The sequence below is a fragment of the Pelodiscus sinensis genome, chromosome 4, assembly GCF_052426305.1.
Source record: "Pelodiscus sinensis isolate ZL-2025 chromosome 4, ASM5242630v1, whole genome shotgun sequence".
Classification (NCBI taxonomy): domain Eukaryota; kingdom Metazoa; phylum Chordata; order Testudines; family Trionychidae; genus Pelodiscus; species Pelodiscus sinensis.
The window spans coordinates 86,109,209-86,181,297 of NC_143055.1; the positions used below are offsets into that span (position 1 = coordinate 86,109,209).

The 72,089-nt window shown below is 39.6% G+C and overlaps 1 long non-coding RNA gene across 1 annotated transcript; it reads left to right on the top strand.

Moving 5' to 3' along the window:
- The first annotated feature begins 21,776 nt into the window (after positions 1–21,776).
- LOC142829431 (uncharacterized) lies at positions 21,777–50,852 on the top strand. The gene is made up of 4 exons (XR_012903838.2): positions 21,777–21,944; positions 24,642–24,891; positions 44,711–44,794; positions 49,953–50,852. It is a non-coding gene; the product is annotated as an uncharacterized LOC142829431 (long non-coding RNA).
- The last annotated feature ends 21,237 nt before the right edge of the window (positions 50,853–72,089 follow it).

A 72,089-nucleotide genomic window follows, 5' to 3' on the forward strand; every position in this document is an offset into this window, starting at 1 on the left:
GATAGTAGATTAATTCAAATTAATATCTATTAAGGAATTAGGCTCATCTTTGCTTTATGAAACTTTTTCTCTAAATTTTATTTTATTTGCCACTCTTTTGCCTATAAATGATGATGATCAGGCTTTCAAGCCACTGTGATTTCTGAAAAGGTTGAATCGTGGCTATTAAGCTTAAAAAAAGGAGGCTTAGACTTTAAGAAAAGAGGCCCAGATTCTCAGTGGTATTTAGGTATCAAACTCCCATCTAGACCTGGGTGCCCAAAGTTAGGTTCCTACATTCATATTTAGGTAGCCTGGTTTTCAGAAGTGCTGAGCACTTAGTAGCTTCAATGGGCACAAGAGAGAGTTATTTTTTAAAATCTTGGCCTAGTTCCCAGTGCTCCAAATTATACATTTCAGTACCTATAGCTTTATGGTTCATTGTATTTACATTTATTAACATGCTAAGCAGCTCTGTTGTATACAGCAGTTCAACAAAGAGTGTCAAGAAGTAAAATACGCAAAGAATTAAACTTGCAGTTAGTGCTCCATCAACTATTCAGATGGTTAGAAAGTGTATGAGCGAACCCTAACTACCCTCAGCAGGCCATCTGGTGCCAGACTGCTGTTAAATAACTAGCATTTAACACGAATAACATGTAGATGAAGTGTGTGGTTTAAAACATTGTGTTAAGCATCATTAAAACAGTCTCCTTAGAGCCTTATTAAGAGCCCTTTCCTCTCTATAATAAAACATTTCTCTGTGACTGTATCGATTAAGAGTCTAACAATACAAACAAAATGCCTCTTAATTCAGCATCCCACTAGAGAACCATTGTTACTGTCAAGCTGCAAAGGCAGGTGGAAAAACTAAACTATCCTTACAAGCCCCATCTAATCAGTAAATGAGAAAGCATTGAGAGCCACATTTTCGTGACTTTTAAAAATCCTTTTCCCTTTTGTAAAAAGATTTAGTTTGTAAACATTTTTCTTTCTGTGTCTCAGCATTGATTTGGGTGGGGGGGGGGGGGAGAGGGGGAAGAGCAATAATCCAGCCCTCTGCCTTTCCTCTGTGTTTTTCTTAAGGGTAACTAAGAACTGGAAGAGTTTGGCAAGAGTTGTGGTAGATATTTAATGACTGGCAATTTTTGGAATCAAGACTGAATTTAAAACCAATGCTCTCTTTTTCAAAAGGAATTATTTTAGGGATGTTAAATGGCCTGTGTTGTTACGGAGGTCAGATGAGATGATCACAATGGTCCTTCTGGCCTTGGAATGAATGAATTGATACATTTAAAAATATTCTGAAAATTAATGACAGATTTTTACATTAAATATTATAATCAACTAAAAGTTTTACCTGATGTTGTTCGGGTCCTTAACTCAACTAGTTTTTGTGTTGTTAATTTAAATCATTGCTCTGGAGTGTGTTTGCAGATGAGGGGTTCAGTATGCAGGCTGCCCCTGGGAGAGGGGATTACTTCAGTTCTCTCTTAGCACAGCCACTTGGGGACAGGTAAGAGGTGCTTCTCCATACTTGCTACAGCTCTAGTGAGCATAGCCAGGAGTGGGGGCAGGTCTAGGTTCATCTGCTCTCTGTGCTCCCCAGCCAGAGTGAGGAATGCAGCAAACTTCACTTTCCCCTCTTTGGGTATGATTCCAGACACACTGGGTGCAGGTGAAAACAAGCAGAGGATTTATTGGTTCACACAGCTGGTGGAGTACCCATCAGGTGGTTAGCCTGGTGAGCACTAACTTAACCAAAGCATACATTAGATTATATAGGTAGCAGATGGACAGAGGAGAAGTGATTTGATAGGTCTAACAGCAGAAGTGAGATGCACATAAGCCAATGGTCTACGAAGTTATACAGCATCTCTGCCCATTGCCAATTAAACATGTTGTCACGAATACAGGTAGTTATTCCTAACAAGCTAAATGAGCCAAAATAAACAGGACGAAAGCCCCAAAATGGACATATTGATGTCAATTTGTTTTGCTGAAATTGTGATGGCTACTGTAAGATGACTCCTTTCTGGTGTTGGCACAGTCCTTGGGATCCAAGCTCATTAATCTGAAATCACAGGAGACAGTGAGACCACGCAGCCTGGCTGATACCAGCCAGGCCTTATCAGAGAAAGAGGCCCCTTTGGAATGTAGTTGCCAGGGGAACCAGGGTCATGGTGACTGCTGTCTGTGTGCTTTCTAGGCCTGACCTAATAATTTCAGGTTTGAGTTGTCAGTTCTCAGCAAGATACCATGGACTGCCTCAGTTTACCCTACAGTCTAGACTACATAGCTCCGTCAATGGAGCCATGTAGATGAGTTTACTAGACATAGGAAAATGAAGCGGTGATTTAAATAATCGCTGCTTCATTTACATCAAAATGGCCACCACGCTGTGCTGATCAGCTGTTTGACGGCAGTCTGGACATGCCGCAGTCGACAAAGGAAGTCTTTGTCGACTGCTCTGGTATGCCTCATGAAATGAGGTTTACCAGAGCAGTCTACAAAGTCTTCCCTTGTCGACTGCGACGCGTCCAGACTGCCCTCCCGGGCGGCCAAACAGCTGATCTGCACAGCGCGGTGGCCATTTTGATGTAAATGAAGCAGTGATGATTTAAATCGCCACTTCATTTTCCTATGTCCGGTAAACTCATCTGCATGGCTTTGTTGATGGAGCTATGTAGTCTAGACATACTCTTCCTGACAAAGGAGAATAGCCAGCAACATTCTTGTATGAATGTGGGGGAGAGCTGCAGTCCCATCACCATTCCTAAAGGGCACTGGGAGTGGGAGACTCAGGGCCGAGCCACTCCTGGACGGAGCGGGCACCCCCAGCCTGCCCCTTTCAGCTGCCTGGTGATTCTGTCTTTTCTGTATGGTTTTGTGTGTCCCTGTATGCTTGGCGGGGAGAGATCTTCAGTCCCGATACAACCAAGTCTTGCTTTAAGTTATGATAACAGAAGCCTGCATAGCACATTTGGTGGTCCTAGCTCTTACCATTTAGGAGGAATTCTTAAACAAATGGACAGACAGACAAATGCGCTCACAGACAAACTCTAGAGAATAAACATAATGATATTCTTGTATGCATATCAATTGTTGTTACAGTTGATGATTGTACTCTACTATTATGTGACTTTTTCATAAACAAAAAAAGTTAAATGAACATTTTATACTTGAATTGTATAATTTTCATTTTAGTCAGTGTACCATGGGTTTAATTATTGCCTATATGAAATCTCAGAGTTTGTTAAAATGCAAATAACACTAGTACGAAATGAATGTTGTTATATTTTAGTACAGATTTTATTGCAAACTGTAGTTTGGATACCATTTTTAAAAACTGAAAATGTATTGCTTCTTTGTCTCAAAAGAGTAATACAGTTTTTTTCCTCATTCTAAATAATAAACAAATAAGTGGCACATATTTATTACTAGCAGTAATTCTTCTCTTGACATCTAAGGCCTCAATCTTGCAATTATGCATGTATTTAATTTATACAAGCATTCAGACTCATAAAACTTAGATGGGCCCTTAAACACTGACCATACTGAAATCAACTTTGCTTGAAGTGACGCCTCCATGTGTCCATGATCAGTAGTTTGCTCCATGTCCTAAAGGATTGACCTGCAATAAGATATTTAAAATTGTCACAAACTAGAAAGACACCATACATGGCAGATATTCTATTGATTTACAGGCCATATCTTCATGGCAAAAAAAAAAAAAATTCTTTATGATGCTATAATTAATATGTCAGCTATCTCGCTGTACAATGCTAGTGTTTTCAAGACATACTTTTTTTTTCCCATGAGGTAGCTAGACCAGGTCAACACTATACCCCCTATTGTACTTTACTTTGTAGTTAAATTATTAACACTTGTCTCCGGTGAACTTTTACAGTAGGCTGACTAAGGATTTTTAGTTATTTCATGGTAACCGACCCCCTTTTTGATAGTGAAGGTAAATCCTCAGAATCTCACACACAGAGGGGAAGGAACTAGTAACAGAGATTCTTGATTCTCATTTAAATTAAGCCTTTCCACAACTTAAATTATGAAAGGGGTCTTAATGTAGGTTATAATTTATTTCCACTTTCAGGACACTTTAAATTGCCAAGGTGACATAAAGTGACCTTGGTGTAAATGAGTCAGTCCCTGACAGAGAGAATATGGCCAGGCTAGATAAAAGCAGCAGTATTACATTGATTTTGAAAATTCTTTTTTGTAGGTTGTAGATGTTATTTTGAAACATGTCTTTGGTGCAGCAAATGAAGACATGGCCTATTTGGTTTTTGATTTAGTGAGTCTAGTTAAGGCCCACTAAAGTGAACGCTGAGGGTGGCTCTGGTTGGCACTGGTACACCTTGCAATTATGAGGAGTAAGGGAAGTTGATATGAGCATTTGCTGTGTGCCCAGCTATGAATGCAGTACCATATTAACAGCAGTGCTGAAGTAAGGGAGATAATACTATACCACAACAGCCTTACATCTGCATTGCTGCCTTCACAGCTGTTTGGCTGGAGAGTGGGGGCTGCTGCTGGAAGGTCCAACTCCTCAGGCAATAGCACAGAAGTCAAAGGTAGAAATACCATAACATGCCATCCTTACTGCTACACGGCTGCTGGCAGCAGCTCTGCCTATGGAGTCAGGTGTCTGGCCAGCAGCTGCTGCTCTCAAGCTACTAGTTCTGAAGGCAGTGCTGTCATCAATAGCAGTGCAGAAGTAATGGTGGCAGTACCACAATGCCCTAGCCCCCAACTCCTTCTTAGGTAAAATTACAACATGTGAAATTTCAGATTTAAATAGCTGAAATAATGAAATTTATGCTTTTGAAAATCTTATGACCATGAAATTGATCAAAATGGACCATGTGTTTGATAGGGTTCTATCTGTTTGGGTCAACTTGCAGGGTCAGGTGTTTGCATATCACTTGTATAGAAAGGGCTATTAGTGTTTTATATATCACCTCTAGAATAAACAACAGAAAGGATCTCGAGGAACACATGGTAAATTATATTCTCTGCCACTTCTAATCAGTGCTATTGATAGGGGAAACATGAATTCTTCAAATTTCCTATTAACATTCCAATTTGCTTAAAAACAGATAGGCATAGATTACTTGCATGTTGTTTTTAAATGGTAATAACTCATATATATATATTGTAGTAGATGCCTCTACACTACTGAATGTCAGCTGTGTCTGTCCTGAAAAAAAATGTAGAATGAAATTACAAACAATGCCACTAAATTGCTTAGTATCTTGGTGATACAGTGGCAACCATACAGCAGAGGGTACAGAAAGGATTAATAATACTTAACAAATTGATTGCACTACCAAGCTTGCAGAAAAGCAACAAAAAAGATCATGAAAATTGTGCAGCAGATATAACCTTTGTAAATGGAAGTTTTTGATAATTGTGGAGACTATGGTGAAATCTAGATGATGACAGCTACAGGTCAAAATTTCAGATAGGACACAGAAATTGCCTTAGCTGCTCTTTAATTGCACATGTACTAATTAATTAAGGACACTTTCAGCAGTGCCCCTTAGTCCTCTGCTGTGACTGCCAGCTGTTCAGCAAACAGCAGGTTACTTCTTTGCAGTCCTGCTGCCATTGAGGAGTCTTGTAACAGAAGGCATCCTGCCAGTCTCATACAAATTTCACTTTCTATACAAATCCTGATGAATATAATGATTGGTGTTTATATTTAATCTTCTTAAAATATTTGTTCTTTTCTTGAACTATGTTGGGTGTAAAAGCACTCCCTTTTTTTCATGGAAATAAAGTATTTTGTCAGCCTTACTGTGGAATGGCTGATGAAAAGACTATTTGGAATATATACTCTTTAGGCAAAGGGCTGACTTTTACCTACATTTACATTGCAAATGGTGTACCAATCATAATTGGGGGTTTCTGGGGACTTGTATAATATCCAAGAATAACAAACAACTATATAGAATAATATAATAAACTTGTCAGGGGCTGAACAGTTTCTGGGGAGAAATGTAAATCTAAAAGTCTGAACATGACTACTGTTCATAACAGATGGCCCAACAAAACCTTAAATCTTCACTTCCACATGCATTCCTTTCAACCAGAGTTTCTCAAAGTGGTTCGTGAAACCATTTAGAGAAACCTGCTAACTGGCTGCTCCGGTATGTTTACTTTCCAGCTCCGAGGCCACTGAGCCTCACGGCTCCCATTGGCTCTGGCTTGCCAAGGGGAGATGCAAGAAGTAGCAGCCTGGCCCACACCACTTCCCTTGGCTCCCTTTGGCTGCAAATGGCAAACCAAAGCTATTTACGGAGCTGGTAAATAAACCGGAGTGGCCAGTTAGCAAGTTTCTCAAACTGATTTTGCAGACTACTTTGAGAAACACTGCTTTAAACAATTGCCTCTTCCAAACAAAATTAATAAAGGATGTTTGATGTGTTTAGAGGAGGTTGTTTGGTAAATGAGGCTAGAGTGAGTGGAGGGATAATGGTCTAGTATTTGGCCACTGTGGTGTGTATTTGAGGATGGAGGAATAGAGCTTCTGTATTATAAGCTCATTTTGCCATTTCCTTCCATTCATGGTTTGGTATTAGGTATGTTATGTAGGTACACCTTTATAAGATAGGATTATAATTCAAAATAAGATAGACAAACTGGAGAAATGGTCTGAGGTAAATAATATGAAATTCAATAAGGACAAATGCAATCTAGTCCATTTTGGAAAGAACAAGCAGTTGCATGCATGCAAACTGGGAAATGACTATCTAGGAAGCAGTACTGAGGAAAGGGACATAGGGCTCATAGCGGACCTCAAGCTAAATATGAGGTCAAACAAATATCATTCTGAGATGTATAAACAGGAGTATTGAAAGCAAAACATTAGAAGTAATTCTTCCATTCTACTCTGTGCTTATGTAACGGGGTCAGCACTCACCTCAGTTGAGGGCCCTCGGTTTGGCTGAGTGCAGGTTCCTGCACCCTGTCTTCAAAGCCTGGCAGTTACTCAGCCCTTTGGTGTGCTTGTGCAATCACAAACCCCTTCCAGCATATATACTTTACCAGAGGCCCATCCCAGTGCTTGGTGCTGCCATAAATACAGGGGATTGGACTTGATGATTTTTCAAGGTTACTTTCAGTACTATAATACTATGATTCTATGATTGTTTCACAAATTATAACTTTTTTGTGAATGAATTTCCTAGGTTTTCAAATGCTTAAATGGGGGAATTATACCTGGAAGAGATGGACTTGTGGAAACTAGTTCCTGGAACTGTGCCACAGAAATGCAGCTACTGATGGAGAAGATTGTATTTGTCAACAGCTGTATTTCTCTGACTGACAAAATCTTTTATGTCAGCGGCTGCACATAATACTTACTTCACTGCAGGATAAAATTGGATGGAAAAGTATAGTTATGATAAAAATGATCTTACAGAGATATGTAATTAGCTATGCATTGCTCAGAAGTTTCAGCTTAATGAATAATGTGAAAAATGACCCATAACCTGTAAAGATTCTCTAAAAAAACCTATCCAGTTTATCATATCTAATCAGGATCCCGCTAACATTTTTTGTGTTACTAGACAATATTTTTAACAGATATGCCAAGAAAAAAGTCATGAACTTGAAAAACAGACCAATTCTGAATACATCTTATTAAATATCTATAAATAGAAATCCAACAAATATTTTAAAAATTGGACAGGCATAGAAGATAACAATGTTCAGTTTCACACTGAAAGGACATCTACATCTTGGAAAAAGATAACTGTATAGCCAATTTTAAGACCACTTCAGAACATAATCTTAATGATGAACCTATGACCTCTATTAATAACCTTCCTTCACCCCATCCCCATGGTAAGTTTAAACTCCTTGTCATCAGGCTAGCATTAGGACCTATGGAAGACCATACACACGTCTCTCTTAAATATAGGAATGACAGTTCATTTATTTATGCCACTTTGTCTTTCTCCAAACTTCTTTCTTGGAACACAAGTTTTTAATCACAGAACACATGACCTTTGGAGACTCTGAGATCTAATTCTTATGACAAGTATCAGAAAGCTACTCAACAAGCTACTCCTTTATTCAGATAATGATTGAAAATAATTCCCCAGCAAATGCTACAAATTTAAGTGCAGCACTGTTGTCTTCCTTGGAGAGACAAAATTATGTGCCATTTTTGTCAAACAATGTAGACCTTTTCTTTTGCAGCAATTAGTGATGATGCATGTAGTGAATTGCTAAGTATTCATGACTAATCTGGATAGACAGGACTGTCCCTTGCTAATCACAATGAATATTGGCCTGTCCATAAAGAGCAAGGAGTGATGATATCAAAGAGAACAGTCCGCTATTACCAGGGCAAACTTTTGGCCATGAGCTTCTGTAGACGATAATATGAGAAGACAGAGATGAAATTAAAAGCAGTGTTAAGTACCCTAAAGGCAGAAAAACAACAATCATTTCTTTGCAGACTATTTGTGTATTATAGTGTGTTGAGAGAATCTTCCTAAGTTCTAGTTTGATACATAAATTTTGAATGAGTAAAAGACTTTCAATTTATTTTTATATGGGGATAGTGTGTATCAAATAAAGCATGGCTCAATTTTCTGCAGTTTAGGGAACAAATCTCAATACTAAAATACGGCACATAGGGGTGTTTTTCATTGTATGCTAAATGTGTGTGATCTCAAATTATTTATTAAATTATGCAATTTATAGAAGGGAAGGATATATTTGCTAATGTGTATATATAACTTGAGGGTATTTACTTATTTTAAAAAGTGTTCCTGTTGCTCAGTAACTGTTCTGTTCAGTAACTACAAGCCCTATTGCTCCCCTTCCAGCAGAGGACAATGCAGACCCAGCAGATGTGGAGGGTGAATGTAGAATGGGGTTGGCAATAATTTTTGATGGGGGGGTATGCCAAGATTTTGGTATCTTGATGTGGAGGGGGTACGAGGTCTGGGATGGAGTTTGGGAACAGAAGGGAGCTCGGGGTGGGGGAGTGGGGTGCAGAGGGAGTGTGTGGGGTCTGAGAGGGAGTATGCGTGTAAGAGCAGATTCTGGCCTGGGGGAGTGGTGCAGGGCCTGGGAAGGAGTTGTGACCTGGGGGAAGAGGGTATGTGTGCAGAGGGTTTGGATGGTGACCTGGGCAGAGAATTGGAGGAGAGGGAGAGGGGTGAAAAGCGTGGAAGGTGTTCAGAGCTAGGATTTAATCTCTCAAATAGCCAGCTGCCATAGTTTGATCAAGTTGTGAAGGGAAAGGAGAGATTTGAAGTATGTGAGCATGTGGGAGAAAAGTGACATAATGGGGGAGATAGAATTAAAATAACACTGTTTACATCCTCCTAAAAGCTCTGTTTTTTTTCTTTCAATTAATACATGTGTTTACTATGTTTACTAGCTTGCTATGGAAACTCACTTATTTCTATGTTTTACCTTGCCTAGGCACAAGAAAAAGAGACATTTTCCAATTTTCTTGTGTTTAATTCTCAGAAGCTCAGGAAAATGGTGATGTTTCCCAATTATCTCTTATCTCTTGGAATCTTCTCTGTTAAATTGCTTTCACTTGTCCTGCTTGTTAACTAGTCGCAATACAATCAAGGCTGAAAATTCACTTTTCATTTCTTCTGTAGATTATGGAATAATCGTCAGCAATCTCAGCCCCAAGTAGCTCTTCTGACTCTTATTCAGTTTAAATGACAAAATGCCTGTATGAACAATTCATTGTTTCCTTTTATAAAGAAAGGATCCCCCCATGCCACATATATATCCCACAAGCCTCAAAGATGGGATGAATACAAATACCCTAACAACGCCAGTATTACATTAAGTCCTGCTGAAAATGGACAAGTGGACAGAATGCAGGTGAGACTGCCAAAGGTCTAAAATGGATGCATTTTATCACATAGCTTGCATTCTACCACACTGTATATCACAAATACCTTCACCATGCATCTGTGTATATAAAGTATATACACTTCTATTAAATGTATACATGAGCATTGAGGGGAAAACAGATGGTTAATGATAGTGACTGCTTTCACTAAACTCCTTTTATTGTTTTTTCCCTTGAAAATTATACATAGTGAAATTCTAAGGATGACTTTTCTACTTCTCACATTAATCTACAACTTAGTCATGCAGATGTTTAAAAAATGACCATTACATTTCAGTCAACTTTCTGGGGTGTGGAGGAGCACATGGATTGGACAGAGACATCAATTAGGAGAGGTTTGATTAACAGATATGCTCTATGTTCTAGTCAGGAGGAGAGGATGGAAGTATGAGTCGGATCAGATGAGAGACAATCAAATGAAAAAAAGTCAAACACATCAAGAAATTTCAGGGGGTAGCTCAGTTAGTCTGTACAGGTAAACTGAAAAAACAACCAGTAGTCTGGTAGCACTTTATAGACTAACAAAACAGTCCACTTCTTCAGATGACTGGAGTGGTGGATGTCTAGCACCAAAAAGAAACCATCAAGAAATGGCAGATAGATAAACAGTGATCAATTATACACAAATGCTAGAAGTCTAAATAGTAAAATGGGTGAACTAGAGCGCCTAGTTTTAAAGGTGGATATTGGTATAATGGGCATCATGGAAACTTGGTGGAATGAGGACAATCAATGGGACACAGTCATACCAGGGTACAAAATACATTGGAAGGACAGAAGAGGTTGTGCTGGTGGGGGAGTGGCACTATACGTGAAGGAAAATGTAGAATCAAGTGAAGTAAAAACCTTAAATGAGCCAAAATGTTTAGTAGAATCTCTATAGATAGTAAGTCCATGGTCCAATAATAAGAATATAGCATTAGTGATATATTATCAACCAGCCGATCAGGACAGTGATAGTGACTATGAAACGCTAAGGGAGATTAGAGAGGCTATCAAAATAAAAAACTTGATAATAGTGGGGGAATTTGAACTATCCCCATATTGACTGGGTACACGTCACCTTATGTCAGGATGCAGAGATAAAACTTTTTGATACTTTAAATGACTGTTTCTTGGAACAGCTGGTTCTGGAACCCATACGGGGAGAGGCTGTTCTTGATTTAGTGCTAAGTGGAGCACAGGATCTGGTTCAAGAGGTAAATATAACTGGACTGCTTGGAAATAGTGATCATAATGTAATAAAACTTAGCATCCCCATGGTGGGAAGAACACTCCAGCAGGCCAACACTGTGGCTGAAATAGAAATCTCTGGAAGCTGCATGGAAACTTTTCAAAAACACCATAATACATAATAGAGGCCCAACTGAAATGTATACCCCAAATTAAAAAACACGGTAAGAGAAACAAAAAAGTGCCACGATGGCTTGGCTTAACCATGTAAAAGAAGCAGTGACAGATAAAAAGTAGAAGCAGATGATACCAAACTGCTCAAGATAGTTAAGAGCAAATCAGACTGTGAAGAGCTTCAAAAAGATTTCACCAAACTAAGTGATTGGGCAACAAAATGGCAAATTAAATTTAATGTGGATAAATGTAAAGTAATTCACACTGGAAAAAATAATCCCAACTATACATACAATATTATGAGGACTAATTTGGCTACGACTACTCATGAGCGAGATCTTGGAGTCACTGTCGATAGTTCTCTGAGAACATCCATTCAGTGTGCAGCGGCAGTCAAAAAAGCAAATAGAATTTTAGGAATAATTGGAAAAGGAATAGAGAATAAGACAGAAAACATCTTATTGCCTCTATATAAAACCATGGTATGCCTACATCTTGAATATTGCATACAGATGTGATGACCTCATTTCAAAAAAGATATATTGGCATTGGAAAAGGTTCAGAAATGGGCAACAAAAATGATTAGGGGTTTGGAACGGGTCCCATATGAAGAGAGATTAAAAAGACTTTTCAGCTTAGAAAAGATGAGACTAATGGGGGAAATGATAGAGGTTTATAAAATCATGACTGGTATGGAAAAAGTGAATAAGGAAAAGTTTTTTACTTATTCCCACAATATAAGAATTAGGAGTCACCAAATGAAATGAATAAGCAGCAGGTTTAAAACAAACAAAAGGAAACTTTTCATCACTCAGCGAAGTGATTCTACTCACCTGTAGAACTGCTTGCCACAGGATGTGGTGAAGACTAGGACTTTAACAGGTCAAAAAAGAGCTAGATAGATTCATGGAGTTTAGGTCCATGAAAGACTATTAGCCAGGATGAGTAGAAATGGTATCCCTAGCCTCTGTTTTTCTGGAGGTGGGTGATAGGGGAGGGATCACATGAGGATTATCTGTTGTGATCCCTTCCTCTGGGGCATCTGATATTGGCCACTTTTGGCAGATAGGATACTGGGCTAGGTGGACCTTTGGTCTGACCTAGTATGGCCATTCTTATGTAAAATAATAATTTATAATATTTAACCAGAGTTCCACTGAACTACTGTAGTGTGGAATTCAATGTCATTTTCTTTCCCATTATCAATAATCAATTTTATTCTTCTAGTACAGAAAGAGGGGCAATTTATTTCCAAATCTGGGACTTCTAAAAAAAAATCCCCAAACTACACATTTTACTTGAGTGATTTTCCCCTTAAACTGCTGTTTTCATATTTTATGATTTATGTCTCATTTTTTCAGCATTTCTTACCCACCCAAAATGCACAAAGCTTAATTCTTCTCTCTCACATCAATTTTACACAGACTTAGCTCCATTAACTTCTGTGTGACCTTGAGCAAGTCACATAGACTCTCTGGTCAAGATGCACAATGGTACTAATGCACCAAAAACAAATGCCTAAATGGGAGTTTTGGGCTCTACTTTCATTTTAGGCTCTTGCTTGGTTGCTGCCTAATCCCAAACATGCCCAAACTCCCTTTGCACTTAAATATCTGCTATAAAGGATACTAGGCATCTAAGTTTCTGCTTCTGGGCGTATGCACTGCTGCATCACTATAGGCATGTGATGCCTATCTCCCACCAAAGTCCCAGTGAGACCTATAAAATGAAAGAAGATCATAGATTCCTAGGGCTTGAGGAGACCTTAGGAGGTCATCAAACCCAGCCCCCTGTCCAAAGCAGGACCAACGCCAACTAAATCATCCCAATCAGGGCTTTGTTTAGCCGGGGCTTAAAAACCTCTAGGGATGGAGATTCCACCACCTCCCTACGTAACCCATTCCAGTGCTTCACCACCCTCTTAGTGAAATAGTTTTTCCTAATATTCAACCTAGATCTCCCACACTGTAGCAATGTTAAAGCACTGCCACAGCAGCATTTTAATGTCAGCCTTGTACAGACCTATACAGGCAGTTTTACCCACTTTCACCTCTAAACTGGACTGCAAGTTTTAAGGGCATCTGTACTTCTCACCACAATTTGTGTGTAATGAGGCAGGCACCTAACTCATTCTCAGAATAAATGACTCAAGTGCCTAGGTGTATGCCTACATTGCAATTAAAACCTATGGCTAGCCTGCAGCAGTTGACTGAGGCTCACGGGGCTTTGGGCTTAAGTAACTGTTTAGGTTTGGTTTGGTGCCTCAGCTCTATGATCTTGTGAAGTGGGAAGGTCTGTGAGCTCAGGCTGCAGTCCAGGCTCATGGGTTTTAAATTGTAGTGTACATACCCTCAGTCAAGAGAGAACATGACTAGCAAAGTACCTAACTCTTTTTTGGGGGGTGGGAGGGTTTAGGACATACCCTTCAGATTGGCATCTCCCATTGGTTTCTTTAGCTGGCTTCTCACCCAGCATGCTGGCATTTGTGGATTGCATTCTTAGGCACAATCTCTCCCCTTTCATTTTATAAAAGTCCTATGTGTCTAACTCAAGCTTTGTGTATTGCAGCGTTGTTCCTGAAATTTACTAGATGCTCAAGACCCTCTGTGATCCTCATGCAAAATGGTGAAAATAGCACCTTCCTATCTCACAAGGTTGTTTTGATAGTAAATACATTAAAAGATTGTGAGATGCTCAGATAAGACAGAGGAACTTCAGAAAGTTACTCTTGTTTTATGTAGAAAATCATTGATATTGGAATGAAGCTTATATGCTTTTTTAGGGATATATAGGAGTGCAAAAAATTTCAGTACTGGCCTCACTTATTTCTTTTGTTAGCCTCTGTGCCAGACCATATAGGATTTATTTGTGAATGCTACAATAATAATAATGTTAATGGATAACATTTTTACAACATTTTTGGAGAACTGTTGTTTTCTTAAATGAAGTTCATTAAATGTGAATGATTTGCCAGGAGTTGTCTTCCTCTGGCAAACATGAGTCATACAAGTAAAAACCCAGCAGCACATCTGTAACCCACATGACCCTCACCAGTTACTAAACAAGTGCAGTTCCTTCAGGCAATCTTAACCCTTCATTCTGATTAAGTTTATAATGTCACTGACATATGTCTAAATATCATGTCCTTTGAAATAAAGTTGTTTTTACAGATGTTTTGGTGTGGATTAGAGACCATGGCTGTGTCTACACTGCACCCCTTTTCCAGAAAAGGGATGCAGGTTAGACACATTGGAATAGAAAATCCGCAGGGGATATTTAAATCTGCCCTTTGAAGGTAGGAATAAGAGATCCTCTGGAAAAGGGCTTATTTTCTGGAGAATCACGTCTAGACTGGCGCTTTTCTCCGGCTTATCCCCAAGCCGGAAAAAAGCGGCAGCCATGTAAATGGAAATGCCACGGGGGATATTTAAATCTCCCATGGATTTGCAATTCCGAAGTGTCTAATCTGCATCCCTTTTCCTGAAAGGGGTGCCAATGTAGACACAGCCATGTGTATGCTTCATTGTAATACAATTTCCTTTCTGGCTCAAAAATTCTTTAGCTTTCTGCCACTATATGGCCACATTGATCGTGCAGTTCTTGGTTTTATCACCAGCTGAAGGAAGTTTAGAATTATGTGTTTTCACTATGAATATTCTTGAGTTTTGTTTCTTTTCATTTTTAATTATTCAAAAAATAATGTAAAATGCAGGTTACAGTGAATGCACATAAATAAGTAGATTTCACAGCTTACCAACAAAACGATTGGCATGAGGGTTGATATACAAGTTCAAAGTTGAGAGCAGTAAAGGGAACCATTGAAAGATCAATGATACTGCTGCTGGCTCACATTCTGTTGGGCTGCCATGACAATCCGCAGAAGCTGCTATGTCTGTAGCTAGATAGACATGTACACATTTATCTCAGCCTATTATCAGGAGACAAGTTTCAACAGCAGCTTCTCATCTTTACTCTGCTGTTGAGAGTGGCAGAGGGCCTCTGAAGGGGGAGATTCCACTCCCACACTTGTGTACATCTGGTGAAATTCCACTGAACTAAGTAAAATTAGTCCATATCCACTTGGGTGGCACTGAGATCAGAATTTAGCCCAAATTCTCTTAATATCAGTGATGGCAGACGGGCTTGCCCACCTGCTCCTTTTGGACTATTGGTGTTTTCTAAGACTTCAACTCTCTATTTCGAAAGTCCCAGCTGGTATGACTGGATTTCAGAGAGAACCTTGCAGCAGCTGTAAACTGGAGGTGCTGTAGGCATCATTTCATCTGAACTGTAGCACACAGGAAAAGCAATATGTAAGTATTGGTGCATCCTGCCAAAGTTCCTTGAAGCAACCATACCGAAGCATCATCACATGATTTCAGGTTGTTTTTTTTTCTGGACAGCTGGCTCTAATCAGAGTGGCAATTTGTTACTGATTAGTAAAATCATCTTGCTGCTGGCTGGACTGTACATATAGCTTAATTGACTCTTCTTTGAGAACAACAGTGATTACTAGCATCTTTGATTGACACAGTCTATGAAGTTAATATGCACAGAGCCATTAAGGGTCAGTAGTTGAAAGGAGTGTGATCAGTGAGACCCTTCCTTCTAACTGTAGCTACATAAAACCACAAAGAACAAAACCAAACAAAAATACCTCCCCTCTTAATCTCCTCTTCCCCGATATCTCACAATAATTTGAGATTAGAGGTGAAGTGGCATCCGCTTCAATCCATCTCTGAATTTGGCCCAGTAAAACTACATTTAATAATGCAATGACTCTAACTTATACATACTGTCGCCCTTCTCTAGCTGGCCAATTATGGAATGTATTCATCAGCTGTCTACCAGAAAAGTCCAAGACAAACTATGAATATCAAAATCACTTGGAAGTAATGCAGGAGAGATTGCTTACATGAAACTGGGGTGCACTGTTCTTTTGGGAATAGAAGATTCTGGGATTTCTGTTGGTATACAGGGATCAAGGACAGGAAACTTTGAAGGGGCTCAGTGGTTTGAGTGTACCTGCAGACAAAAACAGGGCTAGTATTGATCAGAAAAGAGTGTCTGGTTAACAAGCTGTTTGTGTCAGGGAGCTAATATCCAATTGGCACAGAAGAGACTCCCCTGTGCTGATAGAATCACCTCGCAGGTGAAAGAGACTGGCTGAGGGTTCCAGCCCTGGGCTTCCCACCCCTCAGGTGCCCTTTAGAGATGGGGTAGGGAACTGCAGCTCCTGCCCCCCATTTTTACACACGCACACACAAACCATACAGAGAAGAGACAGACTCTCCAGGCAAATGAAAAGGCCTGGCTGGGGGCATGTCCTCCTTGTGTACTCTCCTAGCCCTGAGCCTCTCTCCCTCCCCCCCAGGCACCCTTTAGGGTGGATGGGGAGGTTGAAGCTTCGCCCCCCCCTCCCCCCCATTTGTATGGGAACATTGCTAGCTGCTCCCTTAGGAGAAAATGCACAGTTTGCTGCATTCCTCACTATGGCTGGGGAACACAGAGGACAGATGAACCTGGACTTGCCCCAGCCACGGGATATGCACCCCTCTCCCAACTGCGCTCACTGGAACTACAGCAGCCATGGAGAAGTGCTTCTCACCTGGCCCTAAGCTGTTGAGAGTGGGCTGGGGTAGTCCTGCATACTGAAACCCTCATCCCCAGCCTCACCGGTTTATTTAAGAAAAAATTAATTGTGTTAAAGACATGAGCAACACTATGTAAAGCTTCTAGTATTTTATACAGGAGATCAGACCAAATAATCACAGTGGTCCCTTTTGGTCTTGGAATGTGTGAATCCGTCTAGATTTTAGGAAAGAAAGCAATGCCTGGATACCAACCTACGGGACTGGTGTTCAGACACAGAAACCTAGGGCTATTTTACTGTGAAAATGTAAGTACTAGGGTATTTTAATCACCTATTGGGCTAGGCGATAGTTGAGCAAGGCAACTGCAGCTGTATTTCCCATCAGAGCATCTACTCCCCTGGATGTCACCTCCCTTGAATGGCGACCCATGTTACATGGATTTCTTATGCAAGCCTGCTATGTTCTTGAGGTAAAAACATCACAAAGAAAACATTAAAGACAAAAACCTTTTTACATACAGCTAATGAGTTTACCAGAATTAACCCCAACCCTAAAATGGATTCTGGCAGGCCCAGTTCTTCCAATCAAACCCTAATGAGGGAGTCAGACAGTCTGTCCATATGCTGGTTGAGGAAGAAGAGCTTGAGCAAGTTTAAAAACAGGCTAATTATCTAAAAAATCCTTGCTTTGTCTGTTGGTCCCAAGAGAAGCTAGTACATACAATACATTTCCAGGAGGGTGGGATGTTGCAACTTGAGTGAATTAGCCTAATTACTACTTGCTGTTCTCCTATTTACCCTTCCCATAAAACTAAATACAATTTTGCAACACCTACATGACTGTATTTTAATATAATTTACCCCAATGATATTAACCTAATTCAATAAAGTTCATTCCAGATATTGCAGGAAATTGCCAGTCTGTCAAACAGGGGTTTTGAGACACTCACTGGAGCTAAAAGTTTGGAATTTAATTCCCTCAGACATTTTGTGAAATGGGGTTCAAAGTGAGTTACCAAAAGTTGCATAGGAATTTTGTGAAGGAAAGAAAGCCAGATCTCTGACAGTCCTAGCTATTGTTTTGACCACAAGACCAAAGCTATCTTCTTTCCTACCTCTTTCTTTCATTCAGAGAAGACCTAATTGCAAGGACCAGTTTTGTGTGTGCTAATTTTCCCCTCCCTTTGGCTTCAGCAAACCAGCTGTGTTCTATCTTTCCATTCTCTGCCTTATTCACTACTGGTTGTTTTCTTTTTTTGTTTTATCTGAATTTGTTTTAATCATTAAAATAGTTTGCAACCATAGTTGCTGCTAGCTAGTGCAAAGTGAGGCTACCAATACCAACCTTCCATGAAGTGAAAAAATATAGAACTACCAGGGGAATAGAACTTCACACTGGAAAAAAAAGTAGCTTAGCAGTTTCCCCAGTCTCCTCAATGAGAAGCTGCAATACTGAATTATTGCCACCAAATGATGCTTTCTGAGAGTATCAATTACCAGAAGACTGACTTTTATTCACCTGACTCAAAGATGGTGTCTATCAATAAAATACTAATAACTCCCCTTGAATCCAACAGAAACTTACGACAGTTACAAAACAAACCCAAAGTCTCCCAAAAGGTAAGAGTGCTGTGATTTCTTTCATAGCTCAAGAGTAGGAGGAAGCAATTTTATGTCATTACCTTTTAGATTTAAAACAGATTTCAATGAAAGTTTTTAATAAAATTGGGATTCTGTTCTCTATTACCCTTTTAGTAGCTCTTTAGTCTCTCTCTCATTCTCTGTGCACTGCAGGTATGCTTTCACTGGTATAGCTCTCTCACTGGTGACTGTATCCTACGCTTGCAAGGGGGTGGATTCTGTAATCAGCATGGGCTTTCACATCTATCACATCTATTTTCCTAAACTGGGGAATGTCAAAGCACTAGATAACACTGTGTCAGTTGTGCAGCAAGCAGGGGCAATGAACAAACACCATACTATTTGCATATCATGAGTAATGTAATCATGTAAAAGATAATTAATGGAGAATTTGAAATTAGAAGATGCTAGGTATTATACTGTTCAGCATGCTTTTAAAGCTATGTTTTCCCATTTATAACAATACAGTTTGGTGCTTTACAGGAACTACTCTTGAAGACCACTCAGTGCTTTCTGTTCAGTTACTTAGTAGAGCTTGCTATGCTGAACATATTACTACTATGTTTTGTTACAGGCTTTGTTTGTTTCTGAATGAATTACATGGTGTTGCTTTTGAGCTATTGATCTAGATCTAGAGCTGGATAATTCCCAGCTACCTTTGAAAATTGTTATTTTCTCTATACACTTTAAAAATAATAGAGCCACTCTAACAAAACTCAGATTTGAATTCTAGAAACTGGATATTCTCAGGTTAGGGTCCTAGTTTCTGACCATCAGAGGCTGTTATCCTTCTGCCTCATATATACAAATTGCATCAATTTGCTTAGGCTTCTGTTGAAGATAAGTGCCAAAATGAGGCAAATGAAAATTTCACCATCAGAATAGCAACATTTGAGATGATATTGTTGTATAATAACTCTCTTAAAAGGTCAGTTGTGTCCGCTCTATATTGTGGGTGAAATATTGGTCCCATTGAAGTTAGTTGGAATTTTGCCATTGACTTCAGTGAGGGTGAAGATTTCACACTTTATGTCCTTGTTACATGTCTACAGATCTCTTCTGGTTACTGTCAAATGTTAAATTAATGACACTTCTGTTTCACTGCTGTACTAACTTGCTTATTTCCTTGGGAGCTGCTTTGTTGAAACATCCAGGCTACATCTACGCTGCAGGCTTCTTGCGCAAGAACTGTTATACATAAGAATTCTTGCGCAAAAGGTCTTGCGCAAGAGCATGTCCACACTGCCACGTGGTTTTGTGCAAGAGCATCCATGGCAGTGTGGATGCTCTCGTGTGCAAGAGCTGTGGTGGCCATTTTAGCCATAAGGGTTTCTTATACAAGAAACCCCTGCTGCCCGGCCACACTGCCTTCTTGCGCAAGAGCTCTTGCACAAGAGGGCTTATTCCTCCTGGGGAGAGGAATAACTCTTGAACAAGAAGCCTTCTGTTCCAAAGCTTTACTGTAAATTTACTTGCGCAAGAACGCGCTTGCAGTGTAGACACTCCACAAGTTTTTGCGCAAGAACGGCCGTCTACGTCTAGACGGCAAACCCCTTTCAAAAGAGGTTGTTTCGATAGATACTTTTTTGTATCTCTTTTTGAAAAGCCTCTTTCAAAAAGAGTGTCTAGACTACAACCAGTACTTTCGAAAAAGCCAGCCACTTTTTCAAAAGAGAGCACCCAGGCAGTCTAGATGCTCTCTTTTGAAAAAGCACAGTTTGCATTACATAGCGCCTTTTTTCGAAAGAGCACTTTCAAAAATGGCATTATTCTTCATAAAACAAGGTTTTCCGCAGTCGAAAAAACTGCCGCGTCTAGACGCAGGGGATTTTTTTTTTAAAAAAGGCCCCTTTTTTTAAAAAAAAAACCCTCCTGTAATATAGACACACCCTAAGATACTTTAGATTAAATTCCAGAATCCAATGTGTCTCAACTCTCTAATTTTTTAGTTCTCCCATATATGTTACTTCCATTAGTTCTGTATTTTTTCTGAATAGTGTCCAAAATATAAGTTCTTTCTGAAATAGGTTTGGGGTTATGTAGTGCAAACCACAGCAAGGGGCAAAAAAAAAAAAAAAAAAAAGTGGACACTTTTATTTTCTTTGAGGACACTTTGGTGTCATCATACAGCTTCCTTTTCACCATTTCCCAGGATTTATATTCTTCCGCCTCTTGAATATACCAGGATAAACTATAACATTCAAACAGCAGGGCATAAAATTACTGGGTTTAGCAAACAATCAGCCAGAGAGGCATAAGGCTGTGTATTTACTTTAAACTTGTACCTATTATTTCTGCACTTCCTATCTACAGTAATAAAATGAATCCACTAGGCTTTTTGTATGCAATAGGAATTTTAATTTACTCTGGAGGAAGAATCAGTTCATAACTCAGTAGAACTGACTAGGTTCATAAGTTATTAGTTCTGCTTCTTGTGATAAAATCTGGATGCAGAGTTATTTATTATTTTTTTCTCTCTGCTTTCTCAGCCTTGTAAGTTCACTCAGAGCTAAACAATTAAAGTGGCAAATTGATTTGTTTACAATGCAAATCATTGCTAGATTGGAAATAATGCAAAAGGCACAAGCAATTACATCTTTCATAGTATAGGTAAGACTGATATGGCATATGCTTTGTTGATCACAGTTCAGGGATGTAGTACAATTACTAATTCAGAACTGCATGATAGTTTTCAGTGGCTGTCAAAAGTACAAAATCTCTGTATTATAATTTAATACTGTCCTCAGAACTCTTTGTTCATATGCTTACAGAAAGCACCTCTATCTCATCTTCTCATATTTCCTCCTCATGATCAACCCTGAGTAAGGAGAAGAACTTAAGGTTTAATTTGGTGTGATTGGAATGTGTGTAAGAAGTTCTTAGGGCGTCTTTTGGAGGAACTGAAATGTGAGAGCAAGGGAACATTTTTTAACAAAAGCAAAATTCAATAAATTGCTTATTATGAAAACATACATGAAGAATTCCATTTTCCTATAAAGTTTTATTGTGTGAGACTAAAATTAAGCTGTTAAAGCATGAAACATCACTACATTGTCTCCCCTTTATGTTAGGTCTGACTGTTAATAAATTCTTCAGTCATGAGGATCTCCCCAGTTGGTAATGGCTCTATACAGTCCCATTTCAGGAGGCTTATAGAAGGTGTTTCTTGAAGCATGGGAAAGTGGCTGAAGGGCTACTATATAGAGGAGCATACAGGGAGCAGGCCATTCCTGTTTGAGGCAGCAGGCCCACAGGCTTTTAGGTGTAAGTTGGAGCAGCTGTTGGGTTCTTCTTGTTCAAGTCAGATGTAGAAGCAGTTCTTGATTGACCCATTATAAGGGAAGCATTGAAGGGCTAGAAAGCTCAGCTCTGGCATGGGCATAAATTTGGTCAAAGGACTTTTCTGTTACTTTATAGGTTAAACTTGGTGCAGTCTTTAATGTGGAGTCACTGTTGATGCCTCTATAAGAAGTAAGTTTTTCTTCCTATTCATGCTTAAACCAATATGCAATCTTTTATAAAGGGTTAGTTTCACTCTTCTCTCAAATGCAGCTGCTTCTGGAGTGAAATATAGCTGTGAGACTCCACACAATGTGTATATTCTTTATAGAAGAGGAAGAAAAGGAGTGTCTAAAATGGTAATAATTGCAGTAGGAAGAATGTAATTACTTAGGTTGGAGTATAATCAGAACAGTGAGAATTATATCTGTTTTTCTAAAATCAGATGGAATTTGTAAAGACCATAACATCTCATCCAGTGCACAGCACTGTTACAATCCCTTGCACTATGGTAAGGTAGTTTTATTGATAGTATAGGATAGTATCCAGTGTGTGCTTGGTGGCTCACAGAAGATCTCTTCTTAAACTAGATTATATTAGTTTAGTATAGTATCAGAAGAAAAGGTCTTATCTAGTTACTTTCCTCCATAATATCTATGTAGTTGTTGGCCCTGCAACCACATACTGAGCCATTCCTATTAGACAAATTTTTAATAATTGGCAGACTTTAAACACATCCGTGGTACAGAAGGATCCATAAGTCAAGTAACCTTAAAAAATTAAATATTTTCATGATGTTTGGACCTGGAGGCAGGGCCAGGAGTGGAGCTCATCAAGGCTGTGGATGGGGTTGGTAGCCGGGGACATGGATCCTGGGGACTGGAGCAGAACTAGGAGCCAGAAGGGGCTGGGTGTTGCTCCCTCCCTGTCTCTCTCCCCTCCCCCAACCCAGGGGCTGACCTGGGACCACTAGGAGGGCTTTCCCTAGTGTGCGAACATCTGATCTAAGTTATGTGACTCTATTGTATATTGGGTTAATGTGATGGAGAGCTTTTAATTCAGTTCACATGAAAACATCAAAAAATTTCTTTATCTATGAAATAGCTGAAGGATATGTGCCAAGATTTCTTCTGTGACAGAGTAAACATTACAAAATAATGCATAGTAACAGTCGCCTGACTGTTGAAAGGTATAATTTGAAATTGGCTTCAAATGTAGGAGGGATTCCAATAACCAGTTTTGAATGAAATAGCTAAGATAGGTTCCATTTTCACAAAGCACCTTCTAGGTTGGTAGTTCCCAACCTGTGGTCCATGGACCTCTGATGGTCCGTGATGGTAATGTAGGGGGTCTGTGGAAAGGTGAGAGCTGAGAGGATCCATGCCAGTAGCTAGCAAGTCCCTAAGCCATGCTGCTCCCAGAGCCATGGGAAGCAACGCAGGTTGACAGACCTGCTGGCTGCCGGCACAGATCCTCACAGCTGAGCTGCTAGGCTCCATGCTGGCAATGAGCAAATCCCTACCTGTGCTGCTTCCCAAATGGGCTGAGGGATGCACCTCGGGCTGAGGGGCATGTAGGCTGTAGACACAGCTATATTGTTTGGCAGGGCGTGTGGGGTCTGTAAAATTTTAATAGATTGAAAAGAGGTCCATATGCTGGAAAAGGTTTGGAGCCGCTGTTCTTGGTATTTATTTAGTCCCCGTTGCAATAGAACGAGAAATTTGAATTTGTCCTCACAACACCACTGTGAGGTAGGAATGTTTTAATATTAATTACTGCTGCACTGAGCACTAGTCAAACAATTATTAGGTAGCAAGGAGGGAGCAGGGACCAAGACAATAACAGAATACATGTGTGTTGCAGAGGGCCTGGGAAAAAACAGATGGACAGATGAACAATGACCGTCATTATTCTATACCAGGGCTGAAACAGCTTCTCTGAAAGGATGGTGAAATGAAATGATGTCGCATCAGTGGCTTTGTACTTCATTCTGTAGTTTTATGCATATAGGGGAGCATACAGTAATAAACTATGAGCAAAATTTCTTCTTATCCTGTCCAGGTGCTGTTGGAAAGAACAGGATAAGAGGCTTCCCATGCAAACATTTGGCTAGACTTTTTTCTCCAGGAAAAATGCCCCTTGTTTAATTTTGTCCTGATTAGCGTATGCAACATTTTGTGACTGAAGTGTTCGATATGTGATTAAAATGTGGAACATGGCCAGGCTTGGTGACAGGAGGAGGGAAAGGGGGTAACTATGCCGGAGTCTGGCAATTCAAAGGGGCCAGGGGCTCCTAGCTGCTGCTGTTTTGGCAAGAGCCTGGTGCTATTTAAATTGCTGCCAGAGCTCCCAGCAGTGCTGGGAAGGAGGATGGAATGCAGTCTAGGTGTTGCTGAGGGCTGGCTACTGCACCCTGCCCCTTCCACCCGAGGCCCCACTCCTTCCAGGAGTGTAGTGCTGCCTCTCCCCACTTTGCTCAGGGGCTGGGTGAATCTGTTGGCTTATCTGCACATGGCCAGAAAGTATTAACTGGTACATAAGGCTTTTAAGGCTTGTTAGGACAATGTGTAAATGATAGTTGGGTTATTCCATTAGGTTAATGCAAACCTGCATGCTAGAGCAGTAGAATAGTAGGAGTTTGCTCAGGTCTTGTGATGTGACTGAACAATCCTTGTCTGTTACTATAACTATGATTCAAGATCAGAAGAGAATGTTAACATTTATGATGAAACTTGATTGAAATATTATTATGTATCTGTCACATAATAGGGTTGTGACAGATTGTGGTAAACTATATATGAACTTTCAAAGGATAAATTATCTTGCACTAATTGCCATGATATCTGGGAGACAGACCATTACATCAAAAACCCTACTGTGTTCTCCCAGGTGAAGATGCTGCTGCAAAGGTATAAAGTCTCTTGACCAGGATCCCTTTCTGGACTCAGAGCTGCTTGAGGTTTTTAGAGAGGAGAAACCTCAGCCATCAAGATTGAGATCCCAGTCATTAGCTAGAGTCAACCTGGATATGGATTTTGGACTTGAAACATGGACTAAATTCTTAAAGAACTTTTTGAAACTGCAAGATCGCCATCTCTATTATGCCTCTCAACCTCAAGAATTGAACTCATGTCTGCAGGTATATTGATCTTTTTTCTTTTTAAAATAATTTTTAGTTTAGTTAATTGGCTATGAGTGTGTATTTGGGATAAGGTCAAAAACACTTATTGACCTGGATGGTAATTTTTCCAGTCCTTTGAGATTGGTAGAACTTTGTCTGAGTGGAGGCCTGAGGCTGGGCACTTTAAGGGAACTGCGTGGTTTGGACTTACCCAACAAGATAATATAGAAGCTGTTTTATACTGGTTTGGTAAATATACATATCATCCCACTTGCATGATAACTATATTCAGACTTGCTTTAGATGAGCTGCCAAATGTGGAGGGGGAAGAACACATTAGGTGTTTCAGAAGAGAGAGAAATGGAGAGCCACAGCTTTTGCTAATATTAATCTGTGTATCTACTGCAATACAGCTATACTGTTTCATATCAGCTGAAGATCTGTAAGGGGAAAAATTGAATTCAGTAATAAAATCAGATCCAGCTTTTTTTCCACCACTCTTTCTTTTTTCCATTTCTGTGAATTAAGCACAGTTGTTTCTGTTTTATTTTTCTACTTAAAAGGAGTTGTTAGAAAAAGATATGAGGTGTGGGTTTGGTTGTAGTCACTGAGAGTCTGATTCTGCTCTCACTGTTGTTTACATTTGTGAAATACCCAAATTAATATCTGAGGTGTTTTGTATATCTTGCATCTCTGAAAAGTCAGGTCATCGCTAATGTAGCTGCCTAAATGGGGATTGACAGGACAAATTTGTGGCACTTAAATCTGAAAGTCTTGGCTATAGATTCATATGTGGGAAGTGCAAGGGGAAGTTCTATGTCTTAGCTTTTGCTATCTATAAGAACAATGGCTTTCAAATAGGGCTGACTTCAAGCTGGTACAAAGGGAAAAATAGTCATTGAAATCAGTAGTTGTATCTGCTTTCAGCACACTGATTTTTAGCTCACACCTTCATATGTCTGCATTAATGTGTGTTTTTTTTTTTTTAATCTAAGTTGAGCATTTTAATTTTTCATATGAAAAGTGTACAAAATATAATAGGTCTTGCTTCATCAGATCCGCACATCTTGCATAATCACGTATATTAGTGTAGAATCATGGTTGTTTTTCATACTGATTTTGCACTGGCTGGGTGCAAACGCCAAACAAGCTGCAGAGCATTGGAGAACCAGGCCCAGCAGATCAAAACCCTAATAATTATTTGATCAATGTATGCATTTCAATCTGTGAAGTTGTGGTTGTAGTTGAAAGGCTATACATGTCTGTCAGCTCTTCAGAACTGGTCTTTGAGATTCAAAGGACACAGCCTGGTGAGCTGTATTGCTTTTGAAAAAGCAAACAAAAATATGCAAGTAAGCTCTTTTTTGCTGGATTTAGACACTAGGGAAAAATTGAACTGACAACATAAAAATCTGTGTTCTTAGTTGGTATGCAAAAATGGCTCAAAATGAAGTTATTAGTATGGAGAACTTAAAGCATTTGCTGCTGTATCACCACTGCATCTTTAAACATCTCTTAAAATATTTTTTTGGAAACCTAATGAATTGTGAGACATAATGGATTATATAACAGTGCATCCTGAGGGACTGTAAAGCTTTTGATTGCCATCACTTTCTGTGAAAGCGTGAATCAGTTTAAAACATTTGTCTCTGGTTGTGTTAGTGACATTTTCAATAGGTGGTTCTAGATCTCCTATGCAAATAATGTTACCTGAGTAACATTATTTACATTAGTTACCTGAAATTTCCTTTTGGAATCTTCTTCAAAGTAAAGCGGGATCAAAGTATTGAGGGTATACATCAAAACTGTCAAATGCCTTTTAAAATAATTTTATTTTTTGCCAAGAGTTCAAAGAAAGATTGCTAACATCATCTTCATGACTTCATTACAGGCAAGTCAAAATTTTAAATTGCTGTTCATATGTGTCCATCATGATGAGGATAGTTGGTTTTCAGAACGGAAGAAATGTATGTAAAAAAGAATAAAAGATCAAAATGCTGAAAATATTAAAGGAATCTACAACCTGTAATAAGTTTAGCTCTTAACTTAAAGATGGGGATCATTACTGAATCTGTTGATCAGAAGGGTAGTTTTTGCAGTTGAAATAAGAGATGCCTTTTTATTCTGTTTTTAATCTAAAGTGAAAGTGACACACAGATAAATGTGGGCGTGATTCTCCTTTGTTACATCATTTTCCTGCCTAGGGTAATTGCTTGTAGTGTGGATAGTCTAGATTCTATGATCTCTTACATAACCTCTCTAACAAGTAAAATGTTCATGTGTGAAAGGACTCGGATTCTGAAACACACAGGTCATTTCATTCATTATCTTCCCTGAATTTATTCAGATACTTCAAGACAGTCGAATATATTTCTTGGTTGAATTCTTAAGTAAATTAGATTCATTGCTATTCTCTCACGACCATCCGTTCTGAACTAATTTCCAATAAAATCGGTAGCCGGTCACAGTACTGAGGGTGTCAGTTAAGTGTGACCTATAAATTACTGTGGGATTTTACAATGGAATACTTAACAATACTATTTAAAGCAGTTATTGAAATAGAAAAGCACATACAATAATAAGAATATGTATTTATCATTCTTAAATTTTATTATATATCTGGCTAATTGTTTTAAAGTTCTAGCCAAATATAGACAATCTCCTGTTACATCTTTTAGAATAAAAGTCTCTGACAAATTGTTTTTAACAAACTGGGTGACATACAATCTATAAAAATGAAAAATAATGTCCAAATTCAATTGAAAAATGATTTTTTGTGATGTTTTGCATGTAGTACTGAGGAACCATCAGTGCTTTTCTAACTTAACTTCATACCACATTTTTTTAAATAGAGAACTATTATGGGTAAAATGAGGTGCAGAATGGCTAAAGCAAGGATTTTCAAAAGAGTCTAGGGGATTTAGGTGACTTATTCACATTGAATTTCAATTTCCAGCCTAAGTGATTTGTTTAAGGTTTCATAGAAAGTTCATGGCAGAGTTGTGAATAGACTGAGATCTGATTACTAGTATTCTTTAACTGCTGTAACAAACACTCTTTCTTATGTGAGAGCCTATAAAAATAGTATTCATCCCATTCATTTCACTGTAAGCATTTCTGCATTATTTTACTACTCCACCAAAACAAAATAAAAAAAGAAAACAAACCAACCATAGGCCACTTCCTTAGAGTGCATGTAGACCAGAGCTCCTATATCTCTTTTGAGTTAGAAGCTGAATAATTTTTCCCTTAAAAAGCACATCATTCTTTTTAGAACAGTTTACTTTTACTTTGCAAAACTTTTTCTATGCTTCTATCTGCCTCAAGCTGCGCGCTGCTTTTTTTTAGAGATTCAAGTTGCTTCTTGAGAATAAGATTTGGCAAAAAATGTTTGTCATGTTACATTCTGGAGACCTTTTCATTAAAGAGATTTAGCAATCTTGTGCTTTGGAGTAGGAAGTCAAGCTATGGCAGTGGTGGGTGGCCATTATGTCAGTAATGTGTTTTTTGCTGTCCCACGTGAATATCTGCCCAATTTTGGCTAAGTTATGAACTTTTGAAATATTGCATCAAGGTTGCATAGATTTGTACAAGGAGCCTAGGGGCAAGGCATTGGGACAGGGGAGCTGGAGGTGGGTGTTGGGAAGGGGAGAAATATGACTGGCTAGACAAAGAGAAAGGAAGCCAGGGAGAGGGGCGTGGGCAGGTGGGGGGCCTGGGATGAGAGAACAGGGCTGGCTAGGTGGGAGAAGTGGGATTGGGAAGAGGCACCATTGTGGGTAAGAGACAAGATTGGGATAGACATAAATTGGAAGGGTCAAGGAAGAATGGGTGAAGCTTGTTGACAACGAGCAGAAGTGTCATGCACTCTAGACCATACTCCTTTCTTTTGTTTTAGGTTTATGGTGTTAAAATGTTTCCCGTTCATCTCTTTGTATGGTAACATCAAATGAATGTAACTAATTGTTTATTGGTTGCAGCTTCTGTTTTTTTAAAACTAGTCTTTACTAGTGGCTGCAGACATCAGTGAAATGTGTCTTTCTGTTTGTTGGAATACAAGTTTCTGAGAATCTTCGGTATGATGATGTAAAGCATCACTTACTGCAAGGTGCTGAAAAGCTACAACTCCCACTGATTGAAGCATCATGGTGATAACACTCAGAAAGGCAGATGGCATGTGATTACAAAATTTTAGCATCAGTGACTAAGGATTTCCCGAAGCACTGTGTACTCTGGGTAGAGAGAACCAAGGTAGACTGGTTACATAGAATGCCAAAATCATAGAGGAAGCTTGTAAAAGAGCCAGGAATAGAAACTGCAACTCCTACTAGATTCGTGCCTTGCCCACAAGACTCCCCTTCCTTACAAAAGGCTTGCCATTCTGACATGTGGGTAAGCACTTGTTTGAAGTGGGTCAACAAGGAGAGGATGTACCCAAGGGACTTTTTTTGAAGCCCTTATGTAGAGCATATCATCCCTTATTGATTCAGAGCCCATAATTAGTGCTGAACAGTATTAACTTCCATTGATTCTACTAATTTCTGGGATCAGGCCCTAACTAGGTACATAACACCGATGTACTTTTAGGACTCTCTTCTTCCAGTTCCAAGATTCAAGATATTGCAGGCAGATTAGATACGTGTCACTCTAACCTGTGCTTTTGCAGTCCCACTGACAAGCAAAGTATTATGTCCTTAACAACAAATGTCATAAGGACTATCAGTGCTTTTAAGCACTTGAGCTATGAAGGCATGGTTTCTGTGCCTGCCAGACAGTTGGCAGATTTGGCTCCTGTTTTATTATGCAAAACCTGTCTACAAGATGGATGTGTATTAAGGTATTAGGTGTCTCTAAAATCACTGCTTACATTTTTACAGAATCCATTTGTGATCATGGCCCTCTCTGCACCATTAAAAGGCTGATGTTTATAATGTAGAATATCTTCATCTTTCTGAGTGAATAGCAATAGATGAATAAAAACACAGCATACTGAAATATGTGTTTATGAAAATCTTTCTTCGTTTGTGACTACTGCCATGTAGTGATATCGTTTGTAAGGAATAGAGCTTCTGATTTGATACACAGCTATTTTGAAGCCTGGAATAGTGAGGTTTTATGAATATTTATTACATTTTTCACTATTCCAGGATGCAAAATCTGTGTGTGTGTGTGTGTGTGTGTGTGTGTGTGTGTGTGTAAAAATACCCAGGAATTTCACTTTTAAATCCTAATATGGTATTTACCAACATCTGAGTGGTTAATTTTGCAACCTAAAGGGCATTTTAACAGAATACATTTTATTTTTGTATGCAATGTATTAGACTTTCTTAAATTGAAAAGGGCAGAATTAAATTCCATTCTGTGCAATGTTACAATCTCTTTCACCTCTCACGTGCATCTTCAGCAAGGTTGAAATCCTGAGGCTCACTTGAGGTGGAAAACTAGTTAGCCAGCAGGCAGTAAGAGAAAATTATTTCGTAGGGGAGGAGTTTAGGCACTAGATTTCCTTCTCCTTCTACCCAACTATTCCTGAAGAGTGCAGTCCATTTTGGCTCCTTTCATGCCCACTCTGGGATCTGAGGGAGCTCCAGGCAAATGTAGTCCCCTAGAGAGTGAGGGAAAATAGGACATAATGCCCATTGTTGTGTCCTGAGGGACTTACGAAGGATGGAGTTGAGTCTGGTTCCTGCCACTTGTCGTGCACCTAAGGGGGAGAGGACAATGGGATTATGTACCAGGTCTGACTGGGACGAGCTTAGCCCAGCTCTTTCTCCTTCTTTCCCCTACAATGGCTCCAAAGCTCCCAGATGTTCCCATCATAGTGTCTGCTCCAGCTACTTTGGTAGCAACATGAGCCCAAAATTAAGATGTTTCTGTGCTCAATTACAATTGCCAAAATTATCCCAAGGAGCAAAAGCAACAATAGGGAAATAGTTTTGAACAAATTATCACTCAGCAATATTGGAATGAAATCTCATAGGCGGAGTAAAAAGACTCTTCCCTAGCTTGAGGACATTCATCCTGCTGAATTTCAGAGGCTTGCTGCAAACAAATGTTAATGTGCCTAAAATAAAAGGTCACAGGAAAACTTTGGAAGAGCTTGGGCAACTAAACCTAAGTTTAGTCCAGCTCCCCCCTTAAATAAATAACAAACTAAAAGTTTCTACTGGTGTGCTCTCTACCTCCCCACCCGCAGTTAACCACGGTTTCATGAAGAGCTTCTGGTTTCTCTACCCTACTTTACTACTTTGTCACTTCATTTTCTCCAGTAGCTATAAAATCCTAGTGAAATCATGGCTTTCTCAGCATCCAATAGAGCTTTTCCTTTCTTCTCCAAACTCAATTCATGGTTTTAGCGAAAAGGGGGTGATGAAGTTTCTTTAATATAAAAATAGAAGATCATTTGGGGCCTGTTCCAGTTTTCTTAAGGTCACTAGCCAAACTCCCATAGTCTCATTTCCTTGAACAGGAACTGGGGCAGGTCCTTAGATGCCAGTTGTAACATTTGTCCTCTTATATCTTTTTTTTTCTTTTAAAAAACATTTCAGAAACATAAAATTACAAATCTGGTTTATTCTTTTCTTAGAAAAATCTTAGAAATCCAATAAAGTACTCTGACAAAAGAAAAAAAATAACAAAAGCTATAAGTGTGCAATAAAGACAAAATATAATAAGTGTGGACACAAGTTTTATTAATATTTGTATTTTTGTAGCACCTAGGAACCCAAATCATAGATCAAGATCTTATTTTTCTAGGTCCTATACAAATACAAGAGACAACAGATGGATCCAGGAAGACATACAGGGGAATACAAGAGAACAATATGGCAGTATTAATCAGTATGATAGGCAATGGTCTGAGTACATAAACATCTTTATCATCAAGTCTTTTGCAGGCCTCATGCAAAGGAGAGTTTTTAGGAGACCTTTAATGGAGAAAATAAAGTGCATAAAGTGCATAATTGTGAAACAATGTATACAGTGACAAGTACATATGTAGCCCATAAACCTCCTGGGTATGGTTCACTGACCCATTTAGTGGCACTTAGACCATTTATAGAAAAAGAGAAGGAGTTTCCACTACAGCCTTACCTGAGAGCCAGCTGGCTTTTGGCTCAAGTGCTAGAGGCTCATGCACTAATTTCCAGAGATCTGAGATTCTGTCCCACCTATTGGTGTTACACATACATTTACTAAAAATGCAGAGCATGGTTTTTGTTTATAAATCTTCCTTAGTGATGGGGGTAGTTTAAGAAATCAAATTTTAAAAAGCCTCTATCTTTTCTTTGTTAGCTGTACCACCATTTGGTCACCAATTTCTGCCAGACCAACAGGGGTGAATATGATAGCATATTCTGAGTTAACAATGTGTATTTTGTCTCCCATACCACTGTCAATTTTGTTCTTGTGTTGAAGTTATTTCCCCTGCTTTGGAGCTGTGTTTGAAGAGCTTAACTAGTAAGTTAATTGATATAGGTCTCTGGTCATGGGATCATTTTTTCCACTATATTTTGCCTATAGAGATTGTATTTTTCCATTTTGGCATAAGTCATGAAGTCTTCTGGTTTCTGTTCAACAAAATGTGAAGCAAGAGAACTTCACCACATTGCCAGTTAATCTGTCAGCTAGTGCCATGGGGCAATTTCAACAGGGTTTCTTATCTAAACCTGTTTATGTGGAGTATGATCTTGTTGTGTTCTTTGGATCTGGTACAGACTTCTGATTGCAGAATTGTAACACTAATCACAATAATAACTCTGCAATAGGTTCACAATATGAATTGTTACAAATGGTCACATTTTTCATCTTAGCCCAATCAAGCTTATTTGTACAATCTTATTCTCAATAAAACAAAAGGCAATGTGTATGTTACATTGTACATTGATTATTCATTGTAAGTAGCACTTCACATCCAGAGTATTGGAGACATGATGGAAAGTACACAAAAGTACTTGAAATCTTTGCAGATTCCAGTGTTACCTTTATGATTGTACAAGTTACTAAAATTGGCTTACTGTCTGTATTAGTTTAGTTCCTGAAGTACAGCTCCAATTCAGCAAAGCACTTAAGTGTTATGGAATTAGGCATATGCCCAAGTACTTGTGCACATGGTTTAGTGCTCTGCTGAATGGGGCCTATTGAAGTAGAAATAGGCCAAAGCAGATTGTGATTAGGTGTCTGTCCCACTCAAAACAAGTGGTGTATGGGAGTCCTCTGAGTAACCCAGAGAGGCTGTGTGGGGTGCAGGGAGGAATTTCAAGGAGCAATCAGTCTGGGCCTGCCAGGATCAGAAGAGGTACTGCAGGGCAGAGCAGAGTCAGTCATTACCTAGTGCTTAAGAGGGAGTCCTATTAAGTGGACAGAAGCCAGCACCATGGACAGAGCAGTTGCTGGCAGGGACAAGAGAGTTCCTGGCTGGCTGATAGGATGAGCTCCTGAGGTAAAAGTGAAGAAGGTACTGGAGTCACAGGGAAGTGGCTCAGGGAAATGTACTTAACAGTTGGAGGGGATGCAGCACATGGCTGCCATCTATGAGTTCCTGGGCTGGGAAACAGAGTAGTGGGCAGGATTTTTCTCCTTCCTCTCTCTTCACTAGCCACTGGGAAATTGGCTTGACTGTGGTAATAGTTCCCCCATACAGAGGGAAACAGTGGGTGAAGACAAAGGCTGGAGGACTGACACACATACAACAGGGGATGCAGGTGGTCAAAAGAGACAGAGCAATCATGTGCAAACCACAAATAGGAGGGTGTCCACTTGATCTAACTCCCAGAGGTGCCCGACTGCCAGTGAGTGACGCACCCTGTGGCAGGGAAAAACTGACTTTTTAAAATTCATTGATATAACTCCTTTAAAATATGCATATCTACAATATGTATATCTACTATGTTCCCTTGTCATATCTATAGGTATTTATTTTGTAACAATCATGCAAGGAAATTATTTAAACTGTCAATAGATTTATCTTTAATAGAAATTTAGCAGTTGAACATCGTTTGAATTTTGCCACCCCACTGTAGCATATACACTTAATACAGAAGGGAATTTTCACACCCCTGAGCAATTTAGCTAGGTTGACTTAAGTTATATTTATCACCTGCAATAAAACTGAAAACCAGTTTGCAAGAGATAATGCAAATCAAACCTAAAGAATCCTTAATAAAATGAGTCATTTGACCGGACATATTTTTGGCAAGCATGCATTTTTAGTTTACTCGCCAAATATGTATAAAGCAGCCTGAACCTCTTAAAATCTCCTATTTTCTTTTCATACATGAATGAAAGAATTCCTGCAGAGTTCTGTATTAGCTCAGCCTGAAGGGAAAAAAATCTCCTTAGTTCACCTGGTAGAGCTGTCAGATGAATTTATGAGGGTTCCTATTTGATTTTTTTTTTCAGAGGGATAGCCATGTTAACCTGTTTCAGCAAAACCAAAGAGGAGACCTGTGTCACCTTAAAGACCTAAGAATGTTACTTGGGCATACTTTTTTGGGGGGGCTAACTTCATGCATCTGTCAGAGGGCTCCAGCCCTCAAAAACGTATGCCCAAATAAGTTTGTTTAGTCTTTAAGGTGCCACAGGACACCTCATTGATTTTATTTGAATCTTGGCTATACTAATGAGGGTGATCACAAATCATATAGAAATGTGACAATAGGTTATGGCTGGTATGACAGATTATATTAGTTGAAAGGGCTGTTTTAGTGTTTGGACGCCTATTGTGAGCATTACAAAATGTTTAGTGCTAGCAGTTAGAAGATATTGAAGATAGCATTTAGAGAGATCAGTTACCCATTAGCCCAGCAGTTCCTAACCACTGGTCCACACACTGGCGGCAGGCTTCCAACCCCTGTCTGTTGGGCTGTGGCATCCCCAGCTTTTATTGCCAGACCCTGCCCCTGCCTGCTGGGGTTCCCTTCCCAGCCACTTCTCCATGCAGCAGCAGGGTGAGTTGGGTAGCTGGCAAGTAGGACCACAGTGAGATTGCTACACGGCCTGGCTGGGGGGAGGAAGGGCATGTGGAAATTGGCTGTCCCAACCAGCGGGGTCAAGTGCTGTGAAAAGGGAAGCTGCCCCTGCCAGCAGGGCCGAGCACTGCATGGAGGGTGGCTGACCTGGCAGGCGGGGCCAAGTGCTATGTGAAGAGAGGCTGCCCCAGCCAGCAGGGCCAAGCACCGCACAACTGGGAGCCTCCTCCTGGCCTCCAGCTGCTCCCAGCCAGCAGGTACACTTATTATTATTCCCTATTAAATGCATAAGAAAACATGAATGTGCAGAATATATCCGTGCTCAGACCTGTTAACTACTGCCTCTTTAATTCTGGTGCAATTGAGGCAAAAGGTTCGGACTGTGGAATACTCTTTAACAAGTATTAGCAACTATTTTGTTCTTTTTAAATGTGTATGTGCAGCAATTTATCAGATTCTTGTTAACAAACATGTCCCCCCTTCTTTGATTTGCCTAATATATCATGGGCTAAAATTACCATAATGAATGCCACTATGCAAATACATTAATTACCATAATGAATATACAAATATTTCTGTGACAGTCGGCCAACAGATTTTGAATGAGTTGCTGGTCCACAGTTGGGAACCACCACATTAGCCAATACTACTTAGCCAGAATGGGTAGGAATGGTGTCCCTGGCCTCTGTTTGTCAGAGGCTGGAAAATGGATGACAGAGGGATCACTTGATGATACCGGTTTCTATTCACTCCCTCTGGGGCATCTGGCATCGGCACTGTTGGCAGACAGGATGCTGGGCTAGATAGACCCCAGTATGGATGTTCTTATTCACAAAAGCAGTTATTGTTCAGGATTCTGTCATTTGAGCCCTCCATGAATAGCCAAATTTGTTTCTGAGGTCTGATAGGTACTTTTTTTTATTCCCCTCTAACAGGTTGTTCCTTATGTTTAGAGTCCTTACAAATTCATGGTCCACTTTAGTCAATGTCATGGTCATGGGGTTGTAAAAATTGAAAATTTAATTATTTCAGCTATTTAAATGGAAATTTCCTGATGCTGCAATTGCAGGTAGTCTCACCCCAAAAGGAGTTGTGGTGGGATTGCAAGGTTATTGTAGGGTGGCTACCCTTACTTTTTCAGAAAAAAACAACAAATTGTCTGGTAGCACTTCATAGACTAACGAAACATGTAGACGGTACCATGAGCTTTCGTGGGCACAACCTACTTCTTCAGATGACCGGAGTTATGAGTTGGGGATATGAAAACTTGAAATAAATAGAGGGGAAGGGCAGGAGGAAGAGGAAGAAAAAAGGTGGGGGGTGGGATACAGAGCATCATTAAGTAGCTGGAGAATGGGTACTTAAACCTAAGCAGATAAAAATCAAAGTCAATAGATAGATAGGTTCCTAAAACAGGCTGGATACCACTCAGGGAGCTGTTAGCACCTTCAGTGGTTATTAGGTAGGTGGAGTCCCCACCAGCCCATATCACGAGTGAATCCATCAGCATGTGAATTGAATTTGTGGATGAAATGGGATTCCACAGCGTCTCTGTGTATTTGGCTTATAGAGCTGGTTTGTGACAAGACAGCTACTTGCAGGTCTGTCAGACTGTGGTTAGGCAAGCTGAAATGCTCACCAACAGGCTTCTGTATATTCCCTTTACATATATCCGATTTGTGTCCATTGATTCTTTCCCGCAGAGACAGTCTAGTTTGTCCAATATATATAGCAGTGGGGCACTGCTGGCATAGATGAAATTGGGCCAGAGCAGACAAACAACTGCATTTTAAGGAATCCAATGCATCGGGGAGGGGCAGACAAATAAGCAGTGGCAAATTTTTAAAGTGCTTCTACACAAATGCTAGGAGTATGACTAATAAGATGGGTGAACTGGAGTACCTCGTATTAAATGAGGAGATTGACATAATAGGCAAAACTGAAACCTGGTGGAATGAGGAAAATCTGTGGGACGCAATCATACTGGGATATAAAATATATAGAAAGGATAGAGCAGGCCAGGTGGGTGGCGGAGTGGCACTGTATGTGAAAGATAATGTAGAATCAAATGAAATAAAAATATTAAATGAATCAACACATTCCATAGAATCGCTATGGATAGTAATTCCATGCTCCAATAATAAGAAATTAGCAGTAAGGATATATTACCGACCACCTGACCAGGACAGCGATAATGACATTGAAATGCTGAGGGAGATTAGAGAGGCTACAAAATAGAGAACTCTATAATAATGGCGGATTTTATTTACCCCCATATTGACTGGATACATGTCACCTCAGGAAGAGAAGCGGAGATAAAATTTCTCAATGGCTTAAATGACTGCTTCTTGGAGCAGCTGGTGCAGGAACCCACAAGGGGAGAGGCAGTTCTCGATTTAGTCCTGAGTGGAGAGCAGGATCAGGTCCAGGAAATAACCGTTACAGGACTGCTTGGGAATAGTGACCATAATATAATAATATTCAACATGCCTGTGGTGGAAAGAACACCTCAGCAGTCCAGCACCCTGGCATTTAATTTCAAAAAGGGGAATTACACAAAAATGAGGGGGTTAGTTAAACAGAAATTAAAAGGCACAGTGACTAGAGCCAAATCCCTGCAAGCTGCATGGAAACTTTTTAAAGACACCATAATAGAGGCCCAACTTAAATGTATACCCCAAATTAAAAAACATAGCAAGAGACCTAAAACAGTGTCACTGTGGCTTAACCGCCATGTAAAAGAAGCAGTGAGGGACAAAAAGGTATCTTTTAAGAATTGGAAGTCCAATCCTAGTGAGATAAATAGAAAGGAACATAAACACTGTCAAATCAAGTGTAAAAATGTAATAAGAAAAGCAAAAAAAGATTTTGAGGAACAGCTAGCCAAAAACTCAAAAAGAAATAACAAAATGTTTTTTAAGTACATTAGAAGCAGAAAGCCTGCTAAAAAGCCTGTGGGTCCCCTAGATGATCAGCTATAAAAGGAGCAATCAAGGACGATAAAGCCATTGCAGAGAAACTAAATGATTTATTTGCTTCAGTCTTCACGGCTGAGGACGTTGGGGAGATTCCCAAATCTGCACCGTCCTTTGTGGGTGATGAATCTGAGGAACTGTCCCGGATTGAAGTGTCATTAGAGGAGGTTATGGAACAAATAGAAAAACTTAATGTTAACATCTCCGGGACCGGATGGCATTCATCCAAGGGTTCTAAAAGAACTCAAATGGGAAATTGCTGAACTATTATCTGTTGTTTGTAACCTATCCTTTAAATCAGCTTCCGTACCTAATGACTGGAAAGTAGCCAACGTGACACCAATATTTAAAAAGGGCTCTAGAGGCGATCCTGGCAATTACAGACCGGTAAGTCTAACTTCAGTACCGGGCAAATTAGTTGAAACAATAGTAAAGAATAAAATTGTGAAGCATGTAGAAGAACATAATTTGTTGGACAAAAGTCAACATGGTTTCTTAAAGGGAAATTCTGTCTTACTAATCTGTTAGAGTTCTTTGAAGGGGTTAACAAGCATGCGGATAAGGGGGATCCAGTAGATATAGTATACTTGGGTTTTCAGAAAGCCTTTGACAAGGTCCCTCAACAAAGGCTCTTGTGTAAATTACATGGCCATGGAATAAGAGGGAAGGTCCTTTCTTGGACTGAGAACTGGTTAAAAGACAGGAAACAAAGGGTAGGAATAAATGGTAAATTTTCAGATTGGAGAGGGGTAACTACTGGTGTCCCCCAAGGGTCAGTCCTGGGACCAATCCTTTTCAACTTATTCATAAATGATCTGGAGAAAGGGGTACGCAGTGAGGAAGTAAAGTTTGAGGATGATACCAAACTGTTTAGGATAGTCAAGACAGAACCAGACTGTGAGGGACTCCAAGAAGATCTCACCAAACTCAGTGATTGGGCAACACAATGGCAAATGAAATTTAATGTGGATAAGTGTAAAGTAATGCACATTGGGAAAAATAACCCCAACTATATGTACAATATGATGGGGGCTAATTTGGCTACGACAAATCAGGAAAGGGATCTTGGAGTTATCGTGGACAGTTCTCTGAAAACTTCTACGCAGTGTGCAATGGCAGTCAAAAAGGCAAATAGGTTGCTAGGAATTATTAGGAAAGGGATAGAAAATAAAACACAGAATATCTTGCTGCCCCTGTATAAAACTATGGTACGCCCACATCTTGAATACTGTGTACAGATGTGGTCACCTCACCTCAAAAAAGATATTTTGGCCTTAGAAAGGGTTCATTAAAGGGCAACTAAAATGATTAGGGGTTTGGAACAGGTCCCATATGAGGAGAGGTTAAAGAGACTGGGACTTTTCAGTTTAGAAAAGAGGAGACTGAGAGGGGGATATGATAGAGGTATATAAAATCATGAGTGGTGTGGAGAGGGCCGATAAAGAAAAGTTATTTATTAGTTCCATAAATAGAAGAACTAGAGGACACCAAATGAAATTAATGGGTAGCAGATTTAAAACTAATAAAAGAAAGTTCTTCTTCACACAGCGTGTAGTCAACCTGTGGAACTCCTTGCCAGAGGAGGCTGTGAAGGCTAGGACTATAACAGAGTTTAAAGAGAAGCTAGATAATTTCATGGAGGTTAGGTCTATAAAAGGCTATTAGCCAGGGGATAAAATGGTGTCCTTGGCCTCTGTTTGTCCGAGGCTGGAGAGGGATGGCAGGAGACAAATTGTTTGATCATTGTCTTCGGTCCACCCTCTCTGGGGCACCTGGTGCTGACCACTGTAGGTAGACAGGATACTGGGCTAGATGGACCTTTGTACAGCCATTCTTATGTTCTTATGTAAATTACTGGATGTACAGTCAAATGACCCTTTGATTTTGTGGCTTATGTTGTTTGCTCCAGTGATGAATTCGCCAGTGTAGATATGTGGGCAGAGGTGGTATCTTTTTCGGTTGCAGGGCTGTGTTCCTGGAGGTTTATGATGTGGTTGTGTGGCATGGTTATCAGAAAGAATTTCAGGTTAGGGGGTTGTCTGTAAGCAAGAATAGGTTTTTCTCCTAAGGCCTCTGAGACTGAGGGATCATTTTCCAAGATGGGTTGTAGATTGTGTATAATGCGTTGGAGGGGTCCACAACTCAGACTGATTTCCCCCATGAAATCAGGTTAATATAGGGTAAAAGCAGACAAAAGACCAGATTTCAGGGTCTGTGATGCACTTTTCATGGCTATGAATTTGGTAGGGCCCTATTCATGTTTATTCAGATCCATCTGGTATGGCTCCATATTAAATGTTTGAATATTATAAAAATCTTCACCTAAACTGGGATAAATACTTTTCTAGGGCTGTACCCTGCACTGATTTATGCAAGGTGAAATGCTGCCTAAAAATTAGAGAAAACTGATGCACTAAGCTCCTACAAAACCCAGAAGTTCTCGAAGCTCCAAATAGTACCACTGCGTCTATGATATGAAGGCCAGGGCTACCGCTAACACTGAAGTCAACCTAGCTATATTACACCTGGGTGCAAAAATTCCCTTCTGTCTCTGTAGTAAATGTATGTGTTCCTGTGCTATAGATGTAGCTGTGCTGTTGTAGTGTTTGAAGTGTAGACATAGCATCAAATGGACTTTTGGTGAGATGTAGGCTCCTAATATGCCTAAGGTGAGATTTTTAGAGGAATTTAGGTGCTTAAAGATGAAGGTAGGTACTTAGTGGGATTTTCTCAAGCACCTATGCAACTAATTCTTATTGATCCTATGTATTCTAGAAAATCCCGCTAAGTGCCTGTCTTCATCTTTAGATTCCTGTTAAATACACTTGAAAATCTGATGCCAACTAATTTTTGAAGGTAGGGCTTCGGTGCTTTTGAAGTTTAACATGTCCAAATTACTATTTCTGTCCTAAGGGCTGTCCCCAGACTCAGGGTTTTTTTCGAAAAAAGTAGCTTTTTTCGAAAAAACTTCCCCTGCATCCAGACTCAAGCCGCGTTCTTTTGAAATTAATTCGAAAGAACGCAGCTTTTCTTTCGATGGCGGTAAACCTCAATTTACGAGGAAGAACGCCTTCTTTTGAAAGTTCCTCTTTCGAAAGAAGGCGTTCAATGTAAATAGGGCTTCTTCAAAAGAGAGCATCCAGACTTACTGGATGCTTTCTTTCAAAAAAGCAAGCCGCTTTTTCGAAATTTCTCCGTGCAGTCTAGACGCTCTCTTTCGAAAGAGGCTCTTTCGAAAGATGCTTTCAAAAGAGCCTCTTTCGAAAGAGGCTTGCAGTCTAGACATAGCCCTAGTGGGCAAATGTTCTGTGTTCAGTATTTTAATCCAAAATATAGGAAACATAAATCTGATTTTTACCCCTGTTGTCTAATATATGAGAAGATTATCCACTCTTGCTACTGCAAGTCTGAAGCAGATGCAGCCACACATGACTTGTGGATACCTAGTGGAACACAGTGATGCTGTGACGGGATGAAGCAACCCCGTCCCTGTTTAGCGCCACAAGCCGCGGGTGCCGGGGAAGAAACCGCCGCTGCGGCCAGGGGCGACGGGGTGAAGCAACCCCGTTCCGAGCCAGCGCCGCAAGCCACGGGCGCCGGAGAAGGAACCGCTGCCGCGGCCAGGGCTGCCTCAGCACAGCAGGGGGCCTGTGACTGGACACGTCATCAGGACGTGCCCGGGGGGGGGGCTGCTGACATCACCGGCGCACCTGGGGGGAAGGAGGAGGCGCACCCGGAAGTGAGGGGAGAAAAGAGCGCCGGCCAGAGAGCGGGGGATAAAAGGGCCGGACGAGAGGAAGGAAGGGAGAAGCAACAAGGAGGGACAGGTACGGAGGCGGGAGACTGGCGAGAAGTCACAAGCCAGTAGCTGACCGGCAGAGTGGAAGCAACCCAGGGCGGGCTGTGGAACCCGAGAGCAGGTGTGTTTGGGGGTCATCACCCTGCCTGCTACCACCAGGAGTCACTTCCCTGACGTTAGGGCCCTGGGTTGGGGTCCGGAGAGAGGGTGGGCCCGGACCCCCCACTCCGCCCCGGTGGGCTCCAAGTGCTGGACAAGCCTCTCAGTGGGGCGCGTAGCGTGACAGATGCGCTGCATTATAGAAACCCTTAAGTCAACTCCAATACGATGGCTACTTGTCCTGTCTACCATTGTTCTCCCACCAATAAAGCCAAGCTTCCGCAACATTCTGCAAAGCTCAGTGAATCCTACAAAACAAATGTCTTTCTATTCATCAAGGTCTTGACAACACCTGAAGCCCTGGAATGTTGTAAGTCCCATGTCCCTTTTTGGGAACATTAATTTAGCCTCAGGCAGTCAGGCTATGCTCAGAAAGAGATTTGGAAAGCAGATTTGGCTAATCAAGACTTTAAAAATAAGCACAGTGTGCTAAATCTCATGCAGAAGATTCCTGGGCTTGATCTTCCATGGTCATCTGTGTCACCTCTGAAATGAATTAGAACTAACCAGGGTAGTTGTGGACATCTAATACATTGATGGAAAGTCAAGAATTCCCTGATATGAGTGGGGTACCCCAAGACAGCCCAATCTACTATACATTTTAGAGAGTGTGCCTGTTTGTTCAAGAATTACTCCTAACTGGCAAGAGCTAGATCACCAAATTCAGTATATAGCTTCCTCTTATCACAATCTAAGACAACATAAGTACTTGGCTGTGCTAAGAATGGAATTGCTTCTCATAAAACCATACAGAAAAGAGACAATCAATAGGCAGGTAAAAGGGACTGCCTGGGGACACGCCCCTGGTCTGAGACTACCCTAACCTTGAACCTCTGACCTACAGGGACCCTTTAGGGAGGGGAGCTGAATCTTCCCCCCCCCCCCAATTTATATGGGAACATTGATGGCTGTTCCCCTTTGTCACTGTGGAGGGCAAGTGGAAAATGCACAGTTTGCTGCATTCTGGTTGGGGACATGTGAATTGTGCACTTTGCTCTCACTCCCTAACAGGGACAGGAAGGTCAAGAATGCCCCCTCACTCTGCCCTGCACACCCCTGTTCACTCATGGGCATGCACACAGTCCCCTGGCCTGAGCCCCTCCTTACTCCTTGCTTTGAGCCCCATGCACTTAAATTTCCGCACTTACAATCTCTGTAAGAAATTTATCACAACCGCTCCCCCCCCCACAAGCCTCCTGCCCTGAGGGCAACCCCTCTCCAGGTGGTGTTGTGATTCTACAGTACTAGTAAGAAATTTAATTTACTTTCATCTCTGGATTGTACCACGATGAGCCAGAAAAATAGGATGAAGCTGAACAGGATTGTGTCTCAATAAACCTTACAGAAAAGAAATAAAATGGAGAAATTTTGGAGTAGTGTTCTGTTTTGGCACAGCTTGAATCAATGCTTAAGGTTGGAAAAGTAGAAGAAAATGTTATTGCAAACTATATTGACTACTGCCCCTTTTTGTTGAAACATAGCAAATGATTAGATTGTATGGGGGTGAAGGGGAAAAAAATACACTTGATGCAATTCCCATTTAAAAATGATTAAAATTCAATTCAAATTTTTTAACAATCCCTTTTAAGAAATACGAAATAAAAATTAACTTCATAACAATAACACTGTATTTTTGAAAAATACAATCCTTTAAAGAAAGCATGTACATTTCTTTTAATTAAAAAAAAACAAAAACAACCTCCTTGAATAAGAAAAGGACCCAAGCAATGCTGAGTAAATCTGCTAATTTATAAACATGAATGAGGCAATAAATTCTGTTACTCCAGATGTATCCAGTTGGCTCAATAAACTTTAGGTGAAATTGTAGTTGCTGCTCTTTACTAGCCATATGCAAGAAGACTGCACCTTTGTCTCTCCATGGACTTAGGCACTTTCTTCTAGATGCGGAGTTGAAATGGGATTAATTGAGAATATCTAGCTCCTAAAGACAGTTGCGAAGAATTCGTCATAGCTTTATTGATGTATCAATTGTGTCCCATCAATTTACTTCAGCTGAGGATATGGCTCTTTGTGACTTTGGCACTGTTCTGATTGTAGAGGTGAAACTGGCACAGTCCCTGTGTAACGTTATCTGTCAAAACTTATTGGAAGTATCAAGTGAAGATAAAAACTTTGCTGAAGCATCAGTCCGTCCTGTTTCATTACCTCATTTAGTTACTTAAAGTCTAAACAGATCATTATGCAACCAGTATTTATTTGCCAAAGAAACATTGAAACACACCAATATGTCAGCTGAATAACTTCCTCTGTGTTTTATTGTTCTCATTCAGATTCTCTCTTCCACTTTTGGAAGCAACACAAAGCAAACACTAAATGGTGCAGCAGTTTTGTCAGGAGTGATATTTTCTTCATGCCCCAATTGCTATTAAAGCACGCCTATGTCCACACAGTTATTTAGGTTTCTTTCCTCTGTTTCATTCTTTCATATCCTTCATAAGCCAAATCTCAGCCCAGAAGGTTATGTGTGCACTTGATGCTATTAAAGTGTTCAATAAATAATTTTTCAGTGTTGTGTAATTTTTGTATAATAAGCATTCCCATTCATTGTAATTTCCTTGTGGGAAATTCTGAATTGACTGTTCGTTCTACAGGGTGAATCTCTCTAGTCTGGGACCTTTGGGACTTAACTGGTTCCAAATAAGATAATTTTCTGGACCACGGGAGGTCAATATTGTCTAGCAGCATTACTTTACCAATGCTTCCATTGCTTACTGTGCTGTTAGAGGACATTTAGGGGTCTACTAAAGCTAAATAATGGTACAGAACACTGAGAGCCAGGACTGAAGGCTGTAAACAAACGTTATGGGACCAGGGGATGTTTCTGGACCACGAGTGTTCTGGAATAGAGAGGTTCAACTTGTAGTTCTTTTTGCTCTTGTTCACCTCTTAGCATGCTTCCTTGTTTGTTTCTGCAGATTTCCAATGACATGGAGGACAGAGTAGTTGGGTGGTAGCTAGCTAACCAGTTCCAGATTATGAAATTGATAGCAAGTTCTGGGGTAAGAATTTTCCTCTACTTTGTTCATACCTTTTTTTTTTTTCAATCCTAAGAAATTCTATGCAGAATACTGTTGAGAATATTAGCATTACATGGTTGCATGTTAGGTTAGGAACTGTGGTCTGTGTAATATAATTTTATAGTTGTTTTTTCTACCCTTCTTATTTACTAACCTGACCAATGTGAAATTTCAACCAAAGCCACTACCACTAAAAATTCTACAAAAAACGTGCCAGTGTTTAAATTTAAACTTGAAAGTTGCTTTTGGTAACTTTTATGCACTCAATATCTGCTACTTCCTAATGCTGGTAATTATTCAATAAGATATCTTAAATAGTCAGGGGCATTTTCAGAGCTGCTAATCACCGGTAGCACACTAACTTTAATTGGAGTAGTGATATTTGGTTATGAAAATCTAGTCCTTGGTTTTTCCCTTTATCCTTTAAATAAATGATTTGACCTTGAGAGACTGATACCATGTATTTCACTTAAGTGTCATCACTGCTGTGTTTAAAATGATCATAATGGATAATTTTAGAAACTTTGTGTAACACATTTCTATTTTCACCTTTTTATATGATAATTTCTTAGAAAAAAATCATGATTTTTTTTGCTTTGATTTTTTTCAATGAAAAGCAAATCCCACCTTCATATTTTATTCTGCACGCATTTGAATTGCCACAGGGCTCAGTTTTTGGATGATGTGGTGATGTTGCCACCAGCCATTGGATAAGACAAAACAGCAAGTTGCAGACTGTGTTAAATCTTGCAGTTGTTTTATCTATCTGTAGACAAAATGAATTTTAACTAAACACTATATTACCTTGTGATAGCCTGCCTTCATCTTCATACTGTGTGCATACTAACCATGCTGTCTTGGCATTTAACCATTCTAGTTATTACACATGTGTCAGTGAGCAAGGAATAATTAGACATGGCTCAATAACACTAAAGATTTAAACAGCTGTACAAATCCAGAAAAAAGAGATAAAGGAAATAAAATAAGATGCTCCATTGCTTGAGGCTGCAAGCATAATAATACATATCAGTTAAAAAAGAAAAGAAAGAGAAAACACCTTTGATCATACATCACCAGCAAGATAACACTCCAGGATAGCATCAAATTAAAGCACTTAACCAGGAAATATTCAAGGCAGTACTCTAATTGCTTAATTTAATATTTTAAAATTTATTGTTTCACTGTCAATTTTGCTTTTTTGTCAAATCCCTGCAAGGGATCATGAAATAGCATGACCCTGGTAAATATTTTCACATCTCCACTGACTCACTGAGAGACATGGTGATAGGTTGCTTAAGCTCTCTGTAATGGGATGGCTGTCCCACTTTGCCCAGAAGGGGTTAAAGCAGTTGGAGGGAGTTTGGGCAGATCCCTGGCCAATTAGAGAGAGACTTATAAGGAGCCAATGAGCGGGCAGCTTGCTGAAACAGCCTGTTTATAAGAAGTTACACAGCAGAGCAGTGAGTAGTTGGGGCCTGACCAGGGAAAGTACAGGACTAGTTCTCGGAGAGCACTTTGGATAGAGCAGTGCTGGGCACCCTTACAGTGTGTGATGCAAGGGAGGCTCCAGCCTGATACCTGCCAGGCTGTAGGACTTGACACAAGGTCTGAGCAGGTGCAAGGGGTCATATGGGAAGTGAAATTTACAACTTTTTGTCCAGTGGTTAGGGCATGTGTCCCCAAGTCTCAGGAGAATACCCTAGACACCAGGCTTTACAACCATTTTTCTGTCTCTGTACAAAAATACTTGAACACACATTGGACCAAAGTGGAACAGCTTTAACAGGAGAGACTGAGAGAAACCCACTGAGAATAGCTGATAGCTTGGTGATTAAGATACTTATTGGGGTCAAGTCTCTCCAGAGTGGGTATTCAAACCTGTATCTTCCACGTCTCAGCTACATTACCTAATCACTAGGCAAAAGGTTGTAAGGTGATGGGAAGTGGTTTCCCAATCCACGCTGCTTCCTGCAGCTTCCATTGTCTGGGAATGGCAATCCATGGCCAACAGGAGCTGCAAGCACTTGTACTTGTGTAGGTTTAGGTAAACAAAACTGTGGCACTGCACTAGGGGGGCTAACCCTGGTGAACCTCCTCCATCTTCTTGTCTCTCCCCCGCATGATAGGCCAAAATTATTTTAACTGTTCTCTATGCTGAGATCTATTCTCCTGATTTGCTTTTGCATACACTCACATTTCATCTTGAAGGGGAATTTCAACATTCTAAGTGTTGAAGATAATATAGATCGCTCTTACAACTTTCATTTATGATTATATTTGAGTCCAGATTTGGCTGTCTGTAGATCAGATATTATAACTTTTCAGCATCTGGTACTCTGACTTTTTTTTTTAAAAATGTTGTATTAACTGCTAGGAGGCAGGGGTGAAGAAAAATCACCTCATGCTATGGAACAGAGTTAAACAATCATTCAACTGGATTCAGTAGTGAGAAGCTGAGAATGGCCTTAATTTCAGCAATGAATACTATTGGTTGTGTAACACAGTGAACGAACATGAACTTGATTTGTTTGCTTCAGTAAGAGAGGGCTGCCTCAGTTCATCTACAGACTCCCTTTAGAATTTACTGACCCATACATAGTAAGGTGAAAGTGACACAATGCCTATGGTTTCATTTAAAGCAAAATGATGTGGTGGTGTTGTATTAACCTTAGGACTCAGACCAAAATATATTTCAGTATAAATAAGTGAAAACCTTTAATACATAGGTGCATCAGTTACATTGCTTTTTTAGTCCATAATATGTATCCTTAATATGAAATCCTATTTTTCACATAATGTAATAACAATATGGGAATTGCTTAGTGATTGGTATTATAAAGTGTGTGGTGAGATAAATGCTGTTATTATGGAAATCCTATTAGCAAGTCTCTATGCACTGCACATGCGGCACAGATTTATTAACATGCCCTTCTGTAGTTACTTTCTTGAAAACAGTTTTACATCCTATGAAATACTGTGCAATAATGTCATTAATAAACGTATCTAATTGCAGTATATAACTGCAAAAGCCTGAATGGCTTAAAATGGATTCCATCAGAAGCAGGCTTATTGCAATGGATATATTGAACAACACATATTGCATGTCCCTCATTCTTTGTACTACTGCACTTCAAAAAACAGATCATTAAGAACATAGTCCGACAGATAGGTTAATAGAAAAAAGCTAGCCCTTTTTATAAAGAGCTGTCAGTAGATGGCAATGTGACTATTTTATGCACAATTTTCATTCAATGTGTAGTTAAAGACTTGCAATGACTTTTTTACTGCTTAAATTACTATAATTTTTTTAAAAAGCTTAGAGCCCTTTTAAACTATTATTTAAATAATTAATAGTTACAAATGAAAATCTTAGCCCAGAATCTCCAAAAGTGATCAAAGCTCTTTTTTTTTTTTTTTTTAAATTATTAGTCAGGGTTGCATAAAAATGTCCTATATGGTGTCAAAATAAGCAGAATAAATTGGACTGGTATTTCCTGATGCAACAGATGGAGTAAACCCAAGGTTTTACCCATATAGACACTTTGGAGAGAACTTGTCAGAAAGATATTTAAAAAGAGCAGCAGAAGGAATTATAAATACATATATTTTCTTGTTGTCCACAATGCAACCTGCAGAAGGCCTGTTAACTTCTTCTCATCTCCTTACTTTATAAACTTAAACAACAAATGGTCTTGTAGCACTTTATAGACTAACAAAACACGGAGATGGTATCATGAGCTTTTGTGGGCACAGCCCACTTCTTTAGATGACTGGTGTTTTGAGTTTAGGATGTGCAGACCCAAAATAAATAGGGGAGATGGGGGAGGAGCGGAGGTTTAAAAAAAAAGGAAGGGGACGGGAAACAAGGAGCAGAGGATATGAAAATATCAAAGGGAAAAACAAGTAGGCAGAACTGGTAACCTATAAGCAGCTAAAGACTGGATAATTAAAAGAAGCAGATAAGCCTCCTAGGATAGCAATTAGGAAGGGTACTAATACAAGAATCTACAGAGACAAAGAGCTATTGGCACCTTCAGTGAATGTTTGGTTGATAATGTCCCAGCCATCTGTTATCTTGATTGAGAAGGTCATCAGTGTGTGAACTGAATTTGTGGATGAATTGTAATTTCAAGGCCTCTCTGTGTATTTGGTTTGTAGAATTTGGTTTGTGACAAGACCGCCACCACACTCCTTACTTCAGTAAGGCTCTTCTGTGTGGCACTGCAGAGAAGGGGAACACAAAGCTATGGAGCTATGTACTGTACTATGGCAATAAAGGAGATTATACTATTCCATTTTTATATTGTATACTATAAGAGTTTCATATTACAGTAGGGCAAAGAGACCTATATAAAGAATTTTGAAGAAATTCAGTACAATTTTCAAAAGTGGCTAAGTGACGTAAGCTTCTAATCCCCTTCAATTTTACAAGAATTCATAAAGGTCTTTATAAGATGCAGTTAGGTGTCAACTGGGATTTATGAAAGTGACTAAACAGATTAGGTGCGCGAATCCCATTCTCAAACCCTTTCAATGAAATTTTGGCACCTAACCTATTTGAATTTGTAAATGCCTCTAGATGCCTATCTTCACTTAAATACCTTTATTGGATTGCATGTTTATGGTCTCTAAAAGGGCCGGCAGAAGAACACAGCAGAAAAAACAATGAGGAGTCTTGGGGCATTTTAATGACTAACAGATTTATTTGGGCATTAGTGGAACTTGGCAGAGAGCCATTTAGTCAGATGTGTCTGATGAAGTGGGTCTTTACCCATAAAAGCTTATGCCCAAATAAATCTGTTAGTCTTTAAGGTTCATCAGAACTCATGATGGATAATATGTGGATAAAAAGACTATTCATCCCCCAAAAGATAAAGCAGAATGGGCACATATGGTTGGAAGTCTCCAGTAATGGAAATGATACACAAGAAGTACCATTGCAAATACAGTGCTAAGTGTCTAAGCCTATTTTGAAAAAAATTACCCTTGGATCCTACTGCCAAAAATTCTCTCTTTAGGTGAGGAAAAATGAAATGCCCTGGTATGGATAATGATTATTTTCCTCACTTAAAAGTGGCTTAATTGGTGCTTTGAGGTAACCTTATTCCTTTTCCTTTCCTTTCATTTCCTTTTGCAACAGTTGGCAGGAAGAAGATGGATCTTGAAAACTTGTGTGGGGTTTTTTTTGGGGGGTGGAGAGAGGTGAGGATTCAAGTGAACTAAAGATGATGGCTGGCTCTTCTGTGACACCCCAATGGCTCCCTCCCTCAAGAGGTCTTCCAGGGGAGGCAGATCAGCATTGTATATTGCTAATGCTGTTGCAAGCATCACAGGGCGTTTTGGGAAGGATCAAAGGTGTGAATGTAGAATGAATGAAGGATTCCTTTGCAGATCACGAGAGGCCAACGGGGTGGGGGTGGAGGGGAGATGGACAGCAGAGAACGGGTTAACTCCACACTCCTGCTAGGCCCAGCCAGCTCAAGGCCACAGCACATATCTGACTCTCGGCTGCCGGCCAAGAAAGAGGGGGGCCTGGAATCTACCGACCAGCCATGAGAGAGACAGATTCAACTGAACAGACCTGCAGAGCCAGCCCATAACAAGCGAGGCAAGCGAAGGCCAGCACGGAGGAAAACAAAGAGGACAACAGAGTCAAGCCGGTGTGTTATGGGAAAGTTGAGGAGACCACAGAAAGCCATTTTGGACTGGCACAAAGAGCACCAGGAACAGAGGTCATGGAATGGAAAACTCCCAAAGGAGCCCAGGACTTAAAACCCTCCTGAGAGCTGGAGCAATTTGGAGGTTGCAGTGGACCCTGGATGACCTGTGTGCACAGGACTGAATTCCTATCCACCCTCCTCCTGTTCTTCTTATCTTACACCCAGGCCTGGCCAGCCTCGGGTAGTGCACGTGTGAGTATGAAAGTGGGTTAGGGCTTGGGGCACTAACACTTTCTTCCTTCCTCTGAGTGATGTGGGAAGCACCCATCACTCCTCAGCTGTTGTTTTATTATTTTGTCAATAAAGCTTTAAAACATAGACACTTGGTGTGTTCCATCATCTCTGCCCTCAACGATCCTGTGGCTTCAGCCTGATCACCTGATGCCTCAGGCAGATTGGTAACAGAAATCTATCACGCTTCTAATAGGTCATTTTATTAATGGAATAATCTTAATACTGACATTATACATCTTAAATTTGTAGTTCTTTTTCAGTTGTCTCATCTTTGTATGTGTAATTTTTTTTTCTTAAATAGATCTCACTTCGCATTCTCTAATAAACCCTACATCATGGTGCTGTGATACCATCTCTTTAGCTGATCGTCAGCATTGCATGAGACGACTTCCAATTTCTGCATAATGTTTAGGTACAAGACATCCAAGTACTGTAGCTTACTTTCCTTTTTCCTTATGTTTTACACGGAGCTGGCCTGATGATTATTAAGATTCATGATGTGGAAGATACTCTGACATTTGGCATAACAAATCTATTTGAGATTGTTCTCAATGAAAATCCAAATATTGGGAAATTCATCTAGTTCTCTGATTTCATTTATTTATTTATTTTACAAGTTCAGCAGTCTGAGGAGGTGAATGAAGAATCTGTTAGAATTATGAATCAGAGATGGTATCTGGTTTGCAAAAATGTAAAATGTAGAGCTTCTCAAGTTGACTTCTGCATAAACTAGATAAATCTTCATCACTTTTGAAAGGGTTTTGAATCTGAAACTTGGATGTACTAACCTTTCTGGATCAAAATCTAAGAGTTTATTCTTTGCAAGCTACCCCCACTTTCTGAAATGAAACTAACTTGATTTATCTGTCATAGGGTAGAAAAGATGTAATAAAATGCGGAATACTGTATTTATTAGACTTTTTCTTCTGGGTCTGATGCCAGGTTTCTCTCTTCCCCCCCCCCCCCCCCCAAAGAAATTAACATGTTGTTATTTTGGAGGCACTGTAGGAGACTGCACCGGACTAATTCTATATTTGGCAAACAGTAGGTAATGGAAATAAAGCACATATATTTTTTTAGGATATAAGACTAAGGGTATGCCTTAACAAGCAGTTAGGGTGCGGCAAGCTAAGGTGTTAATCGACACAGCAACAGTGCACTAACAGTATGGATGGGGCTGCACAGTGGAAGTTCCCTGTTACCTGTTGGAAGTAAGGCAGTTTGAAACAGCCGTACTTCTTGTGCACTATGGAATTTTTATTGTACAACAACAGAGTCCAAATGGGCAGTTAGTGTACTGTAGATTTACACCCCAGTTTTCTGTGCCCCCTAGCTACTCATTTATGGTCTTGGTACTGTAAACTTTACCCATGGGAAACTTTACATGTCTGAGACATTCCATTGACTTCACATGTATGATGTTATTACAGGCATAAGTGTTTTCAGGATAGAGGCCAGTGTTTGTTCCCATATTAAATTAAATCAAAATTTCAACATAGTGGCCCCTTTTCAGTCAGTAGTACCTGTTGGATAAATTTGTGTCCATTGTGGGGTCAGCTTATTATAAGTGATAGGAGTGCAAGCCTGCCTCAGGTTTGAAAACACCTTATGATTACACAGCCTTATGCATTTGAAAGTCATTTATTCAGATATAATCAGTCCCTGTTTTTATGATGCTGGAGATTTTTTTAATTAGAAGATGTATTTAACATGTATAATCTAATACTCCCAGTAAATCTCCACATTAAAAGTTTTAATACCAGTTATTCAAGAAAATATTTAAATATGACCTGTCCTTTGTAATTAACATAAACTTGTATTGTAACACAAGCAAACTTACTTGACCAAGAAATTCAGAAAACAAGCCAATATATAATTATGAAAAAAACCTGCAGAAATTGCATGCAGAAAAAAGAAAAAATGAAAAAAAGCTCTCATTAGGAAATCACACTTCTCCACTTTTATGTTTGAGATGTGAGATTAAAGTTATTTTCTTCCCAGAAATTGTCTGATTTTTATTTTGTCACAGGTAAAAATCAAACGGTTCCCATTAATTTCAATATACATTTTTAGCTATTTGAAGAGGAGGATTTTTTTGTTTCTTTCTAGTTAAAGATTTCAGTATTTTGCAGCGTTTGAAGTTGGGGAGTGAGAGAGATGCAAATGGTGAGAGGAGAAAAGAACTATCGTGTGAAACCATATGCAAATCTAAATGCATTTTCTTTGATCTTATATGAAAAATATTGTAGACTTCTGAAGGCTAAAAATGTCACAGATAAAATCTGCAACCTTCTTAATAGTAGGCAATACTTTCATCAGTTTCTTGATTTACTAGTTTTCTGACTTAAGGTCTTCCAGTTCTGAGACTTGATTTCATAATTTATATATTTAGTCCAACAGGCGTTAGATCTTGCCATTTCTTCAGTTGCTTTTTAGTCTTTAGATCTATCGCTTAATGGGAAGAGAAGAGATATATAACATCTAAAGATGTGCTTAAAGGAGGAGTGGGAGAACTTCACTTATTATTAGCGTTTGACAGCAAGCAAGCTGATACTTCAGTAAATCAGACCAGTGAGTAAACCACTAATAAAGACCTCTTGTTGCCTGGGGTATCTTGGAATATTCTCCATAGTGTTCAGATTTTGAAGGGTGAATTTAACTCGATTGTCTGCAGGGTAACAGTTCTTAAACTTTGGTCTGTGGATCACTAGTGTTTCACAGACAGCTGGTAAGTCACGAACTGTCTCCTCCTTTTCTACAGCTGCTAAGTTATGTTGAACGAAACTAAAAATTGGGGCTGGTCAAAGAACTGTTCTATTTCTCAACAAAATTCAAGGTTTTGACATTTTGTATTCATTCTGATGTGAAATGAAACTGAGACTTTTCAAAAATTTTCAGGAAAAAACAAGAGTGAGAGAATAGCCCAGAGTAGCTAATTCCCTGGTGAAGGCACTATGGGTATGTCTACACTACCACCCTAGGTCGAACTAGGGTGGTAATGTAAGCAACCGGAGTTGCAAATGAAGCCCGGGATTTGAATTTCCTGGGCTTCATTTGCATCTTGCCGGGCGCCGCCATTTTTAAACAGTCCGCTAGTGCGGACTCCGTGCCACGCGGCTTCACGCGGCACGGAGTCCGCACTAGCGGATGTTTAAAAATGGCAGCGCCCGGCAAGATGCAAATGAAGCCCGGGAAATTCAAATCCCGGGCTTAATTTGCAACTCCGGTTGCCTACATTACCACCCTAGTTCGACCTAGGGTGGTAGTGTAGACATACCCTATGCTATTGGGGGACTGGTAGTCCACTGGTCCATGTGATCAGGAAGGGGAGAAGTTGTAACCCACCAAATATTTTTAATTAGCGTGGATAACAGAAATACTCATAAAAAATTTCCTCACTGGAATATTCATCAAAATATAATCATTCTACAGATGTTTCCTGCACTCCCTGCTGAGTAATATGTCACAAGTCCATGTTTCTGAAACCGAACTGGCTCTTTATTGAGGGGGCTTTTTGTAGAGATGCTGACACAGTAGCTCACATTCAGGTAATGTACACACAAGTGCTTCTTGATACCTACATATTCTTCCCTTCTGCAACCTGAGCTCCTCCCTCAGATTGCTACTGCAATGAATGTTCAGTATAGACAATATTCTGTGAGAATCCAAGGCAGGGGCCTGATGGGACCCTAGCTGCCAGACAGATTTAAGGACAGTAGCCTACTTTGCTTCCTGCAAAATTGCCTGTCTAGGTTCTTGGCCCACTTGCCAGACTGCCCAGGAGTTGGGGACCCCAGACTTTCAGGGTTTGCAGTTTCAGGGCAACCCATAACGCAGACTGTCTCCACGTTGGGAACCCAGGGCTCTGAGGGTCCCCAGCAGCTTGTCAGGTGGACTGCTTAAAGGTTCTGGGGCAGCCCACCATGCAGAATGTCCCAGAGGCAAGGTTCAGTGCTTTTTATGGAGAGTTTTGAAATTGTGGAGTTTTGTTCTGAATAGGAACAAAATGTTTGAAAGCCCCTGTTTAACCTTACTAAATAAATAAATACAATTAAAATCAAATAATCAAAAGGTTGGCTAACAAATCTGAAACCTTATTGGACTCTCCTCCAATAAAATAGCTTTTTAGTAGAAAGCTGGTTCGTCCACTTTTTCAAGTAATTCCTGTACGAGAGAGCACATACTTAGAAAAAATATAAATGAATAAAATAACCAATCAGGTTAATTTCCATGCAGCCAGCAAGGTCACGCTAGCTGGTATCACTGTCAGGTAATGCTGACACCTTAATAAAAATCTATTTTCATTAAAAATTTGCCTTATTTTAATTTTAAAAATATATGTGCATCAGTGGTAAAGTTATTTTAAACAATTTGATTTTTAAAAAGGGAATTAACTTACAAATTAACATTATTACTATTTATTTGTATTCCAGTAGCAACCATGATGTGCTGGATATTAGCCACAAATATAGAAGTATATTGTTCCAGCTCTGAAATGCTTGTAGTCTATGAAGATAGGCAATACACAAAGTCAGGAAAGAAGGATACAACTGAAAAATGGGCAAAATTTTCTAAAGTGATTTATGATGATTTGGTTCCTAAAGTGGCCTGTTTTTCAGAAAATACTAGGTTTAGCACCTAAGTGCTTTTGTGAATTCAGGCCTCTGTTCTTAAGTCTGCCCCTTAGCTCTTATCATTGATCACAACATATGGGAGAGAGCAGTTGCCATGGGGTTACTTCTTCTCCCATTCATGTGGGGAGGGAATAGCAGAGTGGTGAATAATTAGAGCCTTGGATTTAGTGCCCTTTTACACTAGCCAGCCCTAGTGGAAAATAAACTGTTCTGTGAAAAGGGCTGGGAAAGTTTATTTGGCAAGAGGGAAGCAGAGACTAAACTGGGACTTCCTGTGTAACGCTTTGATCCCTACCTGGTTCCTGGAAACTCAGCTACACGCTTCCCCTTTCTCAGAGAACATCACTAAATTTCCACTTAACCCAATGTAAACAGGAGCCTGATGGAGGTGCAATCTGTTTTTCAGGAGAGCAATGCAACAGATAATTTCTCAGAACTATCTTTAAAAAAAATAAAGTTGTTTGTTGTACTTTTTTTTGCTTGCGGGTCAAAATGCCTGTATACTTAATGATGTGCCTTAATGCTGCTAATCTGTCCATTTTCATGTATAAATGTGACTTGGGAAACAAGGTGAGCCTGATTTGTCATGGAATGTCTACACTTATGATCCTTTTTAGCCTCCTTCATCGAGGCAAAAACTGCTGCATTATTTTTATTAACACTATGAGGGAGGTGAACTACTCAGGACAAATATGAGTATTCCCTCATAAAAGATGTAATGGCAAATCTTTATAAAATCACTTGTTTCAGCACTTTGGAAAAAAGTACAATGGAAATAAGTGTATTTTATGCTACAGTGTGTATTGTTTGCATCACTCATTGGTTTAAGACTCTGTAAAACCTGTGTAAAAAGATCAGCTATGATCTGCTTTTTCTTTAACTCTGAATTTCCTTGCGTTTAGAGTTTAAATCTCATCTTTTTGTCACTTTAATATGGAGTGGGTTCTTTTCTGTTAATAAATGTAGACAAAGCTGTGATTTAAACTGAATCTTGTCAAGGTAACTTTGTTAATTGTGAGGAGAGACTTGGCTGTATATCAATATTAATGGAAGATAAATTTTATAATAAAAAAGCAGCTTGTTAGTAATAGCAGATTTGCTGGTTCTTGTAGTCCCCACAAGCACAAATTCTTGTCAGTTTTTCTTACTGCTAATGTCAAGTTTTAAGCAAAAAATAAGAGACTTATCACCTTTCTGCTTAATATTTTGGAACAGACATTCTAATTTTCTAAATAAAGTAGTGAAAGTAGAGATCTTAGCCTGGAGAAATCAGAGAGATGATGTCTGACTATCAAAAAGAATTATTGTTTGAAAGCTGGAACCACCAGGAAGTGTAGCAGTTTGAGTATAAAACAGTATAAACCTTCAAACTTCAAGTATAAAGAGGTGTCAAATTGGCAGTAGTTTTCTTTTTCCTTTCCTGTTTTTTTTTTAAAGGGATCCATCAAATGTAAAGAGATGATGCAAAGTAATTTATATAGGATCATATTAACTATGTACATAACTTTAATGCAAAAATGAAAGCCCATTTCTCTTGTGTATTTATATACAGAGCAGTTACTTATCACCAGATACTTATGGATGGATTCTGTGATTTTGACAGCATATTAGGTACTGAGGTAAAAGCACAAGGAAAACGTATGAAAAAGATGTCATGAATCCATTTGAGATTCTACAGCAGCCAATGTGTAACAGATTTTTTTTTTTTTTTTTTTTTTTTTTTTTTGCAAAAGCATTTAAAGGAATGGAGGAGTCACCAAAAAGGAAAATAAAATTGCACCTGTTTTCCTAGTTCAGTCATTTAAATTAATACCTTTAATATGTTAGCTTGTGCAGGTGGAGTGGGAGTTGAAGGTGCCTTGATTTTCACTAGAGGTGCCCAGAACTCAAAGTATGAGGCCTTAACTTTGCAAAAGGCAATCTGTAATTAATTCATCTTGGTGAGAGCTGGTTCAAAAGTCTTCAGGCAAAGATGTTTTTCAAGGGAAAATTGAATATTTTCATAAAAAGTGCTTGCTTTCCTAAGAAGTATTTGACTTTTTGTCTCAAAAAAAAAACAAAAAACAAAACAGAATATTTGAAAATAGAAGGACTCTGCTTTCAACTGAACATTTGATTTGGAAATGCTTGTCATTGTGGCTTATAGGGATTATGGTCGTCTTAAAGAACATGATATACAGAAGACAATGAGGAATATGGTCTATAACTCCCATGAGCACAGTACTGTCACTTTCAAATTGAATCTTCAGGTTTTAACTAGTGGTTTTAAGGGTATTTTTTTTGTCCAAAATTTGAAGTTTTCCATGGACAGAAAAGCCTCATTTTGCCCACAACTTGTATCTCGAGACAAATTTCTTTATATGGCAGTGGAAGTCTGTACCAGTCCTCATTTTAAACAATGGTAAAATCAAATTCTGTTGATACTATTAGGTACACTTAGTCTTCCATACTCTGAATCTTTTATGAAGTGTTTAATATGTACAGGTCAGACTGTCAACAGATCGTCTCATTTTGTGAAAAAACTACATTCACAACTAACAGCGAACACTAAAGATTATAACTAATCCTGCTGCAGTTTTGTGAGCAAAATAGAAAGGCTTTTAAAAAGAGAGACTGAAAAATAGGCTTTAAACATTGTTTCAAAATTTCAGGAGCTAAACTGTGCAAAATTTTTGTCCTTCTGTTATGTAAATATCAAAGTGTATTTTGTTATGCAAATAGTTTACTAATGCATTTCTAGGTGTTTTTGTTACACATTATTCTCCTAATTCAAGTGCTACAATCTTCAGTTGAACCCACTGGCGATGCAAAATAGATTTGATCTATTTCTAATTGCTTCTTTTCTTCACCTAGTAGGTTCTGTCAGGTTTTTTTCCAATAAGGTTTTCTTTATGCCTCAAGCCACTTGTATATTTTCTTCTTTCTTCCTGTTAATTCGGCATAGTTTTTGACCCTGAATTGGTATGACACCAGGATGGGCTATATGCATTTGTGATCAGTGTTCCCACTATGATTATATTTGTTTGGACCTGTAGGATGAATTACTCCATTTCACCTCCTGGGACATTTCTTTGAGCAGTTTTATTTTTTTTTTTTTTTATTCCAGGTTTTAAAAAATGCATAGCGATCCTCTTTTAATAATTTAAAGGAAGAAACATCCTATAATTACAGACATCATATTAATTTTATCAGGGATTTATCATTTTAAACACATTTCTTTGAGAAAATACATCTTTGAAACTGAAAATAGACCCATTTCATGACAATTTATTTTTTAGAGGGGGCATTTTTCTGGTTAATCAGTGCTCTAACTTGGTACTAGGGAGCATCATGCTACTAGAGGTGCCAACTTTCTGGTGCTATGCAGAACAGAATCCAATAGTGCACTTTTAACTGTTGGAATATCCTATCCCAAATATCCTGCTACAATTTCATATTCAGTAATTAAATTCTATCCAATGGATAAGGAATCTGATTATCATATCAGAGATGCTAGTATAAATCAAGGGGAACTTCCTTGAAATCAGTAGAATTACAGCACTATGAAATCAGTGTGGTAGAAAAATCAGTTCGTCTATACTTCACTTTCTGTCAAATTTTTGTGCAGTGTTCCTCTGTTGTTAAGCCACGGATATAGTCCACTCTCTGGGGTAGCTCAATTACTGTGGGTAGTTGAAGGGATCACTATATAGTCTTCCCTATCTTAAGTATTAAAAAAAAAACACCTCTCCCTTCCTCCCACCCCCCTCCCAAAACCCCATGAGATTGCCTTGATTTGATTTTTTTTTTTAAGTAGTATAATTTTTATATTCTTTTTCTGTGCCTTCTAGGTTTTGTTGAACCTTTAAAACTGGTCACATTTTCAAGCTTTCCTGTGTAATCATGAGTGCTAAGAAACTTCCCTTTTTAATTAAATTTAAGATTCTCAAGTGATTACTTGATTTCAGTAGGTGGGTTTTCAAGAAATTCACTAAATATTGTGAGAGCTACAATAAAATCATTAACAGTGGCACCAGTCCTTATAATATCCTTACAATTTACTGGACTCTCAAAGCTGTGGGAGGCTAAACTAAATTTGGTATAGTGCTTTAAGAACCTCTAAGTAGAGGTACTATAGTAATACAAACTATGGTTATTTATTCTTAAGCTATATATTATTGCATGCCAATTGTGATTTGTTATTACAGGACTGATCTACATTTTTGGCTTTTGGGGATTATTTTTCATATTTAAAGCCTTTTAAACACAAACATACATGAAATAGCCATTTATGGACTTATTTTCCATGAATTTATCTAGTTCTCTTTTAAACCCTGTTATAGTCCTAGCCTTCACAACCTCCTCAGGCAAGGAGTTCCACAGGTTGACTGTGTGCTGTGTGAAGAACAGCATACATTTGTCCTGCCTTGCATTTTATATCTCTAGAAGGCTATTAGCCAGGATGGGTAAGGAATGGTGTCCCTAGTCTTTTTTTGTCAGAGGATGGAGCTGGATGGCAGGAGAGAGATCACTTGATCATTACTTGTTCAGATCTCTCGCTCTGGGGCACCTGGCATTGGCCACTGTTGGCAGACAGGATACTGGGGTAGAGGGACCTTTGGTCTGACCCAGTATGGCCATTCTTATGTTCTTATGCCAAATTTTACAGCGGTGCTTTAACTTCCCCCTATTTAGGTTATTTATTTTGCATTTCTCCTTCACTGAAATTTGACACAGACAATGACAAGCCTGTGAATACAGCTCTTCATTTATTAATATCTGCTATGACTCCTGTGACATGAACTAGCAAAGTGTGGTTTCAGTGAACATTTTACTTTCATTTCAAGTTGCACTCAACCACCGGAGTCATCCAGAAGTGTCATATTACTTTACTGAAATGAGATCAGCACGTTAATGCATTATTATGCTCAGCTACCTCTTACCTTGCAGTTGCTTGTCACATTAATATTTTGTCTAAGCCTAACCTTTAAAGAAATATAAGAATGCAAATCACACAGCATTTATACTGCAGGCTTGGTTCTTGCATTCCAGATGGAGCAGAGCAGGCAGGTTGCCCATGAGTATTTCTGTAAGACAAAGACTAAACTCATGGCAACGATTTATTGATTTTTACTTCTCAAATTCAATGCTATGATTACAGGGATAGCAGAAAGTAATTATTTTCATGGTGATGCTTGCCACAGGATTCCTGCCAGCATGGTAGCCTCCAGCTGAACTCTGAGTGCCCGGTGGAGGAGAACAGCTCTTTATTAGAGTTGCATGATCAATTTGAAAAATCAGTTTATTTGGTGAACTTTGTCCCTTTTCATGTTTGTGAATCAGTAAAGAGCAGATATTTGCAATTTTGAAATATTCCATATATGAACAAATTTCAGCCTATGAGTTCCTTATCAACTGTTGCCTATAATTGTTCCTTTTAGTAACCAATATTCTAGCTCTGATCACCTGAGATCCACAAGATCATTGTGGTTCCTTTGCTAGAGACCCTCCAACCAAAATTTGGGAAAAGGCTATTTCCCAGTTTCATACACCTTGAACCCTTGTTACACAAATCCTACTGAAGTCCCCTCTGTATGATTGTGGTGATCCTTCTCAGGAATATTCAGCTTTGAGTCACCTCATCACTCTCAGCAGTCTTCCTCCCAGTGGAGTTCTAGTACACAAATACTAGTATGCCTGTTACTCACTGGTCCCAGTAGATTCTTAGGCAACAGCACCAGTTTCTGCAGTCATAATCCTGTCTGTTAGTCCCTGATCAGGCACAGCTTTATGTCCTTTTACCTTGATCCCATAGGTGTGACTTGACTCATCTTCTGTTTGAGCTGTTGGTGTTTGTCCTGGTCAGCTCCAGCTTTACCTCAATATTCTGATAGCTGACCTCCAGCTTTATCCATCTCTTTTCCAGAATGGCCACCAGCTCTGATTTCTTCTGTTCAGCAGCTGACAAAACTTGCTGTGCACACAGCTCTTCTGTCTCTCTTGTAGTGAGTGTAACACATTTCTTTGCTCATTTTGCCTTTTCTGTTCCTTTATTCCTCTTACAATTCCTTTTGCTCTATATCCTTTACCAGAAACAAAAACCAAAACATACAGGAACCCCCCCCCCCCCACACACACACACCAGAACCCTTAAATCTTTCCTTTATCTGTTCCCAGAGTTCTCACTTGTGAACCTCTCAGATTCTAATTCTATTGTTTGGAGTCTGCTCCTTGGCTAACCAGCAAACTGGGTATAAATCCTGCCATGCTACTGGGATAGTCAACCATGGTAATAGTAAGATTCCTCACAACCCTGGGTGCCCCTGGAGAGCATCAGAGTTTGTGTTTCTGAGAATCAAGCTTGAGGATTTTTAATTAGACACTCAGAATCATTGGCCTTGACCTTTAGAATTTTTTTTCTGCTTCTACTGATATCTAAACCTCTTTGGACCAAAAATTTATCCTAAAGAATATACTGAAACAAAAATCCATATTGGAAAATATAGAATTTCAGACCAAATTTTCAGTTGAAATAAACATAGCTTTGTTTCATGTTATGCTTCAGGCATTTTCAGCCCAATTTGCATTGTTAATTTAGATGATAAAATTCTTTGGACCCTTCCTGTGTTCTGTACAGATACATATCTTGCAGGTGCTCAACAAATAATTTCAAATAATGTAGTCCTTCTTTGTTGTTAATATAGGCCATAATTTCACAATGGAATCTGCACGCCCTCATGCTTGTGTATCCAGGTTACATAACTGTTTGTCTCCTTTGAAGGTGAGCTTATGCTCATGTTAAATATAGATTCTGTAAGTGTGAATAGTTAAGCACACAGATTATTCATGTAAGAAGTTTACAGGCCTGATTTCAAACTGATTTGTATGGCATCTTGTAAATCTGACACCATTTTGATTTTAGGGAAGCCAGGAAGGATCAAGTACAAAAATTGAGCTGATCCTCAGCTATACATCATTAATTAAATGTCCCTTTCCCCCCTCTCCTTCCCATACTGTTCAATGAAATGCAGTTGTATCCCCTAATGTCCTCTTAAAGCTTTTGATAAAGACCACCCTGTTAGAATGTGCACTCTGCAGTCTGGAGCCCAGTAGTGGCTGTGCCAATCCTTCTCTGGGAAAGAGACTAAAGAGAGATGCTATTAAATTGGCAGCTGTGAGTGGCCCACAGCAATGGAATACATTTGTTTTTTATTTTCTCACTTCTCCAGGTGCTGTAAAAGTGGAATCCACTAGGCGTGGCACTTTCATTTAAAGAACTAATTATGCCAGTCTTGAATCAAGAAAAACTCCAGATTATGCACTATATGCATATTTTCTAGAGGCGTGTTCTCTAGGTGGTTTCTAGTCTTGTCTAATAAGCTTCATGAACTGCTGTTAAGATGGAGAGGGTGGAGTCCAGAAAAATCTCTATGAACTTGGTTTATTGGAAGATCCTAGAATCATTATTTGCATAAATGAAAAACACCTGCTGAGTAACATTTCTGATGCCTAATAATCCTTTTCAGCATTGTGATCTGCCTGTTCCCCTGGCATAACCTCTTTGAGTCACAATTTTATCACACTTTATTCTTCTTTTTTTAGCCACATGCGTACATGCATTCTCTCTCATATTACAGGTTGGACCTCCCTTGTTGGACACCCTCGGGACCTGACCCATCCCAAATGAGGGAATTAGCTGGATATGGAGAGGTCCCCTGCCACTGGCCTCCCAGGATGTTCCCTCTCCCTACAGTTAGCTCTGCTCTGGCCCCACTGCCACTGGGCTCAAGCCTGTGTGGCTTGGACTTGGGCTCTGGCCTGCTGAAGCTCCCCAGGATGGAGCTCCCCATCTTCCACGGCTTTGCTTCTCCCCTGCCTGAGTTCGGATCCCCACTTAGGATGGGGCTTGCTGGCTGTCCTGCTTCTGCTGCACTCCTTCAGGCATTTGCAGGAATGGGGCTTACTGGCTGCCCTGCTTTTTGCCATTCACTGGTCCTGCTGCTGCTCCACTCGGCCAGGACTCCCCGGGGACAGAGCTCCCCAGCCACATGACCCCTCTTCTCCCCTGCCTGACCCAGGCTCTCCAGGGATGGGGTTTGCACTCCCAAGTTCCCGGACTTTCTGATCTGGCAACGTCTGTGGCCTTTCAGGACCACAGATGTTGCTGGACCAGAGAATCCCAGATTTTGTAGGTTCAACCTGTATTATAACATCTATAAGTAAATGATCTATTTCTTACAAATTATTAAACTTGAAATAACACATGAATCATAATGTTAAATACAACTAGATGATTCATGCAGAGAGAGCGAGATATCCCATTTCAATCTCCTCTCCCACGGCCTCTGCCTGCATACACTGGCTTGGCTCTCAGTTGGACACATGACCCCCTATTTCATTGCAATAGGAAATGAAGCCATACATGTAATACAATGTACTTCTAATTATACTACAATATTCAGGAAGAACAGGGTACATTGGATGTGGGATGGCTATTAAGTTGTCACAAATATTTTGTATTAAGTGATAATCTCTTCAGTCCTATTTGGCTTCAAGGCCCAATTTCTTGGCCATAGCAAAAGACCAGATCTTGCCAATGGAGATTTCTTTCTGCCGAGCAGAATCCTTCAGGCATATTTGGCTTCTGAAGTGTTTCTGACACAAGCCTTCTCTGGTGCTTGAGGCTACTTTATTTTATCCCAGGAAATGGCTCAGTGGTCGGACAACCCTGGGATTAGCCTTGGGGCCCAAAAAGCTGGCCAAAAGACATTTTAGCACCTCATAAAAGGGAGCAAGAGGGCAAACTACGCTTCTGATGGAACCTAGGTTTTGACCGAAAATTTTCAGTCAACAGAATTAGTAGCCCTGTTGGATCTTGAAACATAAGTTATATAGCCTTGCACTAAAATAAACCCCAGAAAATAGACACACATTAATGGTAATGGGTGGCTCTCAAGTGGTTAATGGAGGTTAGATAATTAGATTACAGTCTTGGATGATTCAGCTGTGCTCTCTGCCTCCAGAAAAGCCCATGTCAGAGTGAAAATATATAAAAATGTTACTACTTTATAAAACTGCCTCCACGAGTCATATATTTTTCTGACTAAAACAGTTTAGGGAATCTCAGGCACAGCACTAAAGCAGGCATGTAGGTTGTTTTCAATCCCAAAACAGATGGACTCTGATACACGATGGACTCAATCACAGAAAAATAAATTATTACAGTGCTCTTTCCTAATTCTGCAAATTCGAAGTGGGAACACGCAGCTATTGATGAACCACTTTTCCTGGTAAGATACCTTTCACACTGGATTATTTTGTTTTCAGCACAAGAAAAATAAGCATGTATGAGAGAGGTAATTTTCTTGGCTATAGTATAGCGATTACCAAGGTGACTAGTAAAGTACAAGTTGTCTGGTTTCTAAGGACATACTGTATGTACTATTAGCTGAACTGAGGACCTCAGGTATAACTCCTCCTAGTACTTGTAAAAGTAGATGAATGCAGGGGGTGGGTATGCTGCTGCTGCTGCTTTCTGGTTCAGATGCCTTTCTCATAATAACATTTAAATTTGGATTGCTTATATGGTGCTCATTTCTAACACATTGGGCTGGATCTCCATGTGCAAGGTGTGAGTTTAGATATGGATTATTTTACAAAAATGGCTGCTTAAATATGCTATTTCTGAATCCTGGAGCCTCAAAACTTAATATGATTTTTACTTCATTCTGTTATAGGAAAAATATGGAATATTAAAAAATAGTTTTGTATTCATAGGCAGCTAGTCCTTAAAATGGAGTAAGATCTTTTAAACTCTGAAAGGTTTTGAAACCATTGAGATATTTAAGTTAAAAGAAGCAATAGAAAATGCTTTTCCAGGATATTCCTTAATATTTTTTTGCAACAGTGCTAATTTTGTATTCACTGTAGTAGATGTAATGTCATCATAACAATCTCCTGAGCACATCAATGTGAATCTGAAGACATGATGTTGCAGTGTCAAATGAAATGATCTTCCTAGTCTATGGAGAGATCAATGATGCAAACCCAAGGGGGATTATATTATGTCAAGATGTTAGCAAATATTGTCAGTAGGAGTCTGTGGAGCACGTTTTACAATGTGAAAATGAAACGAAGTGATGTCAATGCAATTCCACAAAGGGAACCATCCAATTATCAAGGCAATTATCAAAGAAATTGCAGGTGTTTGTGGTCCTATGTGCATCACCATATGTTCTATCTATTCAGCAAAGCATTGATCTTGCTTATCTCTGGTTACAAAGAGCTGGAGTGTGCCCTTCCACTTAAATGTAATTACCAGCGATGTGATATCATTCTGACATAAATATTGGGCCAATGTCAAACAGGCTTAGAGTTTAGTTTAACAAGAGTTTAACTAAAAAATCCCCTTCTGTTTTAAACACAATTGAAATCCTAAGTGGTTTTTAAAAGCTATAATGCATGGGGGAAATATGAAATTTGGCCATTTCCTGCTGCCCAGTCAACAGATGCAAAAAACTTAACACCAGAGAGAATTTCTGGAGTAGCTGGGAAGATTTGGTGCTAAAGGGTTTGGGCAGAAGAGACAGCAGCAACAGTAGCAAGAACTTGGCCAGAAGGGAGCAAGGGGTTGTCAGCTGTGGAAGAGCGGCAAAAGTCCAGTGGGATTGAAGCCATATAGGCCTGTGGCTCGGTGTGGGATATAAGGGGCAATTGCCGTAAGGTCCGGTGATTCAAAAGAACCCAGGGCTCTTGGTTGCCTCAGCCACTACTGCTGCAGTGATGGCACCCAGAGCCCTGGGCCCTTTAATTTGCTGCTGGAACACCACGCTCCAGGTGACTTGGCTCCACTGATAGCTGTGCTGATGGCTGGTTGTTTTGGCCCCACCCCTTCCACCTGAGTCCCCGCCCCTTCGAAGAGCACAGAGCCATCCTCCCTCTCCCCACACCTCGCTCAAGAGTGCACAAAAGCCATTTGTGCTTTGTGTTGTACAAACACACAAAAGATAGAATTGCTGTCATCAATTCTTCTGTGAAAGGGGGAAAAGGTAGGCGTAGGGAGAGAGGCTTAATTTTACCCTGTTCAGAACTAAATGCAAAAGGCTTCTCTTCAACTTATCTCTTCCTCAGTGAATGCTGTACAAGCACATATCAAACTTCAAACCATTCAGATGGGAAAAAAGACAGAGATGATTATTGTTGCTATTTCTGGGTACCTGTGAGAGGCACAGATAAATGCAGGAATAAGCAGAGAGATCCTTATCCATACACAGAATATGCAGCTGCATGGGGCACCCAAAAAATTGGGGCACCACTGGGTTAAAATGTCCACCTACCTGACTCTTCCCATCCCTAGTCTGTGACTGCTTCCTCCAGAGAGGATCTAGTTAACTTAAAAGTGAAAAAGCCTGTCAAACTATTAGCAGAACATCGAATCTGGGAAAGAGCCATTCAAGTGGCAATGAAGCAATTTAATGGGCATTTGCCAAGACAGGTGTATTCTCTGTTTCTGAATTTACTCTATTAGTCAACAGGACCTTAGTTTAAAATTTGCTTCAAACATATTTCATTAATGTGTTACTGAAGATTATAAAGTCACATCTTTTAAAAAAAAAATTACCACCCTTTCTCAGCTGCCATTGGGCATAGGGGCACCAGTTTAACTGTACTGCATAGGGCCCCATACATTTTAAACATGGTCCTGGGCGTGTGGCCCACACTGGCAGCCAGATACATAGTTGTGGGGTTTGCAGGCTTTTCACAATAATTTTCAGTGTTTTAATAAGTCTCAAGAATTTTGCTAGAGTGGTATGCTACTATTTCATTTGTCATTAACCACAACAGGTACAGTGCACTCAGGCCAAATGAACAGACGCAAAGAGCCATATATGACAAAGCTTAATACACAAGAATTCTGGTCTGTCTGAATGGGGATAATAATAATAAAAAAATAGCGGGTCCAGGTCAGCTGACAAGGGCTCAAATCCTGAGCCTGAAAAATCACTGTGGAGACCTTTAGGCTTACGCTGGGCTCTGGCTGGAGCCTGAATATGTATTTACACACAGTTTTTTAACCCTTTCGCCTGAGCCTTGTGAGCCTGAGTCCCATCTGATTCAGGCCAGACATGGCTGTGGTATGGGTATGCTACCTCTGTATAGTCCTGTACCCTATGTGACTTCAAAAAAGATTTATTGATAAGGTCTCAATCAGCAAATGAACTTGGGGAATAGGAGATGTAGGGCAGTGGTAGGACTTAGCATAATGTTTTCAGAAATGTCCCTCAAATTGATACTATTGTTGGGCACAGATGCAGATTATTAAATAAAGCACAAGAACCAACCCCAAATTCAAATTGACAAACCTGATCTTCCTCAGAAGGCAGCCATCATGCCTTATAATAGAAAAAAGAAAAGGCTCATATTGCAGCAGTAGTATTGGGTCATGTGTCAATTATAGGCTGGCAGGTCCTTCAAGAGGAGTCTAGCTCATCCTTGCCTAACACATAGCTGCGATTCCCCCACTGATCCTGATTTGGGGCTTAATTAACTTTAGTGAGCCCAGCTCTGATAGGGTCGGACAGGACTCCGTAGAAAGACAGAACTCCTGAAGTGGAGGAGAGCCAGGAGAGGGGAAGAATGGGAGTTCCAGATCTCTGGGAAGCAGTTTTTGCTTGATACAGGAAACCCTTTGTCATTTATGGTGGATGCATTCCTGGTACCACTGCGAATGGCAACGTTCAGGAATACTGGCCCCCAGTAGTGATCCCCCTGAGGCTCCCAAACTCACTGCAGGAGTTGGCTGCTGTGGGGAAATGACTGCAGGGGCTAGCAGTCACCGCTGCCCCAGGCTGGGAAAGGAGACCCTCACGAATAGCAATTCTTTGAATCGGGATGGTCTCCTGTATAAAGATAGTCAACAAGCTTTTATGGTGCTATAATGCTGGCTTAACAATCAAGTGAAGGCATTTTTCCTTTTAAACATCAGAATATAGTCAGTTTGTGAGAATCATCTTTTGATGCAAAATCTAAGTAACCTTATGTTTTACTATTTAATTAAAAACCATATGAGATGGAATATAGATGAACATAATTTGTTGGGGAAGAGTCGATATGGTTTTTGTAAAGGGGAATCATGCCTCATCAATCTACTGCATTCTTTGAGGGGTCAACAAGCATGTGGACAATGAGAAATCCAGTGGATACAGTATACTTAGATTCCAGAAAGCCTTTGACAAAGTCCCTCACCAAAGTCTCTCAAGTACAGTAAGCTGTCATGGGATAAGAGGGAAGATCCTCTCATGGATTGATAACTAGTTAAAAAGGTAGGAATAAATGGTCAGTTTTCAGAATGGAGAGAGGTATCTAGTGGCATCTCATGGGGATCTGTACTGGGACCAGTCCTATTCAATATATTCATAAATGATCTGGAGAACGAGGTAAACAGTGAGGTGCCAAAATAGTTGATGATGCAAAACTGCTCACGATAGTTAATTTGGAAGCAGAAGGCAAAGAGCTTCGAAAGGATCCTACAAAACACGGTGATTGGGCAACAAAGTGGCAGATAAATATTAATGTTGATAAATGCAAAATAATGCATATTGGATAATACTAACTATATGTATAAAATGAAGGGGACTAAATTAGCTATTACTACTCAAGAGTGAGATCTTGGAGTCGTGGATAGTTTTCTGAAACGTGCTGCAGCAGTCAAAACAGCAAACAATGTTAGGAATCAAGAAGGGGATAGTCTCTGTCTTATTCTCTATCTGATTGTGTGTGTATATAGCTCCATATCCCCACATTTTGAATATTGCATGCAGACTAGGGATGTTAAATATTGACTAATTGACTAATCCAATAGTTGATGCATTTTGCATTGACTATTTGATTAGTCAATAGGGTGCCTCCACCTTTGAAGTTGCTAGGGCTGTTCCTCCCCTAGCACTGTTTCTACACTTTAAAAGCAGAAGCACTGCATGGAGCCTGGGGTCAGCTGGGGACTCCATCACTGACTCCGGGCTCCAGGGGGCGCTGCAGCTTTGAAATGCTGTGGAGAGCCAAGCATCGGACTCCTCGTGGTGTTTCAAAGTGGCAGCACGGCATGGAGCCCGGGATCAGTGGGGAAAGTGCCCAGCTGATCCTGGGCTCCATGCAGGGCTGCCACTTTCAAATGTCACATGCAGCCTGACACTAGGCTCTCCATGGCATTTCAATGGGGCAGTGCTGCACATAGCCTGGGGTCAGTGGGGGAGTCCCCAGCTGATCTGGGCTCCATGCACTGCTGCTGCTTTGAAATGCCACATGCAGCTTGGGGACATCCTAGCTGGCCCCAGGCTGCATGCAGCATTTCAAAGCAGCAGTGCCATGTGGAGCCCAGGATCTCTCCCCAGGTTCCAAGTGGCACTGCTGCTTTGAAGTACTCCCTTCTCTTCCACACCCTAGCTGCCTCGCTCATAGAGGCAGTAAGGGAAAGGGAAGCAACTAGTCAACTAGCCTGTCAACTCTCCAATAAGCATTTGCTTATTGGATAGTCGACTAATCCTTCACATTCCTAATGCAGAAATGGGTCCCTTGTCTCAAAAAAAAAAAAAAAGAGACAGACAGACATCTTGGCTTTGGAAAAAGTTCAGAAAACGGCAACAAAAATGATTAGTGGTATAGAATGGCTGCCATATGAAGAGAGATTAATAAGACTGGGACTTCAGCTTGGAAAAGAGACAATTAAGAAGGATGTATGATAGAGGTCTATAAAATCATGTCAGGTGAGGAGAAAGTGAATAAAGAAGATGTATTTACTCCTCTCCATAACACACAAGAACAAAGGAGTCGCATAATGAAATTAATAGGTAGTAGGTTCAAACAAATGAAATGAAATACTTCTTCACACAATGTACGTTCTACCTCTGGAACTCCTTGCCAGAGGATGTAGTGAAGATCAAGACTATTCAGGGTTCAGAAAAGAGCTATATAAATTCATGGATGTCTATCAATGGCTATTAGCTAAGATAGGAAGGAATCATAACCTTAGCCTCTGTTTGTCAGAAGCTAGGAATAAGTGACAGTAGAGGGAATCACTTCTTAATTGCCTGTTTTGTTCATTACCTTTAGGGCATCTGGTATTGGCCACTGTCAGAAAACAGGATACTGGGTTAGATAGATCTTTGGTCTGACCTAGAATGTCATTCTTATGGAGTGGAGAACAGAAAGGATCAGGAACTCGAACGTATTCTGAAATTACATTTGTTAATAGAAACATTCATCCAGCTGGAAGACTCACAGATATCAAGTCCAAAAGGGGAGCACTATGATCATCTAGCCTGATGACCTGTATAAAACAGGCCTTAGAATACCCCCAAAACAATTCTTAAAGCATGTCTTTCAGGAAAAAAATCTAATATTGATTTCAAAATAGAGCTGTCGAATTCTTTGGTACAATAAGAATATACAGTACCAAATGTACACTGTTAGAACTTTGCATTTTCTGGGCATATATAGTTTGTTTCCCTGAATAAAATTAACAGAACCTAGTATGAAGAAATGGAGGACTTCAAATATCTGCCTCTATTTATTTCTCAATTACATGCAATATAACTGTGATTATCTGAGGTATAGGATAATGGAAGTATTGGAAAATTAAGAGTTTTTTCAATGTAACTAAGTCTTAGCAGGGTGCTTCAGATCACTGAGTGGTGGGTGATTAAGGTTTTACTGGAGGAGATTAAGCAGTGGCAATACAAATGTTTGTTAGAGTGAGAAGAAGAGTTCGTGAAACAGTGAAGGTTTTTTGTTTGTTTTTAACTGTGACTAGTCAATTCAAATGGTAAATAAATAAGCTTTGCTTATGCTTACACCTTCCCTGCTTTCACATTCTGCAAATGGTACAAATATTTCTGGTGAGTGAATTTCAACATCATATTTTGTTTTTTCAGAGTAGAACTTCAAAGAAACTAAATATTAAATGAATAATGTTCACAAATGATTCAGAGTACATTGCTGAAGAAATACTCATTGACTTTGTTTAAGAACAAACATGTAGAAAATAACAGTCTGTTTGGATATAAGCGAGGGTTGTAAAAGAAGCTAACTTCACTGAATAAATTATTTTCAACAAATTATTTTCATAGTTCTAATTTCTCTAGCTACCATTTAATCAAGGTGGATGTTCATATATTAATCTGGCTTTATATATGGATAATTATATTTCTAAACAGGCGTCTTTTGTAAAGTAAAATGTCCTCTTGGATGAAAAATGCAGTGTAAACACACTAACATTTAATTTTTCATAAAGGGAGTTAATTGGGTCTAAAAATGAATTAGGTATGTGTGGATAGGAAGTTACACACATTTAGCATACTTTTTAGGCGGGGGGAGAATTTAGTATGATTTAATTTGATTACAGCTGATAAAGAATCCAGAAATTGTGGTTCTTTGCACGATTTTTACATGGAGGACACATTCCTGCTGATGTTCAAGTCACTGACAAAGTTTCATTGACTGTAATGAAAGCAGGATAAGGTCCCAAGTCCTCTTCAGAGCTCCAAAACATGTAACTGTCAAATATTTGTCTGCAGTATAAATAATAAATTATAAGAAAAACTGGCACTATTTTTATATGAGCTTCTATAAAGCTTTCCACATAAGGATGTCAACACATTTTACAAATGATTCAGTTATCTTCAAGGTGACAAAGTACTCATAAAGTAAACATTT